General features: G+C 42.3%; 3 protein-coding genes across 5 annotated transcripts; 2 read left to right on the forward strand and 1 right to left on the reverse strand.

Moving 5' to 3' along the window:
* Positions 1-13318: 13318 nt before the first annotated feature.
* Positions 13319-14609, reverse strand: LOC135112907 (zinc finger protein 551-like). The gene is made up of 2 exons (XM_064027858.1): positions 14531-14609; positions 13319-14430 (listed from the first exon to the last, which is right to left on the reverse strand). Exons 1-2 carry the CDS (start codon positions 14607-14609, stop codon positions 13502-13504), a joined length of 1008 nt encoding a protein of 335 aa, XP_063883928.1. The 3' UTR covers positions 13319-13501.
* A 15643-nt stretch (positions 14610-30252) lies between these two features.
* Positions 30253-39465, forward strand: LOC135112842 (abasic site processing protein HMCES-like). Of its 2 annotated transcripts, XM_064027713.1 has the most exons (10): positions 30253-30448; positions 32254-32418; positions 33000-33105; positions 33450-33550; positions 35902-35998; positions 36413-36532; positions 37142-37249; positions 37796-37950; positions 38235-38395; positions 38864-39465. In XM_064027713.1, the coding sequence occupies exons 1-9, from the start codon at positions 30429-30431 to the stop codon at positions 38383-38385; spliced, it is 1023 nt and encodes a 340-aa protein (XP_063883783.1). In that variant the 5' UTR covers positions 30253-30428; the 3' UTR covers positions 38386-38395; positions 38864-39465. The 2 variants fall into 2 exon arrangements, with proteins under 2 accessions (XP_063883783.1, XP_063883784.1); XM_064027714.1 differs by lacking the exon at positions 37142-37249 and having other exon boundaries at positions 30288-30448.
* Positions 39466-41643: 2178 nt separating this feature from the next.
* Positions 41644-58850, forward strand: LOC135112843 (ribosomal L1 domain-containing protein 1-like). 2 transcript variants are annotated; one of them, XM_064027717.1, is made up of 10 exons: positions 41651-41804; positions 46724-46841; positions 47199-47921; positions 48274-48449; positions 48908-49058; positions 49668-49816; positions 51227-51338; positions 51986-52142; positions 52457-52620; positions 58284-58850. In XM_064027717.1, the coding sequence occupies exons 3-10, from the start codon at positions 47208-47210 to the stop codon at positions 58656-58658; spliced, it is 1998 nt and encodes a 665-aa protein (XP_063883787.1). In that variant the 5' UTR covers positions 41651-41804; positions 46724-46841; positions 47199-47207; the 3' UTR covers positions 58659-58850. The 2 variants fall into 2 exon arrangements, with proteins under 2 accessions (XP_063883785.1, XP_063883787.1); XM_064027715.1 differs by lacking the exon at positions 46724-46841 and having other exon boundaries at positions 41644-41804.
* The last annotated feature ends 12923 nt before the right edge of the window (positions 58851-71773 follow it).

Consider the following 71773-nt stretch of genomic DNA (forward strand, 5'->3'; position numbering starts at 1 on the left):
TGTAGCGGTCACACTTCCTACTTCCTTATTTGGTAACGTAGCTTTCGAGCGGTTTTGGTTTCTTTAGGCTTTGGAGGCATACGATGAAGTTATGATGGTGAGTCTGAGCACAAGCAGTGTGCCGGCAACCAGGGACGAGGATCGAGTAAATATAGACAGTGTTTCTGCAGGTGTTTGACATGTAATTAATTCTTCCCAGGTTTAAAGACATTGAATATTTCAATAAATACTCTCACACACCGTCTGCCTTCATTCAATACCGCCACTCACCGTCCTCATTCACTCACCAATACCTCTCACCGACCGTCGTACAGAACTCCCTCGGGCCAGCGTGGCCTCGTGCAGGGGTTTCACACACCTTAACACCTTAACTCACTGACCATGATATGGGTACACAAACACAAAGAAGCGACTCTGGTCCGCTCTGGTTCCCTCTTATATGAGGGGTTGGTATGCTATCCAGACCGTGGAAAACTTGTGGTTTGGCTCACGTCTGGTGGTAAAATGGCCGACCTCTGCATTTGATATCTCTCCTACTTGCTGAGTGTGACCGACCTGCCCTTTATCCTCTACCTCAAAACTAACCCTCGCGCAGTTTGAATACCTATTTTGGATGTGATAAAACGGCTTATTAACCGATATACTAGCTTTGGTCGCTACACTATTTCATCCCTATATTTGGCTAATCTATTGATCAAGAATATAACGGACAGCTACTTACAATGGGACAATTACGAACACTACAGCGACACCGACGAACTTCAGGCTCAGTTCTCTTCCATTCTCCCACCGGTAATGGTCGGCGATGAACGGAACTATACAGGTCACTTACAGGCCAATGACCACGTAGACCTGGCCACTCCTGAAGACAGAGGAGGTGGTGACAGGGTAAGGGGTAATGTAGGTGGTGACAGGGTAAATGATGGGAAGGGAGATGAAAAGAAAACAGTACGCTTGTTCATTGAACGTTTTTGGTCCCGTTGTTTTGGAGGAAAGTCTCGTCTCAGCCCTGGACCTATGACTTTAAGATACATATTACCCTTATTTTCCATTGATCTCAGTCAGACTGGCTAAGATTGTGTTTTAGTAGTTGACATTTGGTTTTCCTAAATATTACGAAAGTTTTGCATAACTGAATGGATTATAAGGCTTCCTCTTCAGTTCTCCAAGGCGCCTCGATTCGAGGTTTCTCGGAGCTCCGCCCACTTGTCCACTGAGAATAGACCAGCGGAGTTGCCTGGCATGCTGCCCAGGGGATAAGCGTCGTACATTTCATTGGCGAAGCGTCCCTACAGAGACCACAGCAACCTTCACCACTCGTTGCTTGAAGTTTATGCCATTTTGAAGTGAATAGGGGCTCTTCCAGGCCTTGTGATATTGTCAATTAATTAAAAGTAATCCTATATGACCGATTTTTTTTTTTTTCTGTGTGTGTGTGTGTGTGTGTGTGTGTGATCGAGGCAGAGAGAAAGGCAGACGCATTGGTTATCCTTGTTTAATGGTTGTTACATCTAAAGAAGAGATATAAAGTAATATGCCGTAGCCTGGTCAAGACATTACAGGTGAAAATAATGACTGATATTGGCCGATTATGACTCATAAAACTAGCGGCAGTTATAAAATAAAATATCAAAGCATCTCTATTTTTAGTATTTTAGACGTCTTCTTCAATTCTTCACAAACGCCTCAGAAACGCATTTTTCGACGCATTCCTTTCGCGCAGGTCTCCTGGGAGCTTCGGAACCTTACAACTAACCGGGCCGCAAGCTTTCAAAGGGCTTGCGAGAATCGTGGGCGGGCAGCGGGGCGGAGCGAAAGCCACAGCTACTCCCAATAGCGATGCAAACATGTTAGATGAAAACAAGCCGATGTGCATGTATTGTTTCCAATAAAATCTCGAACTTACAGAATTATCTGCATACAAGTGAGTCATGAGTGAAAAACATTATTAAAACTGTGTAGCATGAATTGTTTCAAATTAAGTTAATAGTAACATTTGCTAACAATGAGTGTGGAACTGTCAAGCCTTCCAGTGGCCTGAGGCAGTCTGGCAAGGCAGGTAAAGGTGCCTGAATGGCCTTCCTGTTTTGGGACAAGACTTCCAACACATCATTGTGTTCTGGTACAATGCCATAATACAGTGTGAGGTCATGACTGATGCAACCAATTCATGCTAAAATACTCTGCAGATATTACCATAAATACCATAAACTTAAAGTGTTAAGGCTGTTGTGGTCTCTGTGAGGGACACATTGCCAATGAACTGTAGGATTTTTTTTTTTTTTTTTTTTTTCCTTGGGCAGCACGCCAGGCAACTCCGCTGGTTCTTCAGTGGTAATGTGGGCGGAGCTCCGAGGAGCTAAAAATCTAAACCCTTGTGAGAACTGCAGAAGACGCCTCTTGTCTTTTTTTTTTTTTTTTTTTTTTTTTTTTTTATGTAGGAAGGATACTGGCCAAGGGCAACAAAAATCTAATAAAAAAAAATGCCCACTGAAATGCCAGTCCCTAAAAGGGTCAAAGCAGTGGTCAAAAATTGGTGGATAAGTGTCTTGAAACCTCCCTCTTGAAGGAATTCAAGTCATAGGAAGGTGGAAATACAGAAGCAGGCAAGGAGTTCCAGAGTTTACCAGAGAAAGGGATGAATGATTGAGAATACTGGTTAACTCTTGCGTTAGAGAGGTGGACAGAATAGGAGTGAGAGAAAGAAGAAAGTCTTGTGCAGCGAGGCCGCGGAAGGAGGGGAGGCATGCAGTTAGCAAGATCAGAAGAGCAGTTAGCATGAAAATAGCGGTAGAAGACAGCTAGAGATGCAACATTGCGGCGGTGAGAGAGAGGCTGAAGACAGTCAGTTAGAGGAGAGGAGTTGATGAGACGAAAAGCTTTTGATTCCACCCTGTCTAGAACAGCAGTATGAGTGGAACCCCCCCAGACATGTGAAGCATACTCCATACATGGACGGATAAGGCCCTTGTACAGAGTTAGCAGCTGCGGGGGTGAGAAAAACTGGCGGAGACGTCTCAGAACACCTAACTTCATGGAAGCTGTTTTAGCTAGAGATGAGATGTGAAGTTTCCAGTTCAGATTATAAGTAAAGGACAGACCGAGGATGTTCAGTGTAGAAGAGGGGGATAGTTGAGTGTCATTGAAGAAGAGGGGATTGTTGTCTGGAAGATTGTGTCGAGTTGATAGATGGAGGAATTGAGTTTTTGAGGCATTGAACAATACCAAGTTTGCTCTGCCCCAATCAGAAATTTTAGAAAGATCAGAAGTCAGGCGTTCTGTGGCTTCCCTGCGTGATATGTTTACCTCCTGAAGGGTTGGACGTCTATGAAAAGACGTGGAAAAGTGCAGGGTGGTATCATCAGCATAGGAGTGGATAGGACAAGAAGTTTGTTTTAGAAGATCATTAATGAATAATAAGAAGAGAGTGGGTGACAGGACAGAACCCTGAGGAACACCACTGTTAATAGATTTAGGAGAAGAACAGTGACCGTCTACCACAGCAGCAATAGAACGGTCAGAAAGGAAACTTGAGATGAAGTTACAGAGAGAAGGATAGAAACCGTAGGAGGGTAGTTTGGAAATCCAAGCTTTGTGCCAGACTCTATCAAAGGCTTTTGATATGTCCAAGGCAACAGCAAAAGTTTCACCAAAGTCTCTAAAAGAGGATGACCAAGACTCAGTAAGGAAAGCCAGAAGATCACCAGTCGAGCGGCCTTGACGGAACCCATACTGGCGATCAGATAGAAGGTTGTGAAGTGATAGATGTTTAAGAATCTTCCTGTTGAGGATAGATTCAAAAACTTTAGATAAGCAGGAAATTAAAGCAATAGGACGGTAGTTTGAGGGATTAGAGCGGTCACCCTTTTTAGGAACAGGTTGAATGTAGGCAAACTTCCAGCAAGAAGGAAAGGTAGATGTTGACAGACAGAGCTGAAAGAGTTTGACTAGGCAAGGTGCAAGCACGGAGGCACAGTTTCGGAGAACAATAGGAGGGACCCCATCAGGTCCATAAGCCTTCTGAGGGTTTAGGCCAGCGAGGGCATGGAAAACATCATTACGAAGAATTTTAATACGAGGCATGAAGTAGTCAGAGGGTGGAGGAGAGGGAGGAACAAGCCCAGAATCGTCCAAGGTAGAGTTTTTAGCAAAGGTTTGAGCAAAGAGTTCAGCTTTAGAAATAGATGTGATAGCAGTGGTGCCATCTGGTTGAAGTAGAGGAGGGAAAGAAGAAGAAGCAAAGTTATTGGAGATATTTTTGGCTAGATGCCAGAAATCACGAGGGGAGTTAGATCTTGAAAGGTTTTGACATTTTCTGTTAATGAAGGAGTTTTTGGCTAGTTGGAGAACAGACTTGGCATGGTTCCAGGCAGAAATATAAAGTGCATGAGATTCTGGTGAAGGAAGGCTTAAGTACCTTTTGTGGGCCACCTCTCTATCATGTATAGCACGAGAACAAGCTGTGTTAAACCAAGGTTTAGAAGGTTTAGGACGAGAAAAAGAGTGAGGAATGTACGCCTCCATGCCAGACACTATCACCTCTGTTATGCGCTCAGCACACAAAGACGGGTCTCTGACACGGAAGCAGTAGTCATTCCAAGGAAAATCAGCAAAATACCGCCTCAGGTCCCCCCAACTAGCAGAGGCAAAACGCCAGAGGCACCTTCGCTTAGGGGGATCCTGAGGAGGGATTGGAGTGATAGGACAAGATAAAGATATGAGATTGTGATCGGAGGAGCCCAACGGAGAAGAAAGGGTGACAGCATAAGCAGAAGGATTAGAGGTCAGGAAAAGGTCAAGAATGTTGGGCGTATCTCCAAGACGGTCAGGAATACGAGTAGGGTGTTGCACCAATTGCTCTAGGTCATGGAGGATAGCAAAGTTGTAGGCTAGTTCACCAGGATGGTCAGTGAAGGGAGAGGAAAGCCAAAGCTGGTGGTGAACATTGAAGTCTCCAAGAATGGAGATCTCTGCAAAAGGGAAGAGGGTCAGAATGTGCTCCACTTTGGAAGTTAAGTAGTCACCTTACATCAGTCCTTACATCAGTCCTTACATCAGTCTTAACAATTATATATATATATATATATATATATATATATATATATATATATATATATATATATATATATATATATATATATATATATATATATATATATATATATATATATATATATATATATATATATATATATATATATATATATATATATATATATATATATATTTTTTTTTTTTTTTTTTTTTTTTTTTTTTTTTTTTTTTCTTCTTCTTCTTCATGTAGGAAGGACACTGGCCAAGGGCAACAAAAATCTAATAAAAAAAATATGCCCACTGAAATGCCAGTCCCATAAAAGGGTCAAAGCAGTGGTCAAAAATTGATGAATAAGTGTCATGAAACCTCCCTCTTGAAAGAATTCTATTCATAGGAAGGTGGAAATACAGAAACAGACAGGGGGTTCCAGAGTTTACCAGACAAAGGGATGAATGATTGAGAATACTGGTTAACTCTTGCGTTAGAGAGGTGGATAGAAAAGGGGTGAGAGAAAGAAGAAAGTCTTGTGCAGCAAGGCCGCGGAAAGAGGGGAGGCATGCAGTTAGCAAGATCAGAAGAGCAGTTAGCATGAAAATAGCGGTAGAAGACAGCTAGATATGCAACATTGCGGCGGTGAGAGAGAGGCTGAAGACAGACAGTTAGAGGAGAGGAGTTGATGAGACGAAAAGCTTTTAATTCCACCCTGTCTAGAAGAGCAGTATGAGTGGAATCCCCCCAGACATGTGAAACATACTCCATACATGGACGGATAAGGCCCTTGTACAGAGTTAGCAGCTTGGGGGGGGGCGGGGTGAGAAAAACTGGCGGAGACGTCTCAGAACACCTAACTTCATAGAAGCTGTTTTAGCTAGAGATGAAATGTGAAGTTTCCAGTTCAGATTATAAGTAAAGGACAGACCGAGGATGTTCAGTGTAGAAGAGGGGGACAGTTGAATGTCACTGAAGAAGAGGGGTTGATAGATGGAGGAATTAAGTTTTTGAGGCATTGAACAATACCAAGTTTGCTCTGCCCCAATCAGAAATTTTAGAAAGATCAGAAGTCAAGGATTCTGTGGCTTCCCTGCGTGATATGTTTACCTCCTGAAGGGTTGGACGTCTATGAAAAGACGTGGGAAAGTGCAGGGTGGTATCATCAGCGTAGGAGTGGATAGGACAAGAAGTTTGGTTTTGAAGATCATTAATGAATAATAAGAAGAGAGTGAGTGACAGGACAGAACAGTGAGGAACACCACTGTTAATAGATTTAGGAGAAGAACAGTGACCGTCTACCACAGCAGCAATAGAACGGTCAGAAAGGAAACTTGAGATGAAGTTACAGAGAGAAGGATAGAAACCGTAAGAGGGTAGTTTGGAAATCAATGCTTTGTGCCAGACTCTATCAAAAGCTTTTGATATGTCCAAGGCAACAGCAAAAGTTTCACCAAAATCTCTAAAAGAGGATGACCAAGACTTAGTAAGGAAAACCAGAAGATCACCAGTAGAGCGGCCTTGACGGAACCCATACTGGCGATCAGATAGAAGATTGTGAAGTGATAGATGTTTAAGAATCTTCCTGTTGAGGATAGATTCAAAAACTTTAGATAGGCAGGAAATTAAAGCAATAGGACGGTAGTTTGAGAGATTAGAACGGTCACCCTTTTTAGGAACAGGTTGAATGTAGGCAAACTTCCAGCAAGAAGAAAAGGTAGATGTTGACAGACGAGTTGAAAGAGTCTGACTAGGCAAGGTGCAAGCACGGAGGCACAGTTTCGGAGAACAATAGGAGGGACCCCATCAGGTCCATAAGCCTTCCGAGGGTTTAGGCCAGCGAGGGCATGGAAAACATCATTGCGAAGAATTTTAATACGTGGCATAAAGTAGTCAGAGGGTGGAGGAGAGGGAGGAACAAGCCCAGAATCGTCCAAGGTAGACTTTTTAGCAAAGGTTTGAGCAAAGAGTTCAGCTTTAGAAATAGATGTGATAGCAGTGGTGCCATCTGGTTGAAATAGAAGAGGGAAAGAAGAAGAAGCAAAGTTATTGGAGATATTTTTGGCTAGATGCCAGAAATCACGAGGGGAGTTAGATCTTGAAAGGTTTTGACATTTTCTGTTAATGAAGGAGTTTTTGGCTAGTTGGAGAACAGACTTGGCATGGTTCCGGGCAGAAATATAAAGTGCATGAGATTCTGGTGATGGAAGGCTTAAGTACCTTTTGTGGGCCACCTCTCTATCATGTGTAGCACGAGAACAAGCTGTGTTAAACCAAGGTTTAGAAGGTTTAGGTCGAGAAGAAGAGTGAGGAATGTACGCCTCCATGCCAGACACTATCACCTCTGTTATGCGCTCAGCACACAAAGATGGGTCTCTGACACAGAAGCAGTAGTCATTCCAAGGAAAATCAGCAAAATACCTCCTCAGGTCCTCCCAACTAGCAGTGGCAAAACACCAGAGGCACCTTCGCTTAGGGGGATCCTGAGGAGGGATTGGAGCGAAAGGACAAGATAAAGATATGAGATTGTGATCGGAGGAGCCCAACGGAGAAGAAAAGGTGACAGCATAAGCAGAAGGATTAGAGGTCAGGAAAAGGTCAAGAATGTTGGGCGTATCTCCAAGACGGTCAGGAATACGAGTAGTGTGGTGGTAGTGTAAAGGACCAGGTTTTGAGCTTGGTATTGTTGGTAGCGTGGAGGTCGTGGGTGATGATTGATATTGATGTGTGCAAGTAAAAGACACGATTTATTTGAGTTCTTGATTTAATAATATAGAAAATGTACACACGTGATACGAGACAGTTGATTATAGACGTGATGACTGATCCAACGCTCTCTCTGAACTGATATGAGCTGGAGTGCTCATGAACTGATGAAATGAACAGACTCTCTAAAGACAAGACTGACTCTCTCGGAAGACTCTCTCGGACTCTCCCTAGCTATGCATGCAGGCTCTACTTATGTTAGAGAAATGGATCATAATACAGCTTTTGAGGTGAAGAAATGACGAATGAGATGCCAGGAAATGGGGTGAATCGACCAATGACAGCGGTCGTTGTTTTTTTAGCCAATGATCAGGAAGAAGGAATCAGAAGCGAACGCAGATGTTTTCCCTAAGGACTGGAAAGAAGGTGTGAACTCCCATGAGAGGGAGAGAAGGAGAGAGGTTAAAATTAGAAAAGACTGGCTGGCCATGGGCACACGTGGGATGAATATATGAACCCGCCACATCTGGAATGGATATATGAAATGATGAATATATATATATATATATATATATATATATATATATATATATATATATATATATATATATATATATATATATATATATATATATATATATATATATATATATATATATGTATATATATATACATATATATATATATATATATATATATATATATATATATATATATATATATATATATATATATATATATATATATATATACACCTGCCGAAACGATAATTACTCCCAGTGAGGTCTAAAGCACTGTTCAGGGGGTGCTGTGAACTTAGAACTTATCATTAAACCCAGCAGTGACCTCACTGAATGTTTCCCTTTGTGTCTCACAACACAAGGGGGCAGTCACAGCCTGCCCTCTAAAGACAACTCTCTTCCTCCACACAAAACTACAAGCACCTAATAACACACACACCCTTCACTCAAAAATTTTAAAATCATCATGCCGACTCCTACACCAGCCTCGGAGTCCCCATCTGGGGAGGGGACCATAAATGTCCCCAGGTCGGACTGCCTTTCTGTCGACGACTCTATGTGTCTTGACACGCCCCTTAACTTTTTCTTCATTAACTTCTGCAACATTCGCGGTCTAAGATCTAATTTTCAATCTGCAGAACACCACCTCTCCTCTTCTAAACCTCATCTTCTTTTCCTCACTGAAACTCAGGTGTCTGAGGCAACTGACAGTAGCCCCTTTTCTGTTCCCTCCTACTTTCTCTATCCTCATTTTCGATCCAAAGCTGGATGCTGCGTTTATGTGCGCAATGACTTAACCTGCTCTCGTTCCCACGCTCTTGAATATTCCGAGATTTCCACCATCTGGCTACGACTACAGAGTCACTCTCATACTAAATTTATCTGTGCCCTATACCTCTCACCTAACTCCTCTGACTATAAGAAATTCTTTGACTACTTAACTTCCAAAGTGGAGCACATTCTGACCCTCTTCCCTTCTGCAGAGATCTCCATTCTTGGATACTTCAATGTTCACCACCAGCTTTGGCTTTCCTCTCCCTTCACTGACCATCCTGGTGAACTAGCCTACAACTTTGCTATCCTCCATGACCTAGAGCAATTGGTGCAGCACCCTACTCGTATTCCTGACCGTCTTGGAGATATGCCCAACATTCTTGACCTTTTCCTGACCTCTAATCCTTCTGCTTATGCTGTCACCCTTTCTTCTCCGTTGGGCTCCTCCGATCACAATCTCATATCTTTATCTTGTCCTTTCGCTCCAATCCCTCCTCAGGATCCCCCTAAGCGAAGGTGCCTCTGGTGTTTTGCCTCTGCTAGTTGGGAGGACCTGAGGAGGTATTTTGCTGATTTTCCTTGGAATGACTACTGCTTCTGTGTCAGAGACCCATCTTTGTGTGCTGAGCGCATAACAGAGGTGATAGTGTCTGGCATGGAGGCATACATTCCTCACTCTTTTTCTCGACCTAAACCTTCTAAACCTTGGTTTAACACAGCTTGTTCTCGTGCTACACATGATAGAGAGGTGGCCCACAAAAGGTACTTAAGCCTTCCATCACCAGAATCTCATGCACTTTATATTTCTGCCCGGAACCATGCCAAATCTGTTCTCCAACTAGCCAAAAACTCCTTCATTAACAGAAAATGTCAAAACCTTTCATGATCTAACTCCCCTCGTGATTTCTGGCATCTAGCCAAAATTTCTCCAATAACTTTGCTTCTTCTTCTTTCCCTCTTCTATTTCAACCAGATGGCACCACTGCTATCACATCTATTTCTAAAGCTGAACTCTTTGCTCAAACCTTTGCTAAAAAGTCTACCTTGGACGATTCTGGGCTTGTTCCTCCCTCTCCTCCACCCTCTGACTACTTTATGCCACGTATTAAAATTCTTCGCAATGATGTTTTCCATGCCCTCGCTGGCCTAAACCCTCGGAAGGCTTATGGACCTGATGGGGTCCCTCCTATTGTTCTCCGAAACTGTGCCTCCGTGCTTGCACCTTGCCTAGTCAGACTCTTTCAACTCGTCTGTCAACATCTACCTTTTCTTCTTGCTGGAAGTTTGCCTACATTCAACCTGTTCCTAAAAAGGGTGACCGTTCTAATCTCTCAAACTACCGTCCTATTGCTTTAATTTCCTGCCTATCTAAAGTTTTTGAATCTATCCTCAACAGGAAGATTCTTAAACATCTATCACTTCACAATCTTCTATCTGATCGCCAGTATGGGTTCCGTCAAGGCCGCTCTACTGGTGATCTTCTGGTTTTCCTTACTAAGTCTTGGTCATCCTCTTTTAGAGATTTTGGTGAAACTTTTGCTGTTGCCTTGGACATATCAAAAGCTTTTGATAGAGTCTGGCACAAAGCATTGATTTCCAAACTACCCTCTTACGGTTTCTATCCTTCTCTCTGTAACTTCATCTCAAGTTTCCTTTCTGACCATTCTATTGCTGCTGTGGTAGACGGTCACTGTTCTTCTCCTAAATTTATTAACAGTGTTGTTCCTCACTGTTCTGTCCTGTCACCCACTTTCTTTTTATTATTCATCAATGACCTTGTAAACTAAACTTCTTGTCTTATCCACTCCTATGGTGATGATACCACTCTGCATTTTCCACGTCTTTTCATAGATGTCCAACCCTTCAGGTAGTAGACAGTTCACGCAGGGAAGCCACAGAATGCCTGACTTCTGAAATTTCTGTTTGGGGCAGAGCAAACTTGGTATTGTTCAATGCCTCAAAAACTCAATTCCTTCATCTATCAACTCGACACAACCTTCCAGACAACTATCCCCTCTTCTTCAATGACACTCAACTGTACCCCTCTTCTACACTGAACATCTTCAGTCTGTCCTCTGCTTATAATCTAAACTGGAAACTTCACATCTCACCTCTAGCTAAAACAGCTTCTATGAAGTTAGGCATTCTGAGATGTCTCCGCCAGTTCTTCTCAACCGCCCAACTGCTAACTCTGTACATGGGCCTTATCCATCCATGTAAGGAGTATGCTTCACATGTCTGGGAGGGGTTCCACCCATACTGCTCTTCTAGACAGGGTGGAATCAAAAGCTTTTCGTCTCATCAACTCCTCTCCTTTAAATGACTGTCTTCAGCCTTTCTCATCACCACAATGTTGTATCTCTAGCTATCTTCTGCTGCTGTTTTCATGCTAACTGCTCCTCTGATCTTGCTAACTGCATACCTCCCCTCCTCCCACGGCCTCACTGCACAAGACTTTCTTCTTTCTCTCGCCCCTATTCTGTCCACCTCTCTAATGCAAGAGTTAATCAGTACCCTCAATCATTCATCCTTTTCTCTGGTAAACTCTGGAACTCCCTGCCTGCTTCTGTATTTCCACCTTCCTATGACTTGAATTCCTTCAAGAGGTAGGTTTCAGGATACTTATCCCTCAATCCCTGTTCTGGGAGTGGCATTTCAGTGGGTTTTTTGTTTTTTTTATTGGATTTTTGTTGCCCTTGGCCAGTGTCCCTCCCACATAAAAAAAAAAAAGGTTGGCATGGGTGAATTCATGCTTTTCTGAAACCAGTCCTTCATCCACACCATCCTTCTGTTCTTTGGTTCCATACTGTGAAGGGCAAGGACAATGGCAATGCATGCAGCCTCCCTACTCATCTTGACTGGATGAAACACACATGACAACTGATGTTGCACAATTTCATTCCTACTGTGTGGCCAAAACCAATGATCGAACTGTTTACATAATCACCATGATTGTGCAATCATGACTGACACTGTATAAGGACACTAACCTACCCTAGCAGAAAGAGAGAAATTATAGCCCTGCCTCCTCACAGTGGCATGCAACGTCATGCTGCACACTGGAGACAAAATTATCTGACTTTTAGAATATGTAGATCTTGTTCCATTTGCAGTAGGATCATTTCAAAAAAAAGGAAAAAAAAAAAGAAAAAGGTGACACATATTACTTTACAAAAGTTGGAGATGCATTGAAAAAGCCTGGCTGTCCCACCTAAAAACAACACTGATCACATTACACATGGTGCTAGATTTGGAGCTGAGCCACCATCCAGTGCCATAGACACCTTGGTTACACTGATATCAGGAATATTTCCACTGCTTAACACCCTCCTAAGGTGGTGTATTAACCGGTGTAATCACATTATGTGGCTGGGCCAAGAAACACATTCACGATGCCGTCTTGGCAACTCCTGCTGTGGGTGAGTCCAAAGCACGAGATATGTGGCTCTCTCTCTCTCTCTCTCTCTCTCTCTCTCTCTCTCTCTCTCTCTCTCTCTCTCTCTCTCTCTCTCTCTCTCTCTCTCTCGTAATATCTGGAATAAACTAGCAATGGGGTTTTGAAGATTCAGTCTGTAAGAGAAGAGGCATCCTTTGTGAGCCAGTCTCCCTTGCCACTTTTTTCACTCAGTAGGCAGGTTGCTTTCTTGTACCTTTCCCTAAAAGTACTCCATCCTATATCATCCCTCAGAGCTTCTGTTGCATACCTTAGTACCTTGATGCATGCAATGCTATCCTTGCTATTCTATTTTCCTACTTCCTAGTACTGCTCACTTACCATTGTGGGGTGCAAACATAGACACTTTAGGTGGGACAAGTGAGGGTTGTGGGGGAGGCAACATCACTGCCAGGTAGGGAATCCTCAACCAAAATGTCTTCATATGTGTATGCTGCTGTATCATAACACTTTCTAACCTAACCTGACCTGAACCAAACCATCTTCATATTTTGTATGCCACAGTATCATAACACTCCATAACCTACCTCACCTAACCCAAACCATCTTCATATTTGTATGCCACTGTATCATAATACTTCTTAACATAACCTCAGCTAACCCAAACCATCTTCATATTTGTATGCCACAAACAAACTTCAGGCAAGAAGAGAGGGGCTGCTTCACTACAATATGTTCATGTAGCTCAGGTCCTGTATACTACACCTGAGTGAATACATAAACCCACTTGAGGCAAGAAGACAGAGGGGCTCCCTCACTACATTATATTCATGTAGCTCAGGCCCTGTATACTACACCTACATCATATACAAACAGAACAAAGATATACACAAACAAAGATTTACTGCACACACATTTATTGAAGGTCACCTGCACTGCCAACAAAACAACTGCTGGGGCCATTACTCCTTCACAGCACACACGGGCACAGCTGCCACCACAGACAAAACACACCGCCCACCACCACCACCACCACCAGCAACATCATCATTGTGGTCCCATTTGTCCACACAACAGACCACCTCAAAAGTGGACCCTCATGTGTTTGACAATATCAGCCTTAGTCTTGAAACACTTGCCACAAATATCACACTTGAACTCTTTCAAGCCAGTGTGTCTGAAGGAGTGTGTATTGAGACGATAAATGGTAGGAAATCTTTTACCACATTTATCACATTCATAATTTCTAGCACCACTGTGTGTCAGTATGTGTTTGGTGAGGGAAGACTTAAGGATGAATTTCTTTCCACACTCATGACATTCATAATTTCTAACACCACTGTGAGTCAGGGCATGTCTGGTGAGGTGAGACTTACAGGTAAATTTCTTCCCACACTCATTACATTCATGATTTCTAACACCATTGTGTGTTAGGGTGTGTTGAGTAAGGGAAGACTTACTGGTAAATTTCTTTAGACATTCATCATATTCATAATTACTAACACCACTATGTATCAAGGTGTGTTGGGTGAGGGAAGACTTCTGGGTAAACTTCTTCCAACACTCATTACATTCATAATTTCTAACACCACTGTGTGTCAGGAAGTGCTGAGTGAGGGAAAACTTGTAGGGAAATTTCTTCCCACACTCATCACATTCATAATTTTTAACACCAGTGTGTGTCAAGGTGTGTTGGATGAGGTGAGACTTACGTCTAAATTCCTTTCCACAATCATCACATTCATAATTTCTAACACCACGGTGTGTCAAGGTGTGTCTGCTGAGGTCATACTTACAGGTAAATTTCTTTCCACACTCAGCACATTCATAATTTCTAACACCACTATGTATCAGGATGTGTTTGGTGAGGGAACACTTTTGGGTAAATTTCTTTTCACACTCACCACATTCATAATTTCTCACACCACTGTGTGTCAAGGTGTGTTTGGTGAGGGAAGACTTATAAGGAAATTTCTTTCCACACTCATCACATTCATCATTTTTTAACACTACTGTGTGTCAGGGTGTGGCACTTAAGGCCACCTCTAGATACAAAAGTTTTGTCACACTGCTGGTACTCCAACTTTCTCTCTCTTCTGTAAACAGAGTCACCTGTCTCCAGGTGATTCTTGCCACCATGCTTGTGCCTCCCCACATCTGAGGCAGACTGCTGCTGCTGCTGGCAACTCATGCTGCTGCCCAGCCTCACAGCACATCCTTGGAAGAGTACATCAGCTTAGGGCAAAGTCAGGTTAATGTATTGGGTAAGGGTTGGGTTAGAAGGGTTTTGGGGTTAATGGCTGCTGTGTTCTGCCTTATTGGCAAGGCCAAGAGATTGAGGCTCAGCAGCCAGTGTAACTTGCATGTGACGGCATAAAATCACAGTATTAAAGCAGCTACATCATTGTGCACAACTTTACAATCTCCATGTTTTGTGAGGCTTTAGAGAACACTCTCACCAACTAAGAGGGAGACCAAGATCACACAAAAGGGAGAGGTAAAGTTAGGTCAGGGGTTATGTTAAGTAACAGCAAGATTAGGTTTGATGGGCCCAATGAGCTTCAAAGAATATATTTAATGGCCATAAATCAAAATGACATTTGCACAATATTCCACTATCATCATCATAATTGTATTAACCTCCAGAAACACAAGATAAGGAAGATAACAAGAAAAAGTTTTATATGTAGGTAAACAGAACCACTCCTACAACTCATTTCACCTGACATGTTTCCCCACCACACTTAACTTTGTCGTTACACAGCTCACAAGTAACAGTGAACCAAGAGAATGAGTGACCTTGGCAATAAACTGGCTTAAATAAGCATGGAATGATTCCCAACACAGGTATTTCAGTACAGGACCATAGACTGTTCTTTACATTATTCACAAAGGTCACTTGTGTCACAGAACTGCTGGCAAACAAGTAAACACCAAGGAAATGTGGTTGTTGTGTCAACTCATTGGCTGCTGTTGGCTTGATAAGGAAATGCACCGTATCTGTTTGGCCTTGCTCTAATTCAAGGAAACTGCCAATCAACATGGCCCTTTTCTTACACACACAAGTCCACTAGTCATCAGACTGGTGAAAAGTAACAATGAACTAAGAAAAAAAAAAAAAGCTGCTTACCTAATTTAAAAGAGGTGAAAAAAAGAGAGGACGAGATGGCGCCAGCAAAGGGAAGTCGATGAAGTCTGGGGGTACACCTTTGTAACAGTGATGCTGTATTTATGTAACCTACTACATACATGGTTGCTGGATCACCCCTCTTCCTAGGTTTCCTTGCACATTGCAACACTCTCTCCAGTACACATTCAAACACCATGCTGTGCACACCTTCCTTTGATTAAGCTTCTAATCTTGTGCTTTCTCATTAGCATACTGTGTTTTTGTGCTTGCATGAGTGATATTGACTGTGATATTAATCAGCCTAGTACATTGTCTTGCATGCCAAAAGCACTACCCTGAAAATTGTACTGAAAATGTTGCAAAGAAACAGAAAAATCTGGGCCAAGAATATGCAAATCTTCATTCTGGTAAAGTTGTGAAGACAAGGTCACACATGGACAAAATTTTAAGTGCACCATATTACAGTTTCTTGGAGCAAAAAAAAAAAAAAATGTAATATTTTTTTCCACCATTACTGTGCAGTTCATACTGGGCACATATACAGTGGAACCTCAGTTACAAACGCCTCCCTTTTCGAACAATTCGGTTTTCGAACAAAATTTTGAACTAATTATTGCTTCAGTTGTGGTGCCATAATTCGGTTCCAAAACAAAGTTACTCTTACTTGATTTCAAATATTAAAGGATATAGCAAAAGCTGCTATTTATTGCTAATTTATAGTTTCTATAAATATCTACTTCGTTTTTGTATACATATTTGGAGGAGGGACACAGAGTGTAGGACAGTAATTCAATCTTTGTAGTAAGGTAAATGTGATCCCGTTTAGAAGCCTTGATGTAAACAAAAGGTTTTTGGCGCTCAGGAGTAATCCTGAACCACCTGTGGATCTCTCGATGACTCCCAACGCCATCACTACTGCATTTTCCCAGCAGTATGATGTCTAAGTGTTATGATCACTTTCATTTTGGCGGTAAGTGGGTTAAATTTGCTTCTCTTTGTGTCCCTCTAAGGTTTCCCTCACTAGTTCGGTCTAAACAGTATCTTCTGGTGAGTTCTTTGTCACTAAGTTCATTCATTACATCCTTTCTGAATAAATAATTTGTGAACTGGAGATGTCATGAAGCAGCCATCTTAGCAGTGAGAGCGTCTGTCATAAGCCGCTAAGACAGGGTAGACTTGTCTGAGAATGGCGTAATCCATGGCTTAATCCATTTTACATTGATTCTAATGGGGAAAATATTCTCGGTTTTCGAACATTTCGGATTTCGAACGGCATTCAGGAACTAATTAAGTTCGAGAACTGAGCTTCCACTGTATTCTGTTTTATCCTTTTATCATTCTCTCTATCAGATTCTTCTTTTTTTTTATGTGTGCGCTGGCCGTATCCAACAACATTATTTAGCATTATTTATGAGTTTCATTGCATTACATAAAGTATTTTATTTATTATTAATTTTTTTGATGAGATATGATAGTGAATGCAATCACATTCAAATTTGAGAAATCCACATTTATTGTTTCATCATTCGAAATACAGATAAAATGTAAAATTTTTAGTGGGCTCACTCCATAGTCAGGACATTCAGCTACGTTTTCAGGTACAATCCATTAAAATTGTGTGGTAGGTTTCAAAGATATACCATTTTAAACACTATAAAATTTTGAATGCCATTTTCTCAGTTCTTAATAGGTGGCGCCTATCAGCTTCCTGAACTAAGTGCTTCATAAAATTATATATATATATATATATATATATATATATATATATATATATATATATATATATATATATATATATATATATATATATATATACTTTTTTTTTATGTAGGAGGGACACTGGTCAAGGGCAACAAAAAAAAAAAAGAAATGCCCACTGAAATGCCAGTCCCACAAAAGGGTCAAAGCAGTAGTCAAAAATTGATGAATAAGTGTCTTGAAACCTCCCTCTTGAAGGAATTCAAGTCATAGGAAGGTGGCAATACAGAAGCAGGCAGGGAGTTCCAGAGTTTACCAGAGAAAGGGATGAATGATTGAGAATATTGGTTAACTCTTGCATTAGAGAGGTGGACATAATAGGGGTGAGAGAAAGAAAAAAGTCTTGTGCAGCAAGGCCACGGGAGGAGGGGAGGCATGCAGTTAGCATGATCAGAAGAGCAAAAAGCATGAAAATAGTGGTAGAATACAGCTAGAGATGCAACATTGCGGCAGTGAGAGAGAGGCTGAAGACAGTCAGTTAGAAGAGATGAGTTGATGAGACGAAAAGCTTTTGATTCCACCCTGTCTAGAAGAGCAGTATAAGTGGAACCCCCCCAGACATGTGAAGCATACTCCATACATGGACGGATAAGACCCTTGTACATAGTTAGCAGCTGGAGGGGTGAGAAAAACTGGCGGAGACGTCTCGGAACACCTAACTTCATAGAAGCTGTTTTAGCTAGAGATGAGATGTGAAGTTTCCAGTTCAGATTATAAGTAAAGGACAGACCGAGGATGTTCAGTGTAGAAGAGGGTGACAGTTGAGTGTCACTGAAGAAGAGAGGATAATTGCCTGGAAGGTTGTGTTGAGGTGATAGATGGAGGAATTGAGTTTTTGAGACATTGAACAATACTAAGTTTGCTCTTCCCCAATCAGAAATTTTAGAAAGATCAGAAGTCAAGCGTTCTGTGGCTTCCCTGAGTTAAATGTTTACCTCCTTAAGGGTTGGACGTCTATGAAAAGACATAGAAAAGTGCAGGGTGGTATCATCAGCGTAGGAGTGGATAAAACAAGAAGTTTGGTTTAGAAGATCATTAATGAATAATAAGAAGAGAGTGGGTGACAGGACAGAACCCTGAGGAACACCACTGTTAATAGATTTAGGAGAAGAACAGTGACCGTCTACCACAGCAGCAATAGAATGGTCAGAAAGGAAACTTGAGATGAAGTTACAGAGAGCAGGATAGAAGCCATAGGAGGGTAGTTTGGAAATCAAAGCTTTATGCCAGACTCTATCAAAAGCTTTTGATATGTCCAAGGCAACAGCAAAAGTTTCACCAAAATCTCTAAAAGAGGATGACCAAGACTCAGAAAGGAAAGCCAGAAGATCACCAGTAAAGCAGCCTTGACGGAACTCTTGACCGAAGGTTGTGAAGTGATAGGTGTTTAAGAATCTTCCTGTTGAGGATAGATTCAAAAACTTTAGATAGGCAGGAAATTAAAGCAATAGGACGGTAGTTTGAGGGATTAGAACAGTCACCCTTTTTAGGAACAGGCTGAATGTAGGAAAACTTCCAGCAAGAAGGAAAGGTAGATGTTGGCAGACAGAGCTGAAAGAGTTTGACTAGGCAAGGTGCAAGCACGGAGGCACAGTTTTGGAGAACAATAGGAGGGACCCCATCAGGTCCATAAGCCTTCCAAGGGTTTAGGCCAGCAAGAGCATGGAAAACACCATTGCGAAGAATTTTAATAGGTTGCATGAAGTAGACAGAGGGTGGACGAGAGGGAGGAACAAGCATAGAATCGTCCAAGGTAGGCTTTTTAGCAAAGGTTTGAGCAAAGAGTTCAGCTTAAGAAATAGATGTGATAGCAATGGTGTCATCTTGTTGAAATAAAGGAGGGAAGGAAAAAGAAGCAAAGTTATTGGAGATATTTTTGGCTAGATGCCAGAAGTCACGAGGGGAGTTAGATCATGAAAGGTTTTGACACTTTCTGTTAATGAAGGAGTTTTTGACAAGTTGGAGAACAGACTTGGCATGGTTCCAGGCAGAAATATTAAGTGCATGAGATTCTGGTGATGGAAGGCTTTAGTACCTTTTGTGGGCCACCTCTCTATCATGTATAGCACGAGAACAAGCTGTGTTAAACCAAGGTTTGGAAGGTTTAGGTCGAGAAAAAGAGTGAGGAATGTACGCCTCCATGCCAGACACTATCACCTCTGTGCTCAGCACACAAAGATGGGTCTCTGACACAGAAGCAGTAATCATTCCAAGGAAAATCAGCAAAATACCTCCTCAGGTACCCCCAACTAGCAGAGGCAAAACGCGAGAGGCATCTTCGCTTAGGGGAATCCTGAGGAGGGATTGGAGCAATAGGACAAGATACAGATATGAGATTGTGATCGGAGGAGCCCAACGGAGAAGAGAGGGTGACGGCATAAGCAGAAGGATTAGAGGTCAGGAAAAGGTCAAGAATGTTGGGCGTATCTCCAAGACGGTCAGGAATACGAGTAGGGTGTTGCACCGATTGCTCTAGGTCATGGAGGATAGCAAAGTTGTAGGCTACTTCACCAGGATGGTCAGTGAAGGGAGAGGAAAGCCAAAGCTGGTGGTGAACATTGAAGTCTCCAAGAATGGAGATCTCTGCAAAAGGGAAGAGGGTCAGAATGTGCTCCACTTTGGAAGTTAAGTAGTTAAAGAATTTCTTATAGTCAGAGGAGTTAGGTGAGAGGTATACAGCACAGATAAATTTAGTTTGAGAGTGACTCTGTAGTCGTAGCCAGATGGTGGAAAACTCGGAAGATTGAAGAACATGGGCACGAGAGCAGGTTAAGTCATTGCGCACATAAACGCAACATCCAGCTTTGGATCGAAAATGAGGATAGAGAAAGTAGGAGGGAATAGAAAAGGGGCTACTGTCAGTTGCCTCAGACACCTGAGTTTTGTTCGACTCTTGACCAGCAGGGGCACAGGAAACGCAGGTAACAGTGCAGGTGTTTATTCACAGAAGGTGTGAACAGAAGGCTGGAGGTAGGTGATCTCTCGGCGCCAGGCCGCGCACTTCCACTTAACACTTATGACTGAAGCCTAGCTCGTTCACTCATACACGTATTCATGCCTCACACAAGTCTCGCTCATTCACTCTTTGCCACAACTAGCTAACAACCACACACCTCCCCCGAGACATAAGGAAGATTCCTTATCTTTGTTATGGCTACCGTAACACATGAAACAAAGTTACAATGATTGAAGTACAGAAAACACGGTACATATACACAAAACAAACACAGCGTACAATGAACACGTACGACTAATCGTAGGTGCTACGGTGCCACCGCACCTGCAGTCGTCTCGGCTCCCTACGCTGTCGGCTGCTTCGACGCTCTGGTTGCTCTCGGCCACGGTGTACCCCGTTACCCTGATGCTCCGGGCTGCCGGGATGGTGGTGTTCCTCGTGACCCTGATGCTGAAGCGCTGCACCGCCATGAGCGGTGTGCTGCTCGACAGGAAGGGGAGCAAGAGGTCTGTGTGGGCGTAGGTGTCTTCTATTACGCCACATCACGCGACCGCTGCCCATCTTGATGAGGTAGTCTCTCCTTCGTCCAACAGCCACGATGACACCCAGGCGATCCCAGAGGCCTGTCGTGTGATCTTGAACGTCGACGTGGCCACCGAGGTGCAGGAGAGGAAGAGTACGGGCGGACGCGTCGTGGCGAAGTTTCGCTTTCTTCCTCAGTCGCTCTGCCTTGGCGTCGCACTCATCAGCAGCGCGCTGCCACTGCTGAGCGTATGAGCGATGATGAGCCGGGACACAGGACCTCATAGGATGACCGAAGAGGACTTGTGCTGGTGATCGCCCTTCCGCCCTCGGAGTGTTGCGCAGTTCCAGCAACCCGCGAGCGAACGCATCCTCGTCCAGGTGTCCCTGCTGTGTGGTCGTGAGGATCAGCTTCTTCACGGACTTGACCGCTGCCTCGGCGTGACCATTGGAGCGTGGATAATGAGGTGAAGATACACGATGCTCCACCCCCCATCGAGCCAGGAAGCGCCGTACCGATGAAGAAGTGAACTGCGGTCCACCGTCAGTCCTCAGGAGAACAGGCACGCCCGTGTCGGCGAACACACCCCGAAGGACACGAACGAGCTGATCAGCCGATGCTGGACGTGAGCATGCAGACACGTGAGGCCACCCAGACAAGCGATCTACATACACGAGGTATGTACGGCCTGCTGCGTGGAAGTAGTCTGCAGAAACTGACTCAAACACCCTGCTGGGTGTGTCCGTGTCCTGCCAGAGAGGTTCGTTGGCTTGGCTTGGTAGGAGTGGACGGCATAGTGAGCATCCAGAAACGACGTTCTCAACGTCTCTGTCCATACCAGGCCAGTACACCGTTTGTCGGGCCCGTCGCTTGGTGCGCTCCATCCCCTGATGACTGTCATGGAGTCGCTCTAGTGTTTCTCGGCGGAGGCTGTGAGGAATAAGAAGCCTCGGCCCGTAAACCACCAGGTCGTCGTCTACGGCCAGCAGACTGCGCACCGGCCAGTACGTACGCAAGCGGTGATCGAGGTCGTGGCAATGATCAGGGAAGCCCTCGATGATGACGTTCTTGAGCAAGCAGTACTCCCCGTCTCTTGCTGCTGCGGCACGTACCATTTCCACAGTCTGATCCTGGAGTGGTGCTAAGCGGACGCCGTCCTCATTGGTGGCAGATAACGCTGAGATGACCGCTGAGTGGAGAGGGTCGAGGTCACCAGAAGTAGCAGCATCCTCTTCCTCCACTGGGTCCTGTACTGGAGCACGTGAGAGGGCGTCGGGCACACAGTGTGTCGATCCCTTTTGCCAGCTTGCTGTGAAAGAATACTGAGCAAGCTTCTCCCTCATGCGCTGCAGCCGCAGGTTCTCTATTTCTCCCAACAACTTGCTATTGAGGAGAGGTATCAGCGGGCGGTGGTCGAGCACTAGATCGAAGTGAGGGAGTCCTTTCAGGTAGGTGCCACATTTCCTGACTGCCCAGACGATTGCAGCCATTTCCAACTCTATTACTGCATAGCGGCTCTCTGTGTCTGTAACAAATCTTGACCCGCATTGCACCATCTTCCACTGGTCACTGTGCTTCTGCAGGAGAACGAATCCAAATCCGTGCATCCTTGAGGCGTCAGTCTGTAGCATCGTTGGTAATGATGGGTCGAAGTATGCCAAGACAGGTGGGCTGACGAGACACTGTTTCACCTTCTCAAACGCCTCTTCATGGTTAGGAGACCAGCACCAACTGTTCTTCGGGCGTAAGAGATCTCTGAGGGGTTGTGCAGCTGCAGCCACAGCAGGAGAAAAGCTTCCAAGCTGGTTTGTAAGACCCATGAATGATCGTAAGTCGGTGATGTGCTGTGGTCGTGGGAAGTCAGAGATTGCCTTAACTTTCTTTGAGTCTGTCGTGTAGCCTTGTCCAGAAACAGAGTAACCACAGTAATCTACCACTCTTTCCGCGAATGTAAACTTCTGTGGGTTGAGAGTGATGCCGTGCTGGTCACACCGCCGCACAATCTGAATGACATGGGCTAAGTGCGCACTGTAGGTGGAGTCATAGGCCAGGATGTCGTCCACGATCTTGATGGTATTAGGTATGTCGCCGAGAGCTTGGTCTCCTCGACGGTTATACTCGTCCCCAGACGAGACGAGACCCATAACCGCTCGCCGAAACTTGTACCGACCCCAAGGTGTTATGAAGCAGGTTAAATCCTGGTCTTCTTCTCTAATGGGGACTTGAAAATACCCCATCTTGGCATCAAGAGTGGTGAACCAAACTGCTCCGGTCCCGATCGAGGCGATGGCGTCATGAGGTGAGCGCACTGGATACACGGGCCTCTTCACGTAACGGTTGAGTCGTGTCAGGTCAACACACAGCCTTACACCAGATGTCTTTTTTGGGACAGGCACGATGGGGTGGCACCATGCCGTAGGGTAGTCCACACTCTCGATGATTCCCTTGTTAAGCAGCTCTTCCAACTGGCTCTTAATTTCTTCACGCCAATTGTAAGGGATTGTACGAGATGCTGTTACGGCGAAGGGTCGAGCGTCGTCTGTCAACTCGATGGCCATGGATCCACCAGCCATTGCACGTAAACCTTCCTTTGCTTCGAAGACGCTGGGAAAGGCCTTGATCACAGCAGCAGCGTGCCCCGCACGCTGCTGTGGCGTTGGGTCGTAGGAATGAGGCCAGCTGATCACTTCTGTGGGCGTAGATAGAGGTGGCTGCGAGGCGGTCGGGTACTTGATGGAGCTGTTGCCGGTGTGCTGTTCTTCCCTGCGTAGCGGTCGGATTTGAGCCGGAAAATCTTCGGGGAGGATTCCGAGAGCGATGGAATCGTACCAGCTAAGCAGCGCCCCCTTCACCTCCTTCACCACGCTCACAACAGTCTCAGCTTCCCTGTCGCCCAGTTGCAAGTGCGACGAGAAAGTTCCTACACAGGTGAGGGGGTGATTACCGGCAGCATAAAGTCCATCACCATCAGCGGGCGCCAAGCTGGAGGGCGGGATTCCAAGGAGTGTTGCCGTGTCGAGGCCAATAACGGTCGTTTCGGCCCCAGAGTCAGGAGTCCACGTAATCTTGTCTCTTCCAGCGGGATGTGTGGCGGTAATGAGCACCTGGGGCGCAGGTCGTGCCGTCACCGTCTTTGTGTATACGCCTGATAAGAGCTGGTATACACTGGCACTGGCTCCCCGCCTCGGGCCTGCACCGCGATGAGGAGAGACAGTTGAGGAACTCCTCGAAGCTCCTCGTCGTTTCCTCACTGTCTGCTGACATACACTCGCAAAATGCCCTCTTTTCCCGCAGTTACGACACACTTTATCTATTGCCTGGCATCCCCTTTTGTCACTGCGACAATCTTTGCCACAACGATAACAGCCCGTGGGGCTTGAGCCCCCGAAACTGCCCTTCCTGTAGTTCGAGACAGCGTTCACACCATGGCTCGAAGAGTGAGAGCCGCCCCTTAGTACTGCACTACACTGGTTAGCGCTCTCTGATGCTCTGCAAATATCTATGGCGTTTTCAAGGGTGAGTTTCTTGTTTTCCAGCATGCGTTTCAGAGCCACTTCGTCTCGTGTCCCAACGACAATTCTGTCACGCAGCTGATGGTTTATGCACTGGTCGCAAAAGTCACAGAAATTGGCGATTTCCTTTACAGCACATAAAAAGTCGTCAAAACCTTCTTGCGTTTCTTGCACGCGGGAGTAGAAGTCTCTTCTATCCATGATGATGTTGCGCTGGCTTCGCAGGTACTCACACATTGCATCGAGGATGGTTCTTAACTCCGCGTCTCTCGGTAAGCTTATCCCGTAGCGAAGTGTACGGGTCCACTCGTCGTCTAGGACAGCAGCGAGTGCCGCCCTCTGCTCAGCCAGGGAGAGACAGTCTATCCTGGCGAGGGTTACGTATCCTTCAAACTTATGGCGCCACGTGTCGAACTCACGTAAAGATGCTGACGCCGTTAAGTGAGGAATGATGGTGGCGGACGTCGGGAACCTCGCGCCCTGGGTAGACGTGCTGCGGGCTGTGGTTTCGCCTTCATTGCTCGCCGTGGTGCGACTGGGAGCTTGTGTCCCCACTCTCTCCAGCAGCTGGGTTAAACGCTCCTCGCGAGCCTGACTCTGCTCCGACTGTCGCGCTAGCAGGGCAGCCAGCGCCTCCAACTGCTTCTCCATTCTGCGCCGTACCCACTGCAGCCTTGTCCTGATCCTACTCACTGCGCCATGTTCGACTCTTGACCAGCAGGGGCACAGGAAACGCAGGTAACAGTGCAGGTGTTTATTCACAGAAGGTGTGAACAGAAGGCTGGAGGTAGGTGATCTCTCGGCGCCAGGCCGCGCACTTCCACTTAACACTTATGACTGAAGCCTAGCTCGTTCACTCATACACGTATTCATGCCTCACACAAGTCTCGCTCATTCACTCTTTGCCACAACTAGCTAACAACCACACAAGTTTCAGTGAGGAAAAGAAGATGAGGTTTAGAAGAGGAGAGGTGGTGTTCTGCAGATTGAAAATTAGATCTTAGACCGCGAATGTTGCAGAAGTTAATGAAGAAAAAGTTGAGGGAGGTGTCAAGACACTTAGGGTCGTTGACAGAAAGGCAGTCCAACCTGGGGACATTTATAGTCCCCTCCCCAGATGGGGACTCCGAGGCTGGTGTAGGAGTCGCCATGATAATTTTAATTATGATAATTTGAGTGAAGGGTGTGTGTTATTAGGTGCTTGTAGTTTTGTGTGTAGGAAGAGAGTTGTCTTTAGAGGGCAGGCTGTGACTGCCCCCTTGTGTTGTGAGTCACAAAGGGAAACGTTCAGTGAGGTCACAGCTGGGTTTAATGATAAGTTCACACCAACCCCTGAACAGTGCTTTAGACCTCACTGGGAGTAATTATCGTTTCGGCAGGTGTCTACTGCCTCCTCCTCCAATATATATATATATATATATATATATATATATATATATATATATATATATATATATATATATATATATATATATATATATATATATATATATATATATATATATATATATATATATATATATATATATATATATATATATACTCGTATATATATTGAATGATTGTATAATTAGTTTTATCTTCCATTCTTCTTCATGTTCTGATATGTATTGTTTTTCCTTAAGTTTGATGATATTCTGAAGTTTTTTAATTATCAGCCAATTTGCATTACATAATCTGCGTATGTTATTATAGCTTCACTTGCTGGATGAGGTATGTTGTGCGCATATGTGATTATGAGTCTAGGGATAGTATTTTACAAATAAAACTGCAGTAGCATCCAGATGCTCATCTACCATGATCCTGACTTCCTTGCCATTGAGGAAAGACGTTTCTCTCTGATGACTGTAAAACCCAGGTGTAGGATTTTATGATTCATGCCCAGGTGTCACGTTTAAAGTTTTGGTGGAGCATTACTTTTGTGCCATGTCCATCAGTTCTGTCTCTTTGAAAGTGTTCAATCAAACTATCTCTGCTGTCTTCATGTATTCACTGCAAAGATTTATATATATATATATATATATATATATATATATATATATATATATATATATATATATATATATATATATATATATATATATATATATATATATATATATATATATATATATATATATATATATATATATATATATATATATATATATATATATATTTATTTATTTATTTATTTATTTATTTATTTATTTTTTTTTTTCAGGTAATGCTGAAATTGACCCTGAAGACACTGAGTGTACTTCAGATGATGATTCTGCTTTCTGGCAAAATATGAAGAGACATGCAAAGTGAAGGAATAAAAAATTCACCAGAAACAAACTTTTTTCCAAGTATGTTTTCTTTGGATAAAAGCAATTCAAGAAAATCTCCTACAAACAGTTGTCATCAACAAAAGAAGGCAACAAGACATCAGATAAAGTGAGCAGTATTGTGAAGGGATCAGAAAATGAAGATGACTGGATAACTGATGATGAAGTGGATGATGAAGATCATGAAAATATTGACCTGGCCTTTAAGAAAGAGTGGGAAGGGAAACATCTTCCACCCAACAGTAAAGAAAAGAACTTTGTATGTGAAATTTGCGTGAAGGCATATTCAAAGCCCAGTTTCCTAAGAGCACACAATGTCAGAGATCACAAAGAACATGAAGGAGCCAAGAGGTACCCATATTTTTGTCAGCATTGCAGGAAAGTTTATGTCAGAGAGAAAGACCTGTTGAAACACCAGCAGCAATTCAGTGGCCCATGTGAAATATGTGGAGTGGTGCTAGGATCTATTTTAGGCACATAGAAGAGATCATGACAGTGTATGTAAGTTGTGCAACAAGGAATTCACGAAAATGAGTTCTTTTTACATTCACATGAAGATAGAACACGCAAAAAGGCGATTATCTTGTTCAATCTATGATAAACAATTCGATTGTGAATCCTTATTGAAAAAGCATATTGCAAAAGTACATGATAACACAAAACCAAGACATAACTGTGACAGATGTGATTTCTCTTTAATGACCTTTAGGGCTATGAGAGTCCATCAGACTAAGATTCCTGGTTCAAAGCTTGGTTTGTTTACTTGTAAGAAATGTAAAAAGACATTTAACACTAAATTAACTTATAAGAATTATGTTGTCACTCATATAAGAAAAAGCAGCATTATTTGCCCATTGTGTTCCGAGAAATTTACATCAGAGCATGAATTATAAACACAGAATATCTGTCCATGAAGTAACAGATAATGGAGGCAGTGGAAAGGAGATGCTATCAAGCCATATAAATAGTAGTCATTTGTCACAATATGCATGTGCCTTGTGCAACATTAGGTAGTAATGAAGACCTGTCTCAGCACATGCACAAGTATCATGACATGGATATAGATTCTCCCAGAGAAATTAGACTAGAAATTGAGCGGGTCCATCTTTCAGAAATTGACAAAAATGTTAATGGTGTGTGGGCTGTAGGCAGTGAGGAGACACATCCTTAGGAGTTAGACAAACCCACAACGAAAGACTTGTCCACACACTTTGGCAGTGGTAAGTCAGCTTTGCTTGTTCCAGCCACTGCCTTGCCTCCAAATGTGAATATGGTGGAGGTTAATGGAGTCAGGGAAAGTCAGCAGCATTAACCTAATGTTTTCATAAGTCAGTGAAAGAAAGAAATAAGTTTATGGTATCACAAGTGTAATAATTATGTGTTGCCCCACCTTACCGTCTGTCAATCTCCTCAGTCTGCAAGTATGTGAAAAAAACAAAAATTACATTTATTGCTAATTTTAAGTGCTGGTTGATAATGTTTTATCTAGAATTTTAAAATATGATAGTTTTTGAGTATTGACATCTGTAGAAGATATGGAGATATGAATACAAAAGATGACATGTGGCAGTGGTTCTCAACCAAGGGGCGGGGGGGGGGGGGCGTGGACACTTTCCCGTGGGGGCGTGAACACAGGACAGGAGAGGAAAATCATAAAGTACAAAGTACAAAGGAGGTCCAGCTGTTATGCCCTCCCTCTGTCTATCTATCTATCTATCTGATTCTATTTATCTGTCTATGGTGGCATAATTGGGAAGGGTGGGTGGTGCTGGGAGGAGGGGGCCCAGCTGCATTGAACCAGCTTTTTTTGGGGGGTGGGGGTGGCAGGGGGCGGCAGCCTGCAAAAGGTCGAGAACCCGACACATGATATTATGGAAGGCACCAAACCTCACCTGTGGAAGAGCCCAGCCAACATTACTTCTCTCATTACCTATGAATATATACAGATACTATCAAAAAAGTTGTCAGTGTTATATACTGAGCAACATATCTTCAGGAAAGCATCTCCTCAACTGTCCATGATAAGACATTTTTAAATTGTTCATGCATGGTACTTTACTGGACTAGACAGTAATTGAGTGTGTGTCAAGGAAGCTCAGCAAATCGTGGCTGGAGCTTTCTTGGTGTGTGCTGATGGTCGGTAATGGAGTGATTCTCTCTCTCTCTCTCTCTCTCTCTCTCTCTCTGTGAGTGCATGCATTATTCGGTCATCTTTCTGGTGGAGGAATAGATGTCTTGGGTGGATGAGAAGCCTCCTATCCAAGGATGACAGAGTACATGCTTTGGCACCAAGTGGATTCTCAGTGGGCTTTTTTTTATTTATTGGATTTTTGTTGCCCTTGGCCAGTGTCCCTCCTACTTAAAAAAAAAAAAAAAAAAGTAATTAGTAAACGCCAGGAAGAACCTAAAGTCTTGTTGTTTTCACTTATTTATTCATTTATTGTCTGTGATCCTTAGTTAAATATCGAATGGAGAAAAGAGGAGAAGCAGGATAGCACACAGGTTCTGAAGAAAATGAAAGGTAGAATTTCTGCAACATATTATGTTTACTTGTGAGGAGGAGAAACATGTAAAAAAGCACTGTCCCTGAATATAAGATGCAATGAGTGCGAAAAGCACAGAGGATGATACTTTCTACTGTATTTAGCTGTCAAGGCAAAAAAGCAAGAGAAAGATTTAAATTATGCCGAAATGTCGAATTGTTTTGGCAATACTTACGAATAAAGGGATGTAGAATTTAGGCAGTGCTGAAGAGTAATGGCATGATAGAAATGCAGGCATGACTAATGTTATAGTCAGTATGATGAATGAATTATTAATTGCTTATCTTATTTATTTATTTTAATTTTTATTTTCGGTTTTACGTCCGGTTTCCCAAGGCTCTCAGGCTACCCGGTATGACGGTAACTCCAACGGAGGACTTTTGATTTTGCATTTGGGAACCGTTACCCCCAGTGGATAACGGGTCCCCAAATATTATTTGTTTATCTATTCCGAGGAGGTATTATTTCCATAATACCTCCATGATTCATTCACTTATTTTTGTGGCCATAAGTAGGAAATGCAGAGTAGCATACTCAACTGATATTACACGAAAATAAATAAATACCAATAGTCATTTCAATGATAATGTAACAGGCGAATAGTATATATTACTGAATCAAATGAGTGAACGGTCATCATTCATGAAGCAAAAAAAAAAATGAAAAACATCCAGCACAGGGAACCAAAATTGTGAACCAGCCGTTATTCTAATTAGTACATGCATACAACATAACCATAACAATACGGGGCTAAAAAAAAAAAGTCTATTTATAACTAAAACACCACAAGTCGAGACAAGTCCCAGTGTTGCTTCATAATTATGACGTCACTGACGGAACCTTGAGATGTTACCAGCTTAGCTACTTTGCTGCTACATTTAGCGTCAATGGTGGTGGGATGGGGGAGGAAGACGACTGAAACCAATTTTACCGATTCATGAGTTTTATCAGGAATTTTTACATGCATTTAGTGATTATTTGGGAACAAGTGTATGATTCATGGCAATAATAATAATAATAATAATAATAAATAACAACAACAAAACAGCAAGACTTGTGAGCTGTCTACATTTTTTTTCTAAGCATCAAAATGCATCAAAGTATCTCTCTCTCTCTCTCTCTCTCTCTCTCTCTCTCTGTTACGTGTAGCAACTTTAGCGAAAACTCAGCGATCCTTGCAACACTGAACATTTGGCGGGCAGCAGCAGCAGCAGCAGCAGCCAGCAACACTAGGGGAGGGTGACAGTAAAGAAGGCACCAGCACAGCCTCCTGATAGTGATGTGTGGCAGGACAGCTTGGTAAGTGTCACCGTGATTGCCTTCACTCCTGACTGTGCCTGACAACAATACTTGTACCTGTTAGGAGTCTTCCACGAGGTACTTTGACCCTAGCAACTGACGACTTCTCTTGTGTTCATCCTCGTTTGATTTCTCCAGTGTCATGTCAGAGGCAGGTTAAGAGAGGAGAATTGTGACTGCTCAACCCCCAGCTTCTCGTCTCCTCGGGGTGCCTGCCACTTCCCAGACAGAGATATCAAGGCAGCGCAACAAGTGGTGGAACTGCTGTGTTCCATGTACGAGATTCAGACTGATCACGCATTCATGCTCATGCAGCAGTGTTCCTGAGGTTCTGGAAATCTCAACAAATAGCGGCTCCTTTTGTATTTTATTCCCACCCCTCTCCAGGAATAGCAAGCTTGGGGACGGTGGGAAAGCAGGGTTTTAGGGTGGAGAATGCCAAAATAAGCCAAGTTTTGGGAATCCTTAAAAGTCTAAGGAGAAAACTCCATTTTTGGGTGAAACATCAAGAAAGTCTACAAACGAAATATCGCTCCCTCCATACAAACCTAACCGAACATTACCTAACCTCCCTTAAGGACTCTAATCCAACATTATCTAACCTAACCTAACATTACCCAACTTAATCTAATCTAGCATTGCCCAACCTAACATACCTAACCTAACCTAACATGAACTAGCTGGGGGCTTTGCTCCCCCTGGAAACCCCCTTATGGACACTAATCTAACTTAATATTACATCAGCACACCACACTAATAAGAATGATTCAGAAGTACTCTCAAAATTAAAATGTACAGATCCCATGGTTTCCCACTGTAGCACAAGAAAAAGTTGATTAGACCCAAATTGCAGTCCGTGTTTCTGTCTCACGCCATAATGAAGGTAGAACTGACGTGGCAACTCCTCTGCTGCATTTCATACCCTTGCAGAGGACTAAATGCAGACTAATTCTAAACTACACCGGCCATTTGAAATAGTAGCCCTACATGCAGTACAAATGTGTCATGCATAAAGCCTTATTTGACCACATATTAATATGACAGTTAATTTGCATCCAGTGCAACAGAAATATCAGTAAATAATACAGCAGTGAATGAAATACCTGCCATGGGACTAGTTACTGTGGTGACATGATGCAGTCACAGCACCTGCATACCAATATACTAACACACGCATTACACTGTATACCTCCAAGCGAGCCTATTGGCATGGACTCAGAGTTTGTGATGTGACACAACATGAATCACATCATTAATGTAACCGTGAGCAACCTCCCAAACAAAACCAGCATACATGTTGTACAGTGAGTATTGATAACCATATAGGAAGAATTTAGCTGATCCACAAGGAGCCGCTATAGGTAAGATTAACCAGGTTTTGTGCAGACTCAGTTTGAAGAGCTTGGCAGTTGGTATTAGTTGGCATGGAAACCTTGCCAGATCTGTTTTGGGGAGTTTATGGAGGTGCCCAAGCAAAGATGTGTGCAGTTATATTTCATTGGTTACCCAATGAAATATGCCCCCTGGTGCATATTTTGCCTTGGGTACTTTGCTTAAACTGCAGTCATGGTGCATCTATTTTAGTTTTAGATTCCACTCTTCTCTCTCTCTCTCTCTCTCTCTCTCTCTCTCTCTCTCTCTCTCTCTCTCTCTCTCTCTCTCTCTCTCTCTCTCTCTCTCTCTCTCTCTCTCTCTCTCTCTCTCTCTCTCTCTCTCTCTCTCTCTCCAGTCTGAAGATATAATCATATCTTTACATAAATATCAACATATATTTAGGATCTACTACACACAATTTACTTTTCCAGCACCCTGGCGCCTGATGAATTGTGCAGGGCGTGTAGCATTCGCACAGTGGGAGCAGATGGCCAGAAGCAGTACCAACCTTTGGCTTGGAGAGACCATCCCAACAACCAGTCATACAGTCCCTCTACTAACATGGCTCCTTCACGCTTCACACCTGTCATCATAAGGTTTGTGTTATCTGCAATGCCATGCCCTCTTTCTCCATTATTTTATTCATTACAACAAAAATAGAATGAATTCTCAAGTTTCATGTTCTCAATTCTGTGCCAGAATTCACTAGAAGAATGACCAAAGTGAAAAATGCAAAAACAAGCCAGTCATTATCTGTTACCATGTGGACTAGAAGAACACAATGCTTGCTGAATTTTAACTAGTTGAAATGGCATCTTAAAGCTCAATTTGTGAAGTATTTTTAGTCAAATATATTTGAAAATTGGGTATATAGATGGTACTGATTTTGTCTGTACTAGTGCTTTGTGTTTCTTCCCTACCTTGAGACCATACTTATTCATCTCTTTCACCACAGCTCCTTGTTTCGTAAGTTGGGTTGTCTATGCTGACATACATGTGTATTATTACACTCCTTAAATTGAGTGCTGTTTTAAACTGCCCTGTAATGTAACTGTTGCTGCTGGCTAACGTCTAGGCTGCTGATGAGATAATTTAGTGTGGCATCTAGTGTGAGTAATTTGTATATGATGGAAACTATGTATGAAAGCTATATTCAACACCCTATTTGTTTTTCCAGTGAACACCAGCAGCGTGGAGTGAAGAGGTCACAGGAGGGGGAGGAACAGCCTCCTCAGAGGATCATTCAACCCATGAAATGGGGACTCATTCCTCCCTTCCATAAGGTAACTTTTTATTTTTATATTATATATATTTATATAGTGGCTTATGAGCAGTGTTTACAGATTTAGTTGTGAATCTGCATTGTTGTGGGTGATATTTTTGATACTGTACTCATTTATGCCTGGTTAGTAAATCTTTGACTCAGGATGGAAGAATACTTCCACCATATTTCTTGCACATAGTAAAAGCTGTCCAAAAAGTATTAAGATAGATAGGTAGATAGTATTAGTGAGCCTGACATGCTTCATAGAGGGATAGAAAAGTCTTTGTAAGGCCCAGATCTGGTTAGAGATCACATTTATGATAAATGGTTAAAAATTACTGATATGTTTTGCAATCCACATAGGGCCCATCTGCGGAAGGACATGGCTACAGCACAACTAATAGCAGACTGGAAGATGTTGAGACCAAGGCTACCTACAAGCCTTGCCTTGCTAAGGGCCAAAGGTAGGAACTGTTAATCCTTGTTATAGTTGTGATGCTGACATTTGAAACATTTGAAATATTTGAGTGCATGTTACATATGTTTTATGTATATATGAATTAGGGCCAGCCTTTATATAAGCATATGCTTAATTGAACAAAAGAAATTGTGAGCAACAGGGAAGAGGAAGTTAAATGTAATGAAAGGGAGGTGTGTAAGCAATATGTGTGTAAAATACATGAATAAAATGAAGGATAAGGAAGTGCAAATGGGAACTATGTAAAAAGAAAATGGGCGGGTTAGGCAAAGCACAGGGAGTTGTGATTATGTGGTGTATGTGGAGAAGATACAAGAAGAGAGAATAATTGTACCACATGTTAGCTGTTGCCAGCATTGTCCCTCAGCATTGTGGACAAAGAGTTAAGAGTAACAAGTTATGATTTTTATTTTCTCATTCATGAGTTGAGGCTGTACTTCAATGAAGTTTTCATTATCTGGAGTATATGATTGTAATAATACTATAGTATATCTTTGCTGAGTAAAAGCTACAACATGTAAAAGGTAATATAACAAATCCCCGTAGAGAGCCTTGTTACACACGTTAAAACAGCCAGTTTGTGCAGGAAAAAAGATACTATACTTAGGCCAAATAACATAAAGAAAATACATATCAGAGTCAGTAACTGTTGAAATAATGGCATACATTATGAAACAGTGGCATCCTTGGGCAGAATCCTGTAATGCTGCCAGGCACATGATTGTACATTTTTTTAGGTGGTGAGCAAGGGGTGTCAGTATTAACAAAACTAGGGATGATGACTGTGTTTGTGTGTGTCGTGGCAGTCTGTAAATCTGATTCAATAGAAAATTGAAAGCATCCATTTATGGCTGAAATAAATATAGGAAAGGACTCGCAGTTATCATATATATATATATATATATATATATATATATATATATATATATATATATATATATATATATATATATATATATATATGTATATATTATATGATAGAGTACATATATATAATATCCAACACAGAGAAAAGAATGAGAAAAATACAATGATCATTAGTATATAGAAAAGTATTCATAAATTAAGAGATTTAGAGTTGTCCACATCTTATTTTCTACTAGGAGAATATTGCTACAGACATCTGACTGCTGAGAGTATGAACCTGAAATTGTGATATCTCCAACTGGGACGTTCGCTGTGGTCTGGAAAAACTGCCAGATTCATCAGCGGACTTCAGTCATCTGAAAAAAAGATCTTTACATCATCTGTGTGCTATCAAACCAACTAATAAAATAGGAACATTCTTAGCCACCATCATCAAGCAGAGGACAAGAAATGTGGCAAAACGAGCTAAATATTAACACACATTGTCTTGGGTTCGGGATGTATCACCTTGGGATGAATGCTATTTTTCCTTTCTATATTAGTTTACTTTATCCATTTAAGTTATACGATGAACATAAAACTATGAATCCTGGCACATGCAAGGACACTGGTGAAGATTGTCTGTTTACATTGTGTCTCCCGATGCCTTCCTTGAGTTGCTGCTTGTCTGTTTACATCGTGTCTCCCAATCCCTTCCCTGAGTTGCCGCTTGTCTGTTTATATCATGTCTCCCAATGTCTTCCTTGAGCTGCCACTTTTTTCTTTGGAAATACAACCTATTCCTTCACAATTTGGTTCTTTTGTGACAAGTTCGTGCAGTCAACCACAGGACATGTATAGACCTGGGTTTGACAACAGCACTGAAAACTCGTATCTTCTGCCTTGGGTTTTTTGGTATTTTGAAGTTGGCATGTCTGATGACGGCCAGGCCTTTTGTCTTGGCATGACTTTGGCCGTCACAGGATCCTGGCAGCACAAATAATACTTGCTCAATTCTTTTGTTGATATGCCAGATAAATCATTAATCCTTGTAGAAACCAGTAGAAAATGTTTCAAACTAAATATGCAGCATTAGACTAGAAATAAATGTGAAAACGCTGAGAGCCTAGTTGCAAGTATTTAGCTTATAATAACTGTTCTGTAAAGTGTACATCATCAGATGCCATAAATAAAGTTAGCACGAACACTTAGGATTAATTTATTGTAGCCATATAAAGTACAGTACATCAAGATGTCTCATGAGAGGGATTTTTATAATGTGCTTCTCCAGAGAGCTGTGGGAGTGTTGACCAGCCCTTACATGAAAACTGCTGATGGTCGCTGACAACTCTTCTCACAGGGAACGCCCCAATAAATATATTCATTTTACTGTGCAGTCATCATTGCTAGAGCTTATCTCTTGTAATGGTGCTGACATGTAAAGAATTCTGGTTATTCTTTTTGTTATGGATTTTTTATTTACTTTCTCAGGTGTGTTGTGTTGTGTGATGGATTTTATGAATGGCAGTCAACAAAAGGAACAAAAAACAAACAGCCATACTTTATATATGCTTCACAACCCAAAGAGGTAAGACTCTCTCTCTCTCTCTCTCTCTCTCTCTCTCTCTCTCTCTCTCTCTCTCTCTCTCTCTCTCTCTCTCTCTCTCTCTCTCTCTCTCTCTCTCTCTCTCTCTCTCTCTCTCTCTCTCTCTCTCTCTGGCATGCAAGCTTGGAATGTTTAATATTCCTCAGTTGTATTAGTTTTTTATACAAATTTTACTGAGAAATGTGCTATAGAATTGTTCAGTGATGACAAAATGTGTGTTGTTTATAACTCATTCACTTTCTAACAGTACTCCTAATTCACTTTGAAGGAATAAATACCTCACTGATTCACTGATTATGAAAATGAAATGCTTCAACTTTTGTAAAGAAAGTTTGTTGTTAATTAATCTTTTGCATCACAGATCAGTATTGTGTCTTACAAGTTCCCTTTTTACAGATTAAGATTTGGGACAGAGACTCTTGGGACAAACCAGATGTCTGGAGTGAAGAGGAAGGCTGGAAGGGCCCTCAGCTCTTGAAAATGGCTGGACTCTTTTCATATTGGAAGTCTTCTGAAGTAAGCCAAATGAAATGTAGTTGTGGCATTATAACCTGAGTCTTGGGTATTCCATTCTCATTTCTTGCTGAACTCTATTGGTTGAGTCATTGAATGTGCATGAATGTGATATGAGAGAGGCTTTGAGAGGAGAGATAGGGAATGTTTGTTAGACCAAGGTTAGATGAGTTACCTGTGTGAAACTAAGATAATGAAGGCATAGGTGAATCTGCCAAGGATAGATCTGAGTTTGGAAGGTCAGGTGTGGAGAGAGAAAGAGTGAGAGAAAGGGTGGCTTTGTTGAATCCAGAAGTGTAACAGAGTGTGCCATCAAGACTGATATGGCTAAAATTGAAGTTGTTGTGAGAATATTGAATGGTGAGTATATTTAAGGATTTCGTAGTGAGAAAAATTAATAGGAAAGAGACGCATTCTAACCTTTCTTTCCTATTTCCTGTATTTCTGACACTACTGGATTACAAATTTTATTAAGCTTAGTTATGCTGCTGTACATAAAGGATTGCTTCCAAAAAAAAACTTTTAAAGGCATAGAATATTATGTCTTTTACAAGAAAGAACATCAGTATTCCAGTAGAAATGGAAGATAATGTTGCCTCCTCTATCCATCAGGGTGAAGAAGTAATGAGTTATTCTGTTCTTACCACTGAGGCATCCAAAAAGTTCTCTGTCCTGCACACTCGTGTCCCAGTCATCTTGGAGACAGATGAGGAGGTTGAGGTAAGACGTGTCACTAAAAGTGTCAGTTACAATGCAGACAGAGCCTCTCATGCAGTTTTGAGTGATGCCTTGAATACATCTATGCCTCTTGAGGCATATCAGCTTTTCCTCACATTTATCAAGGGTGCATCAGAGCATGTGCATCTTGGCTGTGTGACGATTGATTTGGTTCCCAAGAGTTATAAAGTTGGAATTTCTAGGTTTAATTTTATGGCATTCCTTATGCAAGTCCAGCTCTTATTATCAAATTCATGGATGGGATGGTTTTGATTGTAAAGGCAGACTGGTGGAATGAACTGTTGCCCATTTGTTCTGAGTTACAAGTGAAAACCCATGTTGTTTGGTGGACTGGAGGGTGTCCATATCTGACTTCAGCAATGCAGTGGTGTGGTACACTTTGCCATACATATGCAGTACGGCATTGTTTAGATAATGTCCTTGTTCATAAATGGTTAAAATAATAATTTATAAATTTGCTGAGAGATATATATATCTTAATGCAGTCCATAATGGTGAAGTGGTGATTATATTTTTCTCCAAAATTAGATGTGGCTAGATTCTGCAAGAGTTAACTACAAAGAAGCTCTTCAGATGCTGAGACTAAAGGATGAGGCTGAGCTAGAGTGGCATCCTGTCTCCACAGAAGTAAACAATTCCCGCAACCAACAACCAGACCTCCAACAGCCTGTCAGTCTTGACAAGTGAGTATGAGAAATAAGAATAAATGTTTGAGATGTATGGAAGACAGTCTGATTATTTATTAGTTATATATATATATATGGATATAAGGAAGTGAGTGGAGTAAAAATAGGCATATGATGAGTAGAGAGAGAGAGAGAGATTTTGTGTAACAAACCCTTTGCATCTAATAAGTGGCATGCTGCTTTTGTGAAGAAACTTGATGGAGCAGCATTGTCTTTTATTTTTGTGTTATTTTGCACTCCATGACAGGCAGTTGATGTACCTGTTTAACTTTTACACACAGGAAACCTCCAAACACAGCTGGCAGCAGGTTTATGTCTGCCTGGCTTAGCAAAGCATCGCCACATAAGAGTAAGACTCTTGTGAAGGAGGAAGTCCATTCAGTAAAGGAGGAAGAAAAGATCAAAGAAGAAAACAGTACCAATCCTCAATAGCATAAGTAAAGTAAGTCTTGTTTTATCAATTTAGATAATTATTTCTTTAAAACTCCCACAGTAGGGATCACTAGGATTCCATATGTTCCTGCTCAAACACTTCAGCTTTGCACACTACAGTACAGTGCTCACAAATGTTTGAAAACATTAGGAGGTTATCCTCTTGCCATGCTCCATATCTCTTACTCAGGGGAGGGGCATCTAGAATGGTAGTAATGGCTCTTGGCTGTTTCTTGTTCTCAAATTCCTTGTTTGTTGAATTACCTAAAGTGATATCCTCTCCAAACATTCCTTATAATATTGATATCCACCATCTTTTTCCCTTGATTATAGCTGACACACTGCTCATTTACATCCTTGTTTTTTCTCCTCACCTGTTTGGTCTTCCTAAATGCCTTATTCCTTACTTCATCAATATTTAGTTGATTCATCTGAACTTAAAACAATTAATTGTTATAGAATTTTCTTTGTTTTTCAGGCAGATGTGGCAGCTAGGTGTTGGAGGTAAAAGTTGCAGTAGTAGTGACTTGGGCAGTAGCAGCAGTCTCATAGTGACTCACCATTTAATTTACAAGGACTCACTCTTCCAAAGAAATCCTGTTTCCCATTGAATCACCATTCCATTCTTGTTGTGTGGCTACATGTTTCTTTGTTATTCTAAAAATGGGTTGATCAGAGATGCAGGGAGAGAAAGCCTTATAAACCTGAGTACAAAGGTGTTTGTGTTAGTATGTGTATCTTTTTTAGACACCATCCATCTTAAGTTTGATATAGCTAGTAAAGAATAGTGATTTAGGCTAGAGATGGATAAGGTGAGTAACATTCTATTTTTTTATTATTATTATTTCTTATTTTTTTGTTGAACCCGGAATAGACATGTATAGGACATAGGAATTAATACTAGTAGGTGCATAATTAATTATACTTGTCATCAGGACTTAGCCATTTCTCAATCAGCCTTGTTTTAGTATATTTTCTTTAATTCTCAATCATCAGTCAGGCAAAACTATGCCTCTGTTTACTCTGGTGCTTTTTTTTCTCATTGTCACAAAATGGAATAAAAGAAAATTCAAAATGAAACAGATGTATTTCCCTTGCTCAGATATACTTTAAAAGTCTTCAGAGAACATAGTAATATATTTAGGATGTTTAGAACTTACTGAACTGCTCAGTAAGGGATAACATTATCACTCCATGAGTTGGACACACAAGATTCACCCACACTACAAGTTGTATTGATGGGTGAGGCAAGTTGATGCTGGAAATTGGCCTCCATATCAATGTCACCAGCTGGTTTGGTTGGTGCAGGAGACGCCTCCATATCAATGTCACCAGCTGGTCTGGTTGGTGCAGGAGATTGGCCTCCATATCAGTGCCATCAGCTGGTTAGGTCACATTCCTCAACTTGCAGAAATCAAAGGAAAGATGGAATAAGTTTGAGTTACCAGGCAAGTCTGAAAATTGTAATGATACTGAAAGCTGAAGATATTCCAGAACTATGATGTGAGGGCACACGAGCACGACTTTTATGGGGGCAATAGTTTTCTGTGCAGAGAACCACCTGCTCTGCGTACGGGTGGGTGGAGTACTCCTAGGTAAACTCTATGCATGCAGCCAAAGGGGAGGGGGTCAGGACTGACAACCTTGTGACCTCACTCCTTGCTTGGTCACTCTGCCAGTGAGATGTGGCGCATACTTACTCCCTGCAGAGAGGCAGCAATAACCCCAAAGCCCTGGCTGATGAAATTGTCCTTCACCAAAGCAGTTTGGAGGAGTGAGTAATTTGATGGTAAATTCAGCCCTGTAGCCATATCCAGCTACCTGGTGACGATGTGCTCGCTGCTCCTTTGTGTATCCAGCCACCTGGTGACTATGTGGCTTGCGGCTCCTTTGTTCACTCAGGATAATACAATGTGCAGTTGCTTTTTACTATCTCAGTACTCTTGAAACTTAGTTTAACACCATGCTCTCATAATGCAACTCAGTCCTCTCTCATTCACTGCCCACATGGGCCTGTCATGATGTTTGTAGGGCACAGACATTCCTGTGTGCTGCTCATGTGCCACAGGTATTAATTCAGTTGGATATGTTTTGTCTAAGGGATAAACATTCCTGTGTGCTGCTTACATGCCACAGGCGGTAATTCAGTTGGACACATCATGGTGTCTGTAAGGGACAGACATTCCTGTGTGCCAATTACATGCAACAGGTGTTAGTTTAACTAGTCAGGCCTTTTTTCTTTGTATATAATATACTGTGTGTAATTATACCTCATCAAAATATAACTCTGTTGTCCTTTAAGTGTTCTACCCTTGTCTACCCAAAGACTGACCCAGGAAGTGTATGCAATCAGTGGTAAGTATTAGGTAACCCAATCCATGACATTATGATACGCTATTGAAATTAGAAGTACCTAGGAAAACAAACTACAAGACTAGTATGTAAAATTGGTAGTAGTAGTAGTTGCAGTATTAGTAGTTGTAGTAGCAGCAGCAGCAGTAGTAGTAGTAAGGTTTCTTACGATACTAAAGCTTCTAATAAACTGAATAGCTATGAGGTATATTGAACATTATAAATGTGAAGAATGGGAAAAAATTTATCATCTCACTGAGAATATCCAGAGTTAAAGTCAACGTTTGTGATGAATATTTCTAGACGAGAGGTGATACTGCGCGGGACATATGAAGGTCTACTTTTGAAGTGTATTATGTGGCTCTAAATTTTTAATATTTGCGTATCTTTAGAGAGAGAGAGAGAGAGAGAGAGAGAGAGAGAGAGCGCCTGGATAGTGTTGTTGGTATATGTATGGTAGAGAAAGGAAGAGTACTTGAGATAATGTGATATGGCCAATACTTAAATTATAATCATATGGTGATTATTGTTTTTTTATTCGTTTTGTTTATATATTTATTTATTTGATTAATTAATTTATTTGCAATTTTTCACAAGAGTTATAGCTATAAAAGCCTGCTTGGTTTGGCGGTACATACACTAAAATTGAAATGATACAGAGATCAGCATGGATGCTCTCTCACTATGGTTATTTTCAAAGACCACTGAGAAGACTAGACGAGTTCTCAAAAGCGTTTCTTCCCTTATTAATGTAGAAATCTTGGCAATCTGGCACTCCCTCCATAAAAAAAAAATTCTTAAGAACCCGTGTAACTTTAACTTTTAAATGTAGTGGAGGTGCGGCACAGAAGCGGTCCAAAATCGTAAAGATCTGTCCCTAGAGAGAGATTAGTCTCGTCAGCTACACAACCAAGATCAAGACTAAGAGAACACATGTGTTGCGTGTGAGTAGTGGTGTCTGATGAGTCTTCCTCTGCATCGCTCCACCACCTGCTCCGCTTTCCACAGCGCATAAGAGCGCACCTGGGGTCAAGACCACCTGGAGGCTGACGTTATCCTGAGCCAACGTTAGTATCATAGAGAGTACCTACTTGTTTTGTTACTGAAAGGTTGGGGTTTGGGTCTTGTTACCTGAGTTTAGGACGACCTCAGCTACACGTAGGGCAGCAGTTACTTTCTCAAAATTCTCTTAAGAACTGTGGGATTCTGTCCTCTAGCTTATTTACCGTGGCTAGGTTTCGACTGCCACCATCACCGTAAGTCCAGCTGGATTATTTAAGATGGTGCTCCTTGTGGGTAGTGTTCGGCCACCAGCCAGGTTTAGGACGAAATGTAGGATAGTCAGCAGTGAAAATATTCTGGGAATAGCCGCCAATCAAGGAGCACCAGCGCGTCCTTCCACATCTACCACCTTGACTAGTCATATTAGGTTGAGTGGTATTATTCCAGTCAATAGAAATTCACTTCTGCTTTCTTGACGTGTCTAATTGGCTAGAACTCCTCATGGTGATTATTTTGAGCCCCTTATATGTGTGTCGCAAATCAATACTGTCAGCGATTTTAAAAAAAATTATTGGCTTTCTTTTGGACGTGTTATCGTTAGGTTTAGTTTGGGTTGGTTTGTTAGGTTAGCTTCGGTCAGGTTAGGTATTTTGATCTTGATCTTGATGATACAGGTGGCACAAGATCACTCCTGAGCCAGGCCTTTGGATCGGCAACTCCTGTAGAAGGGGGAAAAAAAAAAAGAGAAACAAACAGCATCCTTTATCCTAATTGTTCATACATCTGGCATGCTACATTCTCTCCAGAAACTCTTTCACCGCCTCAATCATCCTTTCATTCGCCTCTATACAGTCCCAGCAACAACACCATTCCTTTCCTGTCTTCTCCACTCTTTCATTCCTATCATGCCCTAACTCAGTCAGTATCACTTGTATCATCTCATTCCTGTCTCTGGCATATATACTTCACACACTCCAGCACCACATGTTCCACTGTCTCATCCTCTCCCATGTCACACATCTGGCACACTTTGCTGCGGGACTCAGACCACCTGTAACTCATTGCATTCACATCCATACACTGTGCCCTCGCTCGGAAGAGAAGATCACCGCCCAGGCTTCCATCATACCACCTTTCATACCTCGGGGCCTCTTTCTCCTTGTACCATTCCAGGGTCTTCTTTCTTTCCATTTCATTCTTCCATTCATTCAGTCCCACACATTTCACTTCTTTGTCTATCTCATTCTTCCATTTTCTCACATCCCATTCGGCTCCCACTCTGCCTCCTCTTGTTACCACCCATTCACGCTCATTTTGATTCCTCCCTGCCATTCTTATCGCCCACACAACTTGCAATCCATTCCTGTCTGTCATTCTCATGCATCTCTTCCTCCATTTGCTTCCACTTTCATTCCACAGGTACACCTTCCTTGCTATTCTTGCATCATCCATTCTCTCAAGCCTAATCTTGTACCAAAGTGTGGCTTTTGTGAGTCTTTCTCTAAAGGTGCTCCATCCCATGTCACCTCTCAAGGCTTCAACTGCTGTGCACCTTGGTGCACTCAGTGCCATCCTTGCTATTCTATTCTGGCCCACTTCTAACTTATCAATTTCACTTTCATTCCATGCAATCACATCCATACCATACATTATACATGGCACAGCCACACTCTTCCACACTTCTCTCAACACATCATACTTACTTGCTCTCATCCTTGCCGTGCTTCCCAATCGACCTACCCACTGGTTTACCATACTTATCTTTTCATTCTTTACCTTTGCACACCAACTAGGACTCATCCACATCCCTAAGTACTTGTATTCTTGCACCTGTCTCAACTCATTCTCTCCAAGTCTCCATACCACATTACTTTCATCCTCTGACCTATTCACAATCATTACTTTGCTTTTCTCACTGCTAAACCTTACTCCAAAGTCTTTACCATAGCCATCCACCACATCCAACAAACTTTGAAGCTCATCTGCTGATTCACTTATAACAACTACATCATCTGCATAAAGGAGCACACATAGTTTATCATTCCCCACACTTACCCCTATATTCATTCTTCTTCATCCTGGCTGCTAGCTCCTCTGTATACAGGCTAAAAAGGGTTGGTGACAATATACAGCCCTGCCTAACTCCTCTCTCACTCTTCACCCAGTCTGTTTCTATGTCTCCTAGTCTGTATCTAGCTCATATGATCATATGTATGATCTTGATCTTGATCTAGATGCTACAAACGGCTTGGAATTACTCCTGAGCCAGGCCAAACAAAAAAAAGGCAAACAGAAAACAGACCTCGTCTTTCATGCAACTAATCCCTACATCTGACACTCCACATTTTCTCCAGGAACTCCTTCACTGCCTCAATCATCCTTTCATTTTGTCTCCCCACACAGTCCCAGCAGCAACACTATCTTTTCCCTTCTTGTCTTTTCCACTTTGACGTTCCCCAATTCCCTCAGCACCACTTACATCATCTCATCCCTGTTTCTGGCATACTTCACACACTCCAGCACAACATGCTTCACTGTCTCATCCTCTCCCATGTCACACATCTGGTACACTTTGCTGTGGGACTCAGACCATCTGTAACATTCACATCCATACACTGTGCCATAGCTTGGAAGAGATCACCACCGTAGCTTCCCTCATACCACTTTTCATATGTTGGGGCCTCTTTCTCTCTATACCACTCCAAAGTATTCTTTTGTTCCATTTTATTCTTCCATTCACTCAGTCCCACACATTTCACTACTCTATCTCACTCTTCCACTTTCTTACATTCCATTCTAGACCCCCTCCATTTTTAGCAATTATACTCCAGTCACTCTCAACATGTCTCCCCTTGGGTTGAAAAGCCCAACTAGTTTCCAAGCCACTCTTTACTACCATCCTAACATACTTCTTCCCTTACTTGTTACTCCTAATGTTCCACAGAAACACCTTTCTCACTAATCTTTCATCATCCATTTGCTCTTATCTAGCCTTGTATCTCAGGGTTGCCTTTATGTGCCTTTTTCTAAATGTACTCCAGCCCATGCCTCATGTCTCCCTTCAAAGCCTCTATTGCTTTATACCTTGGTGCATTCTGTGCATAATAATGCTGCCAGTGATTTAAAAAAATAATAATAATTGCCTTTTTATTGGGAGTACCATTGCAAGTGGCTGGTCTACACTGTTTACTGTGCAGTTTTGAAGTAACTAATGGTATTTGCAAGGATGAAACTTTCTTTATGGTAAGTTTTGATGTGTTGTGACTAATTTGCAGTCAATTTTTGTTGTAAATTACTATGTTCCTCATGTTAAGGGGACGGAGTGGCAAAAATGACAACAGAGTGATTTGTGACAAAATGATGACAGATTACTTAAAAATGGATCAAAACTATTAGGAAAAAGTTTTGTCCGACATATGGAGTCTGTTGTGAAACTGGAAATTTACCAGTTGAGTTAGATTTGGTGGTAGAATTATAGAGTTATTCTTTATAATAATTATGTCTCGTGCAATAACAAAATTTATGTTGTCATGTAGGACACACTGCAGCCTTGCCATGAATGTAGAAATATTCTAGGGGTATCAAGAGGATGGAGTGGGGAGTTTGGTAAACTAGTGAGTGTTACCAGATGGCAACACCAGACATGTCCCCTCCTCATACATAGGAGCAATATCAAATATGTCTACAGTTTCATTCTATATACATGAAGATGCAATGAGGTTATATATTATACTTTTCTACATAATTTGTTCTAAGTAGTAACACAGGAAAAATTTAACTATATCCATGAATAAAATATTCAAGTTGATTTTCTAGTGAATTGGCATTCAGATTTATTTCATCTTAAGGTTTCCAAAAATGTACACCATTGATCAGAAGCATATTAATGTAGATGACAGTAGAAGATGAAGACAACATGTCTGTGCCATGTAAAACTCCAAATTACATAGATCAACTTCCTAGTATATGGAGACAACAATTTTAATTGAAAATAGGTAACTCGAGTGTCCTGACAAGAGTAATGCTGTATATCTAACCAAAACAAACATCTGACTGGCTGGCCTTGGTTTAAGTTAACAAACACCGTTGGACAACCATTTGATTCCTACTCCATGAACCTGTGGCTTCCTGTATTCCTCTCCCGTTATGCCACAGCAGTCCTGAGGGATGTTTGTTTTGGTACTCAATTACTTTGCCATGTGTCCCCGGTTATGAAAGAAATGCTAAAATCCCCACGAAAATAATTATATCCATATATCACGATGTTACTGAGTATGTTATGTCATACTACGTAGTACAGTCTTATTTATTTATTTTTTTTTTATCTTTTTCATTGTCCAAATCACTAGATTTTAGACTTGTAATGTGCCATTTTTAAAAATATTGCTAACAGTATTAGTAAATAATCATAAAAAATATTTGTTTTGACCAACTTTTCTCAAAATTATCCATGCAAGATGTTTAAAAGTTGATGCAAAATTTCAAAAGTATCATAATGATCAATATTCTATGCATCTGTATGCACATGGGATTTACATTAACAATATTTTAGCTCATGTCACAAGGGGACATGCAGTACCAACAACATCTGGTGGATTAGTTCCAAAAACTTCCCATTGTGGTTGATGTTTGATTAAGTCTAAATTTTTTTCTCTCTCTAATCTTGAACTTTCAAGTGTTTCTTTCATCAGATCTGTTTCTTGAATATCTTCTCATTCATGGAAATTTAATTTAATAAAGTAAAGCTAGATTTTATAAACTTTTCAAGAGAGAGAAAATAAGTACTAAATAAATATCAAGTACAGTAAAATCCCTCTTATCCGGCATCAACGGGACCGCTGACGTGCCGGATACTTGAATAGAAGTGAAATTATGTCCACAATCACCACCCTACACTCACACATCTTACCATAACAAAGATCAGCTGATCTGATCAACTGCTTAAGTGTAAGCACAACACGCTTCCTCTTTTCTACAACTTTAGGCATGATGAAGGCATCAGGCGATAAACAGTGCACACGTGGGACTGAGTCACTGAGTAAACACAGTGCAGTGGGCCGCGGGTGGCGCGAAGCAGTGCGCTCTGGTGGCGAGGGGACAAAGTATGCCTCGCGTGGGAATTTTAATCGATTTTATGAGTACACATTGATTTTTTATTGATTTTAAGGCTTGGGGAAAAATGTGCCGGATACTCGAATGCCGGATGAGAGGGATTTTACTGTACATATAATAGACAGATTTGTACTACATCTTGACCCGAGTCACATTAACTCACTTGATTGACTTATTTGGTTGACTACCCTTTCATGAAATATATGTATGGGTAGGTAGATGTTATTTCTATGAATATAAGGGCAGCACATATCTGCAGTTATGCCACTCAGCAAAATTTCAGTATCATGACAAGCTGTTCTAATAGTAATAACTGAGTTATGTGACATCTTCATTCAATTTTTCAGACTATAAAGATGGTAAAACTACCAACCAGGAAGCTCAACAAGAAGAACAGAGGCCCTGCTGCTGCTAGCCGGCTGGGTGTATCCAAGCCACGGCCAAAGAAAAATCTCAAGAAGGGCATCAAGAAAGATACCCCTTCAGGTTCTGTTCCCAAGCCCACAAAAACTGCAGATTCTAAAACTAAACCAAAGAAAAATTTCAAGAATAGCATCAAGAAAGATAACTCTTCAGGTTCAGCTCCCAAGCCCACAAAAACCACAGATTCTAAAACCCAACCAACCTTAAAGGCAAAGAAAAATCTCAAGAATGGCATCAAGAAAGATAACTCTTCAAGTTCTGTTCCCAAGCTCACAAAAACCACAGATTCTAAAACCCAACCAACCCTAAGGGCAAAGAAAAATCTCAAGAATGGCATCAAGAAAAATAACCCTTCAGGTTCTGTTCCCAAGCCTACAAAAACCACAGATTCTAAAACCCAACTAACTCAAGTAAAAAAGAAGGAGAATGAAGGACGTCCACAGTCTAAAATCAGAAACCAGAAGAAAACAAAAGGAGGGAAGGCAAAGCAAAATATTGCAAAGAAACCTAAACTCTCTGTGAAACGCATTGGGAGGGCAGCAAAGAAGGACCAGAAGCTGATGAAAAGGTTTGCCAATAATGTGAAAGAAGCTCCTAAAAACAAGGTTACAAAGGTTGATCCTGCACAACTGATCAGCCTTGAACTGGTGAGTGGCTGTGTTGCTAAGAGTGTGTTTGCTGCCTTTTTCCTTACTTAATTAATGCCACTTTCCTCTGTATATTTGTGTCGGTGGTATTGGTGTTATTTTAATGTTTAGTTGTTTTGAAGTTGGTAGAATGTCTGTAGGTACATGAAAGGAGGCATGGAATGAGATCCTGTTGAAACCCTAAATAAACTAGAGAACTTGAGAAATTAAGTTGGAGATGACTAGTGCATCTGGTAAATTATCAAGAAACTCAGGCAAAATCTTCCAAAACATAGACTGTCGCATACATCATAACTTTCTGATATACTTAGAAATAACTATCACTTTCCTAATACTGAATCATGACCAACAGGTGCAGGCAGCTGTCAGCGGGTTGAGGAAACTTCCATCATTTGGGAAGACTGAAAGGAAGAGCTTACATGATATAACCGATGTAGATGAACGTTTTGTCTACTTACAAGTCACTCTGTGCAAGCTTCCCAATGTTACAGACGACTTTCATCTCACTAGACCAGCTACAGTCAGTGTGTAAGTCAGACTTGTAGCAAATACTGGATTTGATTGCATAGGCAGCAATGATTAAGATCAGGAGTATTTCATGAAATTTTGTACCTTTATCTTGTCTAGTCATCTGGTCATGTTGGCACATTATAGTAGACTTTTGATTGACCTATGTCATGTTATGTTATGGTGTAATTACATCTGCTTCTTTATTTTTGTTATGAGGATTCTTTAAGAGTCTAGAAGTATACTTAACTGTGTATTTTGTTGTACTTGAGTAGAGCTGGGGAATGATCAATGGATGTATTTATCATTTGTTACGCATATATCATTGAGATTCATCATGTAAATACTGACTCAGAAATGTGCATGAGTGAATTGAAAGATGATAGATCCATATAGGATTCCATATAGAATAAAAAGCAACAGACTATCTTATATTGAAATACAAGCATTTTTTTTACAAAGAACTTCTGGCATTGCAGGTACCTTCCTAACAGCCTGGTGACAGACAACACAGATGTTATTCTCATCACCAAAGACTTGCAGAGAGGCATCAAAAAGGATCACCAGAACTCCCTGAACTACTTCAAGGAACTGTTGCGCATCAAGGAGGCCACTTCCTTAATCAATGAGGTAAGGGGAATCTGCTGATACAGGTTTTAATTGATAAAGGTGATTACATAAGAATATAAGAAAATAGGGAAGCTGCAAGAAACTGTCAAGCATACATGTGGCATTTCCTGTATGAAACATACTTGTCTATCTCCATCTGTCAGTTGATTCATAAGTTTGTCTGATCTTTTAAAGCTCGCTATTATTATGAAGGTTAAAAGTGTTGTTGTATCTGTTGTGGCAAAGATGTAAGGAAAAACAAGGGAGTGTTTGTACATGAACACAGTCTTGGCTTCTGTCATGTTAGGGAGATATCAACCTGTATTCATACTTAGAATAATAATAGTTAATTTCATACTACTTTTCCCATTTGTGCTTTTTCCCCTTCCCCTATCTCAGTCTTTCTCAGTAGTGCCACATAACCTCTGTAGTCTGGCACTTGCTCATACTGTGACATTTCAATCAGTCTTACATTAACTTCTTTTGCATCTGTTTCTATGAAAGGTCAGTATTTGTACTTGTTAACTGCTTAATATCAACAAAAGTTTTATTTTTAGCTTCTTATTGATCATAAATCTTCATGAAATTGCCCTCATTGCATAGTTGTCTGAATCTTATTAAATTTTGCAGATCATCCCCCTTCGTCAATTGAAGGTTGAGTACAGGGAGTTCGAAGCCAAGAGACTCCTTGCCAACCGTACAGACATGTTGCTTTGTGACGATACTGTGATGAGATTTATCCCCAAATTCCTAACCAAACACTTCTTCACTAAGAAAAAGTAAGTGTTTTGAGATGATTCTCTCTCTCTCTCTCTCTCTCTCTCTCTCTCTCTCTCTCTCTCTCTCTCTCTCTCTCTCTCTCTCTCTCTCTCTCTCTCTCTCTCTCTCTCTCTCTCTCTCTCTCTCTCTCTCTCTCTCTCTCTTTCTCTCTCTCTCTCTTTCTCTCTCTCTCTGCTGTAAGATACCCGAAGCTAAAGATGTATTTTCATACTTTCATTCCATTATACCAGCCTAAATATAACCTACACTGTGAGAGGCATATTGACCAAAGCATATTGGCACCTTCAGCCTGGACATGGAAATAACAGGAATCATACATTTGATGACATTTCTAGATAGTTTTTATTTTGCCATATATGATTTTTTTAATACCTTGGCATGACTAATGTGTTGGTTTTTCTTATTACTTTATGATTTGAAGTGATAATGTTTTATTTAGTTTTTGTCTCCTACTATTCAATTTTAAATGTATTTTATTTTAGGGGTACTTTAAAGGCTGGTTCACATTAGTCCGTTTTTGTGGATTCCGCATCTGCTCTCTGCTCCAACTATGATGTCACAAAGAGTTGGAGCTTAAGGAGCAGATGAGTTGTGATACACACACGCTTTCGGTCTTTGTTTGCATTTTGTAAACAGTAGGCATGGAGCCCTCACAGATCTGGGAGGATGAAGAAGAGGAGTTTCTCCTGCTTGCTGCATTTGGATTTGCTGCTGCTGAAGATGAAAGTCAGGAGAGAAGGAAGCGAAGGGTGTGGTCACACCAAGTTTTATTAGAATGGTCTCTACGTGGTGAACACACAATACAATGAATTTTAATGTTACATAGTAGATGAGATTACCTTTAGCAGAACTGCGTAACTGGTGGTGTGTTGGTGTATTGGTGTGGTACTGCAGCCATGAGGAAACGCTGGCTGGCTTTGAAGATGGCGGTGGTGGAATCTGTTTTTGTTTATATTCAGACAGTGTTGCTGTATTTCCGGTCTGAACTTGGAATACTTTTTGGTTGCTTTTTCTTAACATCACGTGCATACACGTACACATACAACATAATTTACAATTATTACAATATCTAAAATTACAGTTATGTGCTTCATACAAATTTCTACTGCACTGAAATACTCAACAAAAAAACATGGATAACACCAAACCCGCACACATGCACAGAGTTGACTTGGTTTCATCTCTTCTGCACATCTCTTCCGCACAGTGCGGGTGGGGGAGCTGGAGTGGAGCCTGGATCACACATGAGTGGAGATGGGATTGATGTCATAGTTGAGGAAGAGAGCAGATGTGGAATCTGCAAAAAACGTACTAGTGTGAACCGCGCTTAAGGTGCTACTATATGTTCTTTACAATTAAAGCATTTTAATTTGAATGTGAGTTTGAATTGAGTCTGTGTTGTCTTTCAGGTTGCCAGTGCAGGTGAACCTCAAGGCAAAGGACCTACAGAAGGAAATACTACATGCACTCTCAGTGTCCAAAATTTTTTTCAGTATGAGGGGGAACTCTCATCTCATGAAGGTGATATTCTTCTGGCCTATGTGTTTGTTGAAAACATTAAGGATGAGGTGTCATGCATGATTTATTCCTAAAACTTCTGCTGATCTCCACTGTAAGATCATTGTTAAAGTAGAATATTACAATGGAGAAAGTTGATGAACTGTAGGTTTGTGTAGATCAAATTTCCACTGAGATCAAGAAAATTTTACCATAGGAGGAAAAATATGCAGCATTGTAGCTGGAGAGTGCATGAGATAAGATAGATAGGCAGCTGTGATGTCAGGCAGGTGCTGCATCACTATCACATACAGTTTCTTAAAGATACATTGAACCATATATGCCATTATGTCTTGGAGTTTTCCCCTGGGTGTCAAATCTTTTGTTGAGCACTGCATTCATGAAATTCTCTGGCAAATTTTAACTTAAGGACTTTTAATCCTCAAAGGCTTCACCATTTTAAACTTTTACTTTACTGTACTACCACCAGTGTGTCACATCTTGCATCCAAATATGGAAAGTACTTGCTTCATAAACCTGCTTCTGGTTCACACTTTGAATTATTTGCTGTTATCTCTACCTTAATTTTAATACAATGCTTTTCATTTTAAAATTAAATATTGAACATAATTTTCTGGAATTTAGCACTTGAGTACTTGCTTGCTTTTTAGATTGGTCGCATGAGTCAGACAGATGATGAGATTCAGCAGAATGTATTAGCGGCTGTACAGAAGCTTGCCAGCCATGCCCCAGGGGAGTGGGGTAATATCCAGAGCTTGAATCTCAAACTGGAGGGGACAATATCCATCCCTCTTTATGTCAAGATAGGTGAGTTCCTTTCATTTCCTTACATTTCCAGCATCCTCTATCCTCATTTATTTGTATTTCTTAGCTTAACTCTATTTATTTTTTATTCATTTAATTTATTTTGTTATTATACAGTTATTATACAGGGGAGTGGGGTAATATCCAGAGCTTGAATCTCAAACTGGAGGGGACAATATCCATCCCTCTTTATGTCAAGATAGGTGAGTTCCTTTCATTTCCTTACATTTCCAGCATCCTCTATCCTCATTTATTTGTATTTCTTAGCTTAACTCTATTTATTTTTTATTCATTTAATTTATTTTGTTATTATACAGACTCACTGAACAAGGTGAAGGCAGTAGCAGCACAACCACTGTTCCCTGGTAGCCCTGTGTCTGGCACCCTCACCACACAGCCTGGAAGGTGCATCACTGTCTTCCCTGATGGCAGTGTAACAGTAACTAGTCTTGCCAAGAACCGCAGCAGACTGGCTGAAGAGGTATGTGGGTCATTAGAGAATAAGGGAGCCTGAGTATCTCAAGGATTTGGAATAGCATTTGTCATCCATTTTTTGTCTTTTAATTAGTCACTGCTGGTACATCCTCAGTATTTGCATCCTGCTGCTTGGAATGAAGTAATGTTATATTTGATAAATGAATGCTATCTTGGTCCATATTGAACATACTTTTATAGATATTGACAGTTTAGGAACATCGGGCAGTTAAGGAATTATCCTTCGTGTGTGTGTGTGTGTGTGTGTGTGTGTGTGTGTGTGTGTGTGTGTGTGTGTGTGTAAATAGAACACAACTTGTAAGAATAAGGTTTCTTTTCTTCTCAATGATTTGCTGAGAATCAAATTTTGTTTTCCATGAAATAAGCTACATGTTATAAGTTGTAATTGATGGGAAGCACATTGACATGTACTTAAAACATTCTGACTGTGAATAGAATTTTGTCTTAGTGTTTGAAGACATGGCAAAAGTTATTCCATTAAGGCTCTGTCACATTAGCACATTTTTGTCAACTTTCTGAAAATTGACAATTTCTTGAGCATGCCCCATCCCATAAGGACAGCTGTTCATCTGCACTTTTGTTGACAGTAAACAAGTATGGCTCTGGGCTGGCTCTCTCTCTCTCTCTCTCTCTCTCTCTCTCTCTCTCTCTCTCTCTCTCTCTCTCTCTCTCTCTCTCTCTCTCTCTCTCTCTCTCTCTCTCTCTCTGTCTGTCTGTCTGTCTGTCTGTCTGTCTGTCTGTCTGTCTGTCTGTCTCTCTCTCTCTCTCTCTCTCTCTCTCTCTCTCTCTCTCTCTCTCTCTCTCTCTCTCTCTCTCCTCTCTCTCTCTCTCTCTCTCTCTCTCTCTCTCTCTCTCTCTCTCTCTCTCTCTCTCTCTCTCTCTCTCTGTATAGCTACATTAGTTACTGCCTGTTAGCCTCTCCTGCCCAGCGTGACAGTATCCTCACTTGCCTAGTGGAGTAACATTGGAACAGAAATGCATAACTGGCAACTCACACTGGCAGGCTGCGGGCCCAGCCAGCCAGGGACTCCAGCAGTTCTCCACTCCACTGACGCACAAGCAAATAGTCGCTGTTCTGCACCTTATTACAACTTTTGTAAATTGTACACAAACCAAATGAGTTAAAATGGTATCCAGTGTGCAGGATTTTTTTTTTTTTTTTTTATGTAGGAAGGACACTGGCCAAGGGCAACAAAAATCCAATAAAAAAAATGCCCACTGAAATGCCAGTCCCATAAAAGGGTCAAAGCAGTAGTCAAAAATTGATGAACAACTGTCTTGAAACCTCCCTCTTGAAGGAATTCAAGTCATAGGAAGGTGGAAATACAGAAGCAGGCAGGGAGTTCCAGAGTTTACCAGAGAAAGGGATGAATGATTGAGAATACTGGTTAACTCTTGTATTAGAGAGGTGGACAGAATAGGGGTGCGAGAAAGAAGAAAGTCTTGTGCAGCGAGGCCGTGGGAGGAGGGGAGGCATGCAGTTAGCAAGATCAGAAGAGCAGTTAGCATGAAAATAGCAGTAGAAGACAGCTAGAGATGCAAGATTGTGGCAGTGAGAGAGAGGCTGAAGACAGTCAGTTAGAGGAGAGGAGTTGATGAGATGAAAAGCTTTTGATTCCACCCTGTCTAGAAGAGCAGTATGAGTGGAACCCCCCAAGACATGTGAAGCATACTCCATACATGGACAGATAAGGCCCTTGTACAGAGTTAGCAGCTGGGGGGTTGAGAAAAAACTGGCGGAGACATCTCAGAATACCTAACTTCATAGAAGCTGTTTTAGCTAGATGAGATGTGAAGTTTCCAGTTTATATTATAAGTAAAGGACAGACCGAGGATGTTCATTGTAGAAGAGGGGGGACAGTTGAATGTCATTGAAGAAGAGGGGATAGTTGTCTGGAAGGTTGTGTCGAGTTGATAGATGGAGGAATTGAGTTTTTGAGGCATTGAACAATACCAAGTTTGCTCTGCCCCAGTCAGAAATTTTAGAAAGATCAGAAGTCAAACGTTCTGTGGCTTCCCTGCGTTAAATGTTTACCTCCTGAAGGGTTAGATGTCTATGAAAAGATGTGGAAAAGTGCAGGATGGTATCATCAGCATAGGAGTGGATAGGACAAGAAGTTTGGTTTAGAAGATCATTAATGAATAATAAGAAGAGAATGGGTGACAGGACAGAACCCTGAGGAACACCACTGTTAATAGATTTAGGAGAAGAACAGTGATTGTCTACCACAGCAGCAATAGAACGGTCAGAAAGGAAACTTAAGATGAAGTTACAGAGAGAAGGATAGAAGCTGTAGGAGTGTAGTTTGGAAATCAAAGCTTTGTGCCAGACTCTATCTAAAGCTTTTGATATGTCCAATGCAACAGCAAAAGTTTCACCAAAATCTATAAAAGAGGATGACCAAGACTCAGTAAGGAAAACCAGATCACCAGTAGAGTGGCTTGACAGAACCCGTACTGGCGATCAGATAGAAGGTTGTGAAGTGATAGATGTTTAAGAATCTTTCTGTTGAAGATAGATTAAAAAACTTTAGATAGGCAGGAAATTAAAGCAATAGGACGGTAGTTTGAGGGATTAGAGCGGTCACCCTTTTTAGGTACAGGTTGAATGTAAACAAACTTCCAACAAGAAGGAAAGGTAGATGTTGACAGACAGAGCTGAAAGAGTTTGACTAGGCAAGGTGCAAGCATGGAGGCACAGTTTCGGAGAACAATAGGAGGGACCCCATCAGGTCCATAAGCCTTCTGAGGGTTTAGGCCAGCGAGGGGATGGAAAACATCATTGCGAAGAATTTTAATAGATGGCATGAAGTAGTCAGAGGGTGGAGGAGAGGGAGGAACAAGCCCAGAATCATCCAAAGAGTTTTTAGCAAAGGTTTGAGTGAAGAGTTCAGCTTTAGAAATAGATGTGATAGCAGTGGTACCATCTGGTTGAAATAAAGAAGGGAAAGAAGAAGCAAATTTATTGGAGATATTTTTGCTAGATGCCAGAAGTCACAAGAGGAGTTAGATCATGAAAGGTTTTGACATTTTCTGTTAATGAAGGAGTTTATGGCTAGTTGGAGAACAGACTTGGCATGGTTCCAGGCAGAAATATAAAGTACATGAGATTCTGGTGATGGAAGGCTTAAGTACTTTTTGTGGGCCAACTCTCTATCATGTATAGCACGAGAACAAGCTATGTTAAGCCAAGGTTTAGAAGGTTTAGGACGAGAAAAAGAGTAAGGAATGTATGCTTCCATGCCAGACACTATCACCTCTGTTATGTGCTTAGCACACAAAGACAGGTCTCTGACATGGAAGCAGTAATCATTCCAAGGAAAATCAACAAAATACCTCCTCAGGTCCCTCCAACTAGCAGAGGCAAAACGCCAGAGGCACCTTCGCTTAGGGGGATCCTGAGGAGAGATTGGAGCGATAGGACAAGATACAGATATGAGATTGTGATCGGAGGAGCCCAACAGAGAAAAAAGGGTGACAGCATAAGCAGAAGGATTAGTGGTCAGGAAAAGGTCAAGAATGTTGGGCTTATCTCCAAGACAGTCAGGAATACGAGTAAGGTGTTGCACCAATTGCTCTAGGTCGTGGAGGATAGCGAAGTTGAAGGCTAGTTCAACAGGATGATCAGTGAAGGGAGAGGAAAGCCAAAGCTGGTGGTGAACATTGAAGTCTCCAAGAATGGAGATCTCTGCAAAAGGGAAGAGGGTCAGAATGTGCTCTGCTTTGGAAGTTAGTAGTCAAAGAATTTCTTATAGTCAGAGGAGTTAGGTGAAAGGTATACAGCACAGATAATTTTAGTTTGAGAGTGACTCTGTAGTCGTAGCCAGATGGTGGAAAACTCAGAAGATTCAAGAGTGTGGGCATGAGAGCAAGTTAAGTCATTGTGCACATAAATGCAGCATCCAGCTTTGGATCGAAAATAAGGATAGAGAAAGTAGGAGGGAACAGAAAAGGGGCTACTGTCAGTTGCCTCAGACACCTGAGTTTCGGTGAGGAAAAGAAGATGAGGTTTAGAAGAGGAGAGGTGGTGTTCTACAGATTGAAAATTGGATCTTAGACTGCGAATGTTGCAGAAGTTAATGAAGAAAAAGTTGAGGGGGGGGTGTCAAGACACTTAGGGTCGTCGACAGAAAGGCAGTCCGACCTGGGGACATTTATGGTCCCCTCCCCAGATGGGGACTCTGAGGCTGGTGTAGGAGTCGCCATGATGAGAGACTAGAGAAACGGACCTTCCAAAAATGTAAACATCTATTGAATCTGCAAGCCACTGTTTGCTGTTACATATCCACAAGTGTAACATATGAAATTAAGTGATTTTTTATACTCTTGATTTAGAATTGATTTTTTTTATATATATATATATATATATATATATATATATATATATATATATATATATATATATATATATATATATATATATATATAACAAGGTTTACTTAGTATATCTTTATATTATAAACAAACAACAAAAGCTGATGACAACCCTCCTCACTGAAGATGATAACTTCTGTTTGACGATGCTGATGAAAAAAGACAACGGAACAAGGCAAAAATTGATGGAAACCAGAGTTGACAAAATGTGATAGTGTGATGGCGCCTTTATTTACTTCACATTCTTTGTTGTTTTTGGAATGGATTCTATCATTGGGAAAAGATTCAAAAAGTAAATCCAAACTTCTAGACTCCAATTGGTGGGATTGCACATGTACTGTTTTGCTTCATAGATTTCAGATTACTGTATTTTGAGAACACATGAAGCATTTATAGTGGTTCCCCAAGAATGCAGTCACTGAGTACCTACTGCATAGCATGACCTTGAAAACCTGTGTACTTGAGAAGTGATAGGAAGAATGATCCTGTATCAAGCTGACTGATCAGTTTTTATGTTTGTTTGAGAACTTCAGAAAAAAATTACATAATGTTGAGGCTATCAGACATGCATGCCTTCCTTGTCTCCTGCCTGTGTCAGCACTGACCCTGGTGAGATGCTTTCTTGTTATCAGGATGAAAAGAAAGGAAAAGTATAGAAAAAAAAGATAACAAATAATAAACATAACAAATATTAAATAGAAATAATAATAGTAACAATAATTGAGAGTTTAGTGTGGGGCATAACCAGCTGCCACCTCCAATCAGATAAATACATTACAACTCATTCCCTGTTTATTGAAGTAATTTGTAGTCATGAAACTTGGTTAAATCCCTGAGATTAGTAGGACTGATCGGGACAACAAAATCAGTCTCAGATTCACAATGACTGACTGGTGTTGATGTCACTGTGATAACTACTGTACTCACTTTGATTTCAAAACATGTTCCTCAGGGATAATATAACTGATTGGGTTAACAGGAATGTTATCTCAGATGTTGCACAGGTCTCATTGTGCTTTGTTTACAAATATTGGATGAGCTGCAGTGATAGGCTGCTGCTGCCATTGCTACAGTAATGAGTCATTCAGATTACTAAAGCAAGTCTTGTGACTCTGGCTCATGTTCTTTGCCTTTAGTTGTCCTGTTAATACCTCCTGTGTACTTTTTAAGGTTGAATGATTAGAATCCATGTCCTTGGGGAGCAGAATATACTATTTGTTAAGTTGTCATTGCTCAAAGCAGGCATTTCATGGTGTTCTCCTTTGCTCTCAACAGAATGAAACTAAGAATGAAATCAAGAAACCTGAATCCAAAGATGTCAAGAAAGGTAAAAGAGGAAAGAGGTCAGCCAAATCAAAAAGTAAGGTAGAATTACCAGAGACAGAAACAGAAGTGAGCACCACCAAGGAAGAAGCAAAGAAAAAGAAAAATACTAAGAGGAAAATGACAGAGAAAACAACCAACAAGGCCAAGAAACAAAAGAAAGTAGAAGGTTCAGACTCAGACTCTGAGGAGGATGACTTGGAGGAGCAGGAGATGACGTACCTCAGACAGCTGAACCAAGAGGAGTCAACAGGTGGCCAGGAGGAAGATGAAGACTCAGAGGACGTTTGGGCAGACAGTGACAGTGACATGGAAGACGGTGACTGAACCAAGGCAAGGCAGAAGAAGGCTCAAGAGAGGAAGGAAAAGGGAAAGTTAAATGGAGGGAAATGATGAAAGGATTTATTGATGTAGTGTATACTTTCACTGAAACCTTAAAATTTAAAACAACTGTTAAATGTTATGGAATAATTTTTTAAGTCTTGTAATGTAATTTTGAAGAAATAAACTCAGACTTGATTATCATTATTATTATCTATAGCTTGATTTAATATTCAGTGAAGAAAAGCACTGCCTTATGCAAAATCAATGAATTTTTATGAATTGCTAATCATTTCTATAAAGTTTGCTTAACAGAAACCAAACTTAAAGGGTAGAAAAAAAAAAGCCTTACAATTTGATAAGATTTTTCTCCTTCAAAGTATTTCACTCTAGTCTTCTCCTCCTTGTTCATTACTGTGTGGGATAATGTGAGGGGATAAATTCTGGGAGAAAAACAGATAGATTATAGGCACTGCTTATATCACTGAGATAGAACTAATCATGAGAACATTAACACTGATAAACTTCAACATGATCTAATATAAAAAGGTAAACAGTTACTGGGAACTGGTAGCAATAAAGTCCAGTAAATTATGATGTGAAAATAAATTTTTTTTGTGTACATCAAGATTTATGTTCTGGTTGAGATGTTTAAGGATATGCTTGAAGCTATCCTTTGATGTGCCTGTGAAGAAAACTAATTCACAGAAATTTTAGAAAGGTGTTATTGGAGAGTGCACCAACAAGATGGTTTGTGCATGACAAGGAACTATAGATACATTTTCAGGTAAGAATAAAAAAAAAAAATGCCACATGGTAAAAAGTGGATAGAGAAAAGAAAAAAAAATAGAAATTTAACAAAGTCTCAGCTGTAGTCTGCTACAGTACTGGGAAAGAATTCTTTGTCGTTCAAAGTTATAATGTAGGGAAATATTAAAGTTCATACTGTTCAACTGATATTCTCTGCTGCCTTTTGAAGGGACCATATGATATTTAGATTTCCAGAATGCAAAACTTGTAGCAAGAACAAAATCACAATGATTGCAACTACTAGGACAATCAAACATTGCGGCAAATGCACCCAAGAGAATTCCCACACCTCAAGTGTGCTAACCCTGAGTTTGTTTTTCTTAAAGACAGACCATCAACATGTTCAGTAAATGAGGTGCAGGTAAAGTGTGTTGATCAAATCCCGCTACACAACCCGTGGTGCTCTCACTCTGGCCCTCCAGCAGGTAGTGAGTGGGAGAGAACTGCTTTACAATCAGCAGGTGTGCTCTGTGGCTGTCTGTGCAGATTCAATGTTCAATTTCATGACGACACGGACATACTTCGACGACAAAAGATTTAATCCTGCCTGCTTCTGTATTTCCACCTTCCTATGACTTGAATTCATTCAAGAGGGAGGTTTCAAGACACTTATTCATCAATTTTTGACCACTGCTTTGAACCTTTTGTGGGACTGGCATTTCAGTGGGCATTTTTTTTTATTGGATTTTTACTGCCCTTGGCCAGTGTCCTACCTACATAAAAAAAAAAAAAAAAAAAAAAAAAATCCGGTCAAATCCGTAACAGCAAGAAGCCGTGTCTCATCGCCTCTGTTCAACGTGTATCTCAAGGGACCGCTTGGAAAGTGTTGTCTTGCATGCATGCCAGGGCTGACAATAATCAAGCTGTTCTGTGCAAAAAAGTGTGCAGGCTCTTTATTGGATGCGGGTGTTCGCCCACGCTGCCGAAACCATCTTGCAGAAGTTGATGGACAGGTTTGTCAGGTCAAGAGCCTCATGAAACTTCAGAAAGAAGAAGAAGAAGAAAAAAAAAAAAGTTACAATAAACCTATATATATTTACGAATATACCCTGATGTTACATATGTCGGCGTCATGATGAATTAGCTACGTATAACACTCTTGCGTCCTCTCCCCCGACACCCCCGCACTGCTCCGCCGTTTACGTATGTCACCTGGCAATGCACACATTTGTACCTTCACACGTATAGTGGGTGTCGGGAAGCCGCTGACGTTTCACCAGCTCAAGTGTTTGCTCGTGAGATACACACTACGTGATAAATGATTGGGTCAGCTTGCTCCTTCCCACATGAACCGACACTCGTGGACTGTGATTGAGCTGTAAGTCTGAACCAATCGCAGACCACAGATTACGCTCTCTCTCTCTCTCTCTCTCTCTCTCACATGGTTCACGAGGGTCCCATGGCTACAGTAAATTTACACGTACAGTTTCACTATAATACACGAACCAATACCTCCACATCTCCCGCATGCGCAACTTGTGGCCAGAGGGTGGAACTGTTGAGTTGTCTACATGTATTTTGCTGCTAGTCGTAATCTTACACCACTTCACTTAATCCCAGCGCTATTTGGAGTAAGTATGGTCTGGTTATTAGGAGATCCTGGGCATGTTGACGCTTTTTAGGTGCACCTGGTTGGATACAAAATACATTGAAGAACTGCAAGAGGAGACAAGATTATGGCTCGTATTCTAAAGCACTATGGATTCTCATAAAGACTATTTTTCAAAGGTTATATTGTAGAGATGATTACTCGGGTTTTTTTTTTTAATGATAGTTTTTCCCATTGTTGTGGCAGGATTCTTGTTAAACAATCGTTAGAATCATGAAAACACCCTTGAACACCATGAAAACTTCCACGTGAGACAGCTAAATCTAATCAAGGTAATACGCCGAGACATTTGAGAATGCAGACCTATGTATGTGGTAGAGGACACTTCTAATAGTGCATGATAATAAGCAAAATTAAGTAAGGACCATATAAGATGAAATAGTAAGTACAGTCCCTGCTGAAAGTTAGTCTCTATCAGCGATCGTAGTGAAACTCTACTATAGTCTTCAAGGATATCGGGATAACATTCTCAAACATTTTAGTCTGATCTCGACTATTTTGATATTTTTTGGTGTAAGTTATTGAGGTTATCTAGAGTGTTTTCATAATTCTAGAAATAGTTTAAAAAGGATTCTGCATCGTCAGAGGGAAAAAAAAAAAACACCCATGAGAACCTGACATCATCTCGGTGGTCTTTGAAAATAGTTCTTATGAGAAAACGTGTTTCAAAATACGGGTCCCACATCGATGTGACCCGAGCTGGTGGATGTTCCGTTCTCACACACTGACCGAGGTTGACTTTTCCGAGAGGTTGAAGATTGCAAGTGACACCTTTTATTTGCTGATCAGTAATGGTACCGCCTAAGGAAACTAATGCTCTGTATTCCTTTTGGCCATATTCTGAAACACTTCCGTGCCACTTCTTCACTACATTCCAAAACCTCTAGTTGAAGTTACACGGGTTTTCAAGGGTGTTTTTTTTTTTTTTTTTTATGAGTGTATTGACAGATTAACGCAATTTCTGCATTATTAAAAGGAAAAACATTCTTGAAGACCCAGCTATTCATCTCTACGGTCTTTGAAAATACTCGTAATGAGAGAGCAAAGCCACAACTACCCTCTCTGGCGAACTGTATGTAGTACGTAAAAAAAAAAAAAAAAAAATAGTAGTCTCGTCATGACGTTGTTAACATATAGTATTTTCGGATATCTTGATTCACTTTTAATCATCTACTGCTCATATGGAAGGGATGTTATTCTATAACAGCCTATTTCTTGTCATGTAAGTAGCTTCCTTCACCAAGTGTGTGAAGCTGAGCTGGATCATCGCGACTTCGAAACAAATGAACTTCCTCGGTTCTCTCCTCTCCGCTCTTGCGTATACTCGTGTCCACAGCTGAGTAGGGATTACATCACGGTGCCTCACTTGTGTCCAACCAGCGGCTTAACACTTTTAGTACAAAGGTTGTGATGTTTTGTATTAGTAAAACAGTAATGTATGGACGAGACATTAAATTTGCGTTTTTTTTTTTTTGTTCCAGTCCATAGTTCCGGTTTAGTTCATCATCCTGACACTCATGCATACCGTAAGCAAGTCATTTAAGTTATTTACCCACCGGAGGACGAGATTGTGACACCAAACTGTACTAGTGAGCTTTGGTAAGGAGACGCGCCGCCGCAAGATGATGGTAAATCGCCGAGCTGCGTGAAAATATGTGGTAAGGCGGCGTCCTTCGAGCTGCACTCGGGGCCGCGGCAGTTCGGTGGACCACCAGACTCAGTGTGCATGGGGTAGTGGTGCGGTGAGGTTGTGTCGCTCGCGTGCGTCAGTCCCTGTGAGCGGCGTCATTGTTGCAACCGTTTCAACACCAGCCTAGCCCCGTTCCCGCGTTGTGTGCAGTGCCTTGGGCTGGAGTGTTGGCTGTGTACTGGTTTTACGTGGAAATTAAGTGGATGCAGTGAGTGAAGTAAGCGAGAGAAGCAGGATAGCGCGGCCCCGACCTGAGTTGACCCATACACGCAGGACACAAGGTAAGGGAGGTAGGCTGCAGGATGGGATGGGGCAGGACGCGGCTCTCACACCTCAGCGTGCTTAGTGCAAAGGGTGACAGTCTTGGTGTTGTCGTAGTTGTTGTCGTGGATGTTGTTGTTGTTGTTGTTATTGTTTTGTTGTTTTTGTTTTTGCTGTTGTTGTGGTTGTTGTTGTTGTTGTTGTTGTTGTTGTCGTAGTTGTGATAATAATAATAGTTGTTGGTGTCATCGTTGTTGCTACTCTTACTAAATATTCTATAACTTAGAGCGAACTGTAAATTTCAGAGAGAGAGAGAGAGAGAGAGAGAGAGAGAGAGAGAGAGAGAGAGAGAGAGAGAGAGAGAGAGAGAGAGAGAGAGAGATAAGGTGTCGTGCAGGGGTGTCCGTGTGTACGTATCTATTTTAGTAGTGAAGAGGACGTATCTATTTTAGTAGTGAAGAGGAAGTCTACTACACGTGTTATGTATTGTCAATGTATCAAGTATTGTCGTGCATCAATATCTTGCCTTGTCCATCAGTCCTTCCGTCTGTCTGTCTTCACGTGTATGTCTGTGTGTCTCAGTGTATCAGTCAGCAATCAGTCAGTCTCTCTCTCTCTCTCTCTCTCTCTCTCTCTCTCTCTCTCTCTCTCTCTCTCTCTCTCTCTCTCTCTCTCTCTCTCTCTCTCTCTCTCTCAGTCTGTCAGTCAGTCTGTCTATCTGTCTGTCTGTCTTTACTCAGGTACTATACAAGTAAACTTACAACCGGCGAAAATGAATTTTATTTTGTTTTTATTTGTTTGTTTTGCTGTGCTTTGATACAGAGCCTAAATGCTGTTTGATATTTATTTCTTTGTTATTATATCCACTTCCATCTTAACCAATGGCGTATCAGACCCTGCGAGTTTTTACAAAGACTACGATGCGCTAACAGTGTTCTTTATCGTTTCTTTGCATCAGTATATCAGCGATCGGCCAGTGATTCTTTGTCATCTATCTATCTCCTTGCTTATCTCATTCTGTCTTTCTTCAGCGTTTAGTTTATGTCTGTATCCAGCTGTCTGTCAATCTTTGTATTTGCATCTGTACATTTGTAGTTATTTATCATTCTTATTTGAGTTACTGAACAAAAGTGGCAGACTAAACGGAATAAACAATGAAATTTCCAAGGTGTGTGTGTGTGTGTGTGTGTATCTATCTATCTATCCCTCTATCTGTGTGCGTGTGTGTCATTCACCTACGGTCGTTTGCTGGTCACCCAACCACCCGTTCCCCTAAGGAAAGAACTTAGAGCTCATAGTGACCGATCTTTAGGTAGGACTGAGATCACTCACACACCACACACCAGGACAGCGAGGTCACAATTCCTCGGGTTGCATCCCGTACTTACTTGCTGCTAGATGAACAAGGCCTACACATGTAAGAGGCTCCCCCGTTTGCCTCGTCGCGCCCAGACTCAAACCTTCTCGGTTGAGCCGAGTGTGCTAACCACTACACTACGCGGTGTGTGTGTGTGTGTGTGTGTGTGTGTGTGTGTGTGTGTGTGTGTGTGTGTGTGCATTCTGGGAATTGTCAATAATGCTAATTACTACATGACTGAAGAACAGCACGCTCATTGTAGTGGAATCTCGTGTTAATGTTGACACTTTCCCCCCGACAGGACTTGTGGTCAGTGGGCAGACTGGGGCGCGGACACGCTTGCAGGTGCCCTTGATCCCTGTTGCTGGGGTGGCGGCTCCTGCCAGACTGGATGTGTGAGGAGTGACAGCAGCCTAGCCTGTCCCCCCAGGAAGGACGTGACCATGACAGCTCCCGGCACCCCGCACCTCCCAGTGACCTAACCTAAGCCTTGCCTCCTCCCGAAGACTCACACGCTGCACCATGGACGCCAGCAATGAGTTTAAGGTGTTCCTCTCCCCCACGAACGCGTCAGGTTCGAAAGGGAAGAAGAGCGAGGGCGAGAGTGGGGCCGGGGTGCGTCAGCGGCTGGTGCCGGTCATCAACAAGGTGTTCTCGCCGTCACACTTCATGCTGGCGCAGAGGAAGACCACGGTGTACAAGGCTGTTTCCGGCGTGTCCTTCCAGGACATAGACATCGGCGGCAAGAGGAAGTCCAGCAGCAACAAGAGAGAAAAGAAGGACAGAAAACCCGAGAAGAAGGATGGCATTTACAACCCAGCCAGCGAGGGCGAGCTGTCCTTGCAGAGTACTAAGAGCGAGAGAGTGAGGTCTTTTTTAGGGGTGCGAGGAGAGGGACGAGCCGCGGCCAGGAGGCACCGCCACAGCCTTGGCAGCAACAGTGATCGCCCTTCCATCTTCCTTAATGACTCCGAGAAATCGGGATCCAAGAAGTCGAGGGTCCGCAGCGTGAGTACTGCCGACAACCTCTACCTCTCGCAGGACAAAGGTGGTGATGCTCCAGAGAAACCTCTGAGGTCTCGGTCTGCCTCACGCCCGCGGAAGTCTGTGTCCAAAGTGACTGTGGACAGCAGCACAGGCACTGGTGCCAACAGTGGTCAGAAGGGTAAGGAGGATGAGGAGGACAAGGAGGATGCAGGAAAAGGAGACTCCGTCAATAAAGCCAAGGAAGGCGAGGGCGACAAGAAGGCACAGTCTCGTGCACGCAAGAAGGTTTCCGGGAGGAGTCGCAAGTCCTGTCCTGATCAGTTTGGACTCAACGAAAAATCCAAAGAGGAGCAGAAGGACGAGGAGCCTGAAGGAGGCTATTTTAGCTTGGAGAAGGAGGAGAGGGCCGGCAGCGATATCAAGTACATTTACGAAGCTCTCCCAAACAATTCCTCCGAGGAGTACCTTGAGAATGATCAGTGCGTGGAGGCAATTTACGTGTGCCAGGTGATGAAGCGGGACGAGGACGTCAGCGAGGAGGAGGAACCCATCTATGAAAACTGCCAGCTGGTCAAGTCGAAGAGCGCCAGTTTTGTGTCCAGGAGGGACGAAGATGACGAGGACTGTCCAGCTGCAGAGCAGGCGAAAGAGAAAGAACAGGAAGATCCAAACAATCGCGTTTCTGACAAGGAGGGTCACATTGCAAACCTGGCGGCGGAAAACCCTTTGGCGCTCACGCGTGTAACGGCAACACAGGCGAGGCTCAACAGGCGACGCCCCGCAGGCTCCGTCGACTCCATTCCTTATATTGATGACAGCGAAAACTCCGGTGACGAGTCGGTGACGAGGAGTCCGAGGAGTCCGAGGATAAAATCCTCTGGCAGCGTCACTGTCGTCACCATAAAGGAAGACGACAACATGGAAGTAACGCGCAAGGTGGGGCCGCTGCGGAGCCAAGGCGTGCTGTCTTCCTCTGAGGATGGAGTGGACGAGTCAGCATCAGAGGGCGGAGGGAAGCCCGGGCAGCTCCAGGCAGGCGGGAATGCAAACCCTGAGGAAGAAGGCGAGGCGGGATGTGCGCCGCGGCGCCCCGCCAGGTACTCCTACCCTGCTACCTCGCCCTCTGGCATAAGGGTGTGCAGCAAGGTGGGCCGCAGGCTGGCACGCTTTACTCCTGCTTCAGTGGAGGGACGAGGCTCCGGGACTCCTAGTGCGGGCGAGGTGAGGGTGAAGAAGAGCATGAGTCACGGGGACGTTCAGACTCACGTGGAGAGTCGTGACGGACCCCTCTCAGAGTCTTTCTCCGACGATGACATCCGTCACAACGAAGAATTCGAATCTTTCTCTGAGACAGACTCCGACCTGAACAACTTAGATTACGACTTGTTCCTGCCCCGCGGAGGGCGGGGCGGCGCTGGCAGGTCGCCGCAGAAGACTAAGCGGAAGCCGCGAGGTCGGTCATTATCTGCCTCACAGGCTGACCCCCTCCAGATCTCCTCGCCCACCAGAGCGCCTCGTGCTGCGCCCAGGCGTCGCATCTCTACAGGCGCCGTGAGTGGCGGGCCGGGTGATCTACAGTCGCCCAAGACGTTCCAGGATTTACTTGGAGACAAACATCTCAATCCCCCGGAAGGAGAGGCAGCTTCTCAGCCTCGGGACGGGCACAAGCTGGTGCCTCTCATTATCCGCGAGGCAGCGGATGAGGGCGACCCCTCTGGGGGTGTGGCGGCGGCCCCGGCTCAGGGCGGCGAGCAGCAGCTTGCCCTGGACGACGCGCTCTCCTTCACCTGGTCTGACGCCGAGAGTGAGTTTGAATTTATCGACTTCAACAAAGTGGAGCCGCCCAAGACGTGCGTGGTGTACAAGGGCCTCGCCGTCACGTGTGCGGTGGTGGCCCTCACCACCGCCACTACCACCACCACCACCACCGCCGCCGCCGTCTGCACCGACAGGAAGGTCGCTGGCGCCGTTAAGAGGACCCAAAGCATGAAAGGTTAGTGTTGTATGCTTTGCTGGTGTTGGAATGGTGTTACCAGACGAGTAGGCAATGTACGTATAAGGTTATCATGCTTGATGAAAGGGACAAGGGGGTGAAGGAGAGGACGGGATGGGGCGGGGCGGTGTGCTCGACAACCGTGTCACGTGGTGGTGGAAGGTGGAAAACCTTGCCGGGCTGCAGGTGAGAGGTAAGCAAGGAGACGGCAGCATGCCTGTGGCTGCGTGCTGCCGTGCTGCATGGCGCGAGACACCGTCACTTGTCCCTCGCGGGTGGTGGCGTGGTGGCGGCGCTGGTGGAGCAATGCTGGACGGGTTGCATCACCGTGCAATGACTTACGGCTCTGACTCCCCGCCGGTTGAAATAACATTTTCGTAATAAAATCATGCTGTGCGTGCGGGGGTGGCGAGGGACGCGGCGCGGGTGGGGCTGGGGTAAGATGTTCAAGGTTCAGTTGCTCAAACAAAAACCGTCGCACGTAAGCCCCGCCTCGGCGCTGCCCTTTAGGACGAGCCGACGCCTGGACGCTTTGCTCTGCCGGGCCCTCATATCTGTTGGGGGGAGGGGGGAAGGGTGGCAGGAGGGGGCACGGGGCAGCGGGAGCGTCGGTAAACCGGTAAAGATTAAACAAACGGCTGGGAAGTGAGGTAAATAGACAGGCAGGCTGATGGACAGCAAAACAAACGGACAAATGATCGCTTTCTTCAGCTGCCGCAGACTTGTCCTTGGAAATCCCTCGCTGGAATTTGATAATCCAAGTAAATCTGCTGCCCTCCTTGGCTTGACCTTTGAGGAGAGTCTCGTACGTGTAACCCAACCTGTCTCCTGCTTGTGTCACCTCTCCTCTCCCTCTCTCTCACTTCATCACTCCGTCGTTCCCTCACCCCGCCCTTCTCTGCACTCTCATCTTTCTCCTCTCCCTCCATCACCCAGTCTCTTTCTCCTCTCTCGTCCTTCTCATTCTGCGTCCCTCTCATCAAACGCTGCTGTTCTCTTGTGTTTGCCACCCTCTTGATGAAGCGTCAACAGAACTTGCATACAAAAGGACGAGCTGTTTGGGTACCTGCTTCCTTTATCTATCTGTATGCATATGTATGCATGTATGTATGGCTCCCACTGAGGGTACCCTAAAAATACGTGCGAATCTTCATGGTCTTCTTTGATTTTGCGTTTATTTCTGTGTGTTGCTGCGTGTGTGAGCTGCCTCCTTTATCTATCTGTATACCAATTTATCTGTCTATGTATGGCTCCCACTCAGGATACCCTAAAAATGCATGCGAATCTTCGTGTTCTTTTTTTTTTTATAATTTTTTTCGGCTTTGTGTGATGCAAGTGTGCTTCTATTTCTGTGTGTTGTTGCTGCGTGTGAGGTAACGTGAGGAGAACCGTGGGCTGTTGTCGCAGCATGTACCTGTAGGCGGGGTGTCTCAGGGGCGGGGATGGGCCGTCTTCCTGTGGCCTTGACAGGAAACGAGAGAGGGAAGAGTATAAGGACGAAGAAGGAAAGGGAAAGAACATGAGTATAGAAAGAGAAAGAGGGAGGGATGGGGAAGAATTCGAGGTGAAAATCCTCTGTAAAGATTAATGATAGTGATGGCAGAAAAACAAGGAAAGGAAGAAGAGAGAAAGAGAAGGAAGAGGGAAGGGGAAAGGACATGAAGATACAAAGATAGAGAAAAAATAAAATAATTCAAAGTCAAGAAACCGTAGAAAGATTAATGAGAATGATGAAAAAAAAAAAAAAACAAGAAAAGAAGGAAGAACGAAAGAGGAAGAAGAAAGATATACTCAGAAAAGGAAGAAATAAATCAAGCTAAAGATGGTACGACAGGAGAAAGAAAGCATAAGGAAGAGAAACAAGACGAAAAATAAAACAAGGAGAAAAAAAAAATAGAAAAAAAAGAGGGAAAAAGGGGGGGGGAATAAGCAGGAGATGAAAATAGGAGAGGGGAAGCATAAGGAATAATAATGAGAATGAGAATGATTAAATGAGGAATATCGAAGAGGAGGAGGATAAGGAGGAGGAGGAGGAGGAGGAGGAAGATGAGTAGACGGATAAGGAGGAGATGGTGGTGTTGGTGGTGGTGGTGGTGGTGGTGGTCGTAGTGGTGATAGCAGTGGTCATGATTGCGGTCGTGTCGGTAATGGCAACGAGCGATTCTCTGCATTATGAGTCGCTCAATCACAGGCGTCACTTCCACAGGTGCCGCCAGAAGAAGATTGCATTACGTATGAAACTGTCATATATATTTTTTTGCTCTGCTTCTTGAATATGTGGAAAATTGTTCGTGTTTTGATTATTATTATTATATGTTCTTTATTTTCTTGTTGGATTTAGTGGGGAAGTGAAAGAAAAGGTGAGAGAGAGAGAGAGAGAGAGAGAGAGAGAGAGAGAGAGAGAGAGAGAGAGAGAGAGAGAGAGAGAGAGAAAGAGTTTCTGGTGAGGTGATATTAGACCGAAAACCTATTGTTAAGGACACGACGAAGAGGTTGGACGGGTTCCTTCTCCTCCTCCTCCTCCTCCTCCTCCTCCTCTTCCTCCTCTGTTTGGAAGAGAGGGACCTTCGTATTCCAGAGAGAAAGGGACAGTGGGATTACATTTGTTATTTAATATTTTACGAAACTTGAAGAACATAACAGAATAACACTTTCTCTCTCTCTCTCTCTCTCTCTCTCTCTCTCTCTCTCTCTCTCTCTCTCTCTCTCTCTCTCTCTCTCTCTGTACATTTACTACATAATATAAAATCGAGAAGTCATGACCAGATCTTATGTACGCGGCGACATTTACATTTGAAAAAAAAAAAGAGAGAAAAAGAAAGAGAGAGAAAAAAGAAACGATTAGGAGTGAGAAAATGAGTAGTAGATGCGCACTTCCACACCCCATTATCACCGTACCTTGACGCATGAGGCTGTTGTGGGGAATTTCTGTAATCTGCTGGCTGGGATTCGTGCTGCAGTGTGTTGTAATGAGCACGATAGAGGGCCCTGCGGTGACTCGTGCACTGGCGGGACTAGGGAACACGTCCGCCGCTAGAGGTCGCCACCGTTAACGGCTTGACTCTTGTACCTTCTCCTTAAACTTGCTGAAATGGTTGCAGTATGAATTTAGAGTACAATTTCAAATGGTAAAGGGTAATAGGAACAATGCCTGTAGTTTAATGAAGGAAGGAGCTTAGAGTTGTGAAAGAAGCCTTTAGTTTCATTCCTTTTCAGTAAAATCGCCGAAGGTATCAGTAAAATAAGCTTATAATATAGTTTGAATTAAGACACCATGACCAGTAACAGGAATAATGCTGGAGTAAACTGAAAGAAACCCGTTGTTTTATTCCTGTCCAGTAAAGTTGTCAAGGGTGGCAATAAAATAAAATATCATGGTGTCATATGTAGTGTAGAGATGAAGGTGAGCCTGCTTCGAGAACAGTCATAGTCTGTCTCTCTCTCTCTCTCTCTCTCTCTCTCTCTCTCTCTCTCTCTCAGGGGTTCTTGCTTATCGTAAATCGTACGCAGAATCTGTCCCTTCCCCATCACTTCCCCCTTCTCCCTTTCCCCTCCCTCACCGTCCCTTTATTCCTTCCCCTCACTTCACTCCTCCACTCCTTCCACACGTTTACTTCTCCACTCTACTCCTTCCTACTCCTCTTAATACCATTCAATAATCTTTCCTACACACACACACACACACACACACACACACACACACACACACACACTTGTACATCTGCTTATCCTTCTTCCTCCGTGTTTCCTCCTCCTCCTCCTTACCTGCGCCTGACGTCAGTATAGGTGTAGTAATTACCTAATCACCTTTCCCCCTCCTTGTGTTCTCTCCTTGAGGTATTTCCCTTAAGTTTCCCTCCCTCCCTCCCTCCCTCCGTCAGTTCCCTCGGGGCAAAACAAAACCAACAGTAAGTGGGTCATGTAGGGTATTATTTACGTGTGTGTGTGTGTGTGTGTGTGTGTGTGTGTGTGTGTGTGTGTGTGTGTGTGTGTGTGCGAAGAAGAAGAAGAAGAAGCAGAGGATGAGGAACTCTAATGAGGAAGAAGAAAAAAAAAAAGAAAGGAAGAAAAGTGGACAAACAGGAGAACGATAACATCAGTAAAGAAAAAAAAAGAATCATAATGGTAATAATTATTGACTCGAGGCGAACCACAAAAAAAAAAAAAAAATAGACGAAGAAAAAGACTTGGTCACAGATGAAGCAGAAAACAAAGAAAATACATAAATAAGTAAAAGAAAATAATGAATGATGAGAGAGAGAGAGAGAGAGAGAGAGAGAGAGAGAGAGAGAGAGAGAGAGAGAGAGAGAGAGAGAGAGAGAGAGAATCATAATCAGTAGGAAAAAGAAGGAGAATATGAAATGGAACAGGTGGAGAAAAAAGGAGATAGAAAGGACGAAAAGGTAAATAGAAA

The sequence above is a fragment of the Scylla paramamosain genome, chromosome 24 (genome assembly GCF_035594125.1).
Source record: "Scylla paramamosain isolate STU-SP2022 chromosome 24, ASM3559412v1, whole genome shotgun sequence".
Lineage (NCBI taxonomy): Eukaryota > Metazoa > Arthropoda > Malacostraca > Decapoda > Portunidae > Scylla > Scylla paramamosain.

Coding starts and splice junctions, on each gene's coding strand:
- LOC135112842 (XM_064027713.1), top strand. CDS start 30,429: ATGTGTGGCAGGACAGCTTG. Junction 33,106..33,449: donor TCATTCCTCCCTTCCATAAG/GTAACTTTTTAT, acceptor CAATCCACATAG/GGCCCATCTGCGGAAGGACA. Junction 37,951..38,234: donor CAGCCTGTCAGTCTTGACAA/GTGAGTATGAGA, acceptor TTTTACACACAG/GAAACCTCCAAACACAGCTG.
- LOC135112907 (XM_064027858.1), bottom strand. CDS start 14,609: ATGAGTTGCCAGCAGCAGCAGCAGTCTGCCTCAGATGTGGGGAGGCAC. Junction 14,431..14,530: donor CAAGAATCACCTGGAGACAG/GTGACTCTGTTT, acceptor CCTGACACACAG/TAGTGTTAAAAAATGATGAA.
- LOC135112843 (XM_064027715.1), top strand. CDS start 47,208: ATGGTAAAACTACCAACCAGGAAGCTCAACAAGAAGAACAGAGGCCCT. Junction 47,922..48,273: donor AACTGATCAGCCTTGAACTG/GTGAGTGGCTGT, acceptor CATGACCAACAG/GTGCAGGCAGCTGTCAGCGG. Junction 52,621..58,283: donor GCAGCAGACTGGCTGAAGAG/GTATGTGGGTCA, acceptor TGCTCTCAACAG/AATGAAACTAAGAATGAAAT.